The sequence below is a fragment of the Coregonus lavaretus genome (genome assembly GCF_964263955.1).
Source record: "Coregonus lavaretus genome assembly, chromosome: 15".
Classification (NCBI taxonomy): Eukaryota; Metazoa; Chordata; class Actinopteri; order Salmoniformes; family Salmonidae; genus Coregonus; species Coregonus lavaretus.
In genome coordinates this window covers 47,476,229-47,548,317 of record NC_140002.1, presented here as the reverse complement: position 1 = coordinate 47,548,317, position 72,089 = coordinate 47,476,229, and the positions used below count along the sequence as shown (strand labels likewise).

The 72,089-nt window shown below is 41.8% G+C and overlaps 2 protein-coding genes across 2 annotated transcripts; one reads left to right on the top strand and one right to left on the bottom strand.

Annotated features, from left to right (window-relative positions):
* Positions 1-18,174: 18,174 nt before the first annotated feature.
* On the bottom strand, positions 18,175-41,284 carry adamts8a (ADAM metallopeptidase with thrombospondin type 1 motif, 8a; the record flags this gene model as incomplete). Its single annotated transcript, XM_084178953.1, has 9 exons — positions 18,175-18,907; positions 19,127-19,302; positions 19,490-19,662; positions 20,161-20,347; positions 21,614-21,930; positions 23,824-23,991; positions 24,314-24,446; positions 25,535-25,774; positions 40,550-41,284. The coding sequence occupies 9 exons, from the start codon at positions 41,282-41,284 to the stop codon at positions 18,175-18,177; spliced, it is 2,862 nt and encodes a 953-aa protein (XP_084035079.1).
* A 2,899-nt stretch (positions 41,285-44,183) lies between these two features.
* adamts15a (ADAM metallopeptidase with thrombospondin type 1 motif, 15a) lies at positions 44,184-71,695 on the top strand. Its single transcript, XM_084177740.1, has 8 exons — positions 44,184-45,350; positions 54,641-54,773; positions 55,217-55,384; positions 64,857-65,143; positions 65,521-65,698; positions 66,006-66,181; positions 68,162-68,337; positions 68,556-71,695. The coding sequence occupies exons 1-8, from the start codon at positions 44,403-44,405 to the stop codon at positions 69,355-69,357; spliced, it is 2,868 nt and encodes a 955-aa protein (XP_084033866.1). The 5' UTR covers positions 44,184-44,402; the 3' UTR covers positions 69,358-71,695.
* Positions 71,696-72,089: the final 394 nt, after the last annotated feature.

Genomic DNA, 72,089 nt, shown 5'->3' with positions numbered 1-72,089 from the left:
TCTCACCACAAACCCTAGATGTTTCTAAAATCCCCAATAGTCACATTACCATGCAAAACTTCTCTCCTTACTAAATGAAACCTCAAAAGTTACATTATATTTCTCATTACTAACCTTATGTTCCTGCTTACCCCAAAGTCATCATATAATCATCACCATCTGATATTCCCCTAAACATCCTCTTTCCATCATATGTTTTATTAGAACAAAAACAGCTTTTAGCATTCACTGGTTTCACCTCCAATGCTTCATGAAGCGCTGTTAACTGATTTTCCTTCCCATCTAACAAATTCACATAGGTTAATTCACTTAACCAATAACACTTAAACCTAGGCCTAAACAAATCTTTCCACAACAACATTATTTTCTCTTAATGATTGTTGCTAATACAACATCCCTTATAAAACATAAGATTTACACATACTTGATAGAGGTTTAGCTGCCTTCTAAGATTCAACCCCATGTTCCTAGTGCTGAAATTCTCAACAGACATTTACCCTCAAGATTCCTCACTTATCTTACAGAATGAGGTAACTCCTTGAACTAAAGATTCCTACCTGCCCATCCATCTTTAATTTTCAAACAGAAGAATCAAATCCATATGCCTTCCATTTAGTTTCTCTCTTCCCTAACTAGCAGTATTGATCAGATATACAGTCATGGCCAAAATTGTTGGCACCCCTGAAATTTTTCCAGAAAATGAAGTATTTCTCACAGAAAAGTATTGAAATTACACATGTTTTGCTATGCACATGTTTATTTCCTTTGTGTGTATTGGAATAACACAAAAAAAAACAGGAAAAAAGCAAATTTGACATAATTTCACACAAAACTAAAAAAATGGGCCGGACAAAGTTATTGGCACCCTTTCAAAATTGTGGATAAATAAGTTTGTTCCAAGCATGTGATGCTCCTTTAAACTCACCTGGGGCAAGTAACAGGTGTGGGCAATCTAAAAATCACACCTGAAAGCAGATAAAAAGGAGAGAAGTTGACTCAGTCTTTGCATTGTGTTTCTGTGTGTGCCACACTAAGCATGGAGAACAGAAAGAGGAAAAGAGAACTGTCTGAGGACTTGAGAACCAAAATTGTGGAAAAATATCAACAATCTCAAGGTTACAAGTCCATCTCCAGAGATCTAGATGTTCCTTTGTCCACAGTGCGCAACATGATCAAGAAGTTTGCAACCCATGGCACTGTAGCTAATCTCCCTGGACGTGGACGGAAGAGAAAAATTGATGAAAGGTTGCAACGCAGGATAGTCCGGATGGTGGATAAGCAGCCCCAAACAAGTTCCAAAGAAATTCAAGCTGTCCTGCAGGCTCAGGGTGCATCAGTGTCAGCGCGAACTATACGTCGAAATTTGAATGAAATGAAACGCTATGGCAGGAGACCCAGGAGGACCCCACTGCTGACACAGAGACATAAAAAAGCAAGACTACAGTTTGCCAAAATGTACATGAGTAAGCCAAATTCCTTCTGGGAGAACGTCTTATGGACAGATGAGACCAAGATAGAGCTTTTTGGTAAAGCACATCGTTCTACTGTTTACCGAAAATGTAATGAAGCCTTCAAAGAAAAGAACACAGTACCTACAGTCAAATATGGTGGAGGTTCAAAGATGTTTTGGGGTTGTTTTGCTGCCTCTGGCACTGGGTGCCTTGACTGTGTGCAAGGCATCATGAAATCTGAGGATTACCAAAGGATTTTGGGTCGCAATGTAGGGCCCAGTGTCAGAAAGCTGGGTTTGCGTCCGAGATCATGGGTCTTCCAGCAGGACAATGACCCCAAACATACTTCAAAAAGCACCCAGAAATGGATGGCAACAAAGCGCTGGAGAGTTCTGAAGTGGCCAGCAATGAGTCCAGATCTTAATCCCATTGAACACCTGTGGAGAGATCTTAAAATTGCTGTTGGGAAAAGGCACCCATCCAATATGAGAGACCTGGAGCAGTTTGCAAAAGAAGAGTGGTCCAAAATTCCGGGTGAGAGGTGTAAGAAGCTTATTGATGGTTATAGGAAGCGACTGATTTCAGTTATTTTTTCCAAAGGGTGTGCAACTAAATATTAAGTTAAGGGTGCCAATCATTTTGTCCGGCCCATTTTTTGAGTTTTGTGTGAAATTATGTCAAATTTGCTTTTTTCCTGTTTTTTTTGTGTTATTCCAATACACACAAAGGAAATAAACATGTGCATAGCAAAACATGTGTAATTTCAATACTTTTCTGTGAGAAATACTTCATTTTCTGGAAAAATTTCAGGGGTGCCAACAATTTTGGCCATGACTGTATCTTCTTGTCTTCCATTAAAATCAAACAACTCATCCTGTACCTCCATGATAGTATTATCCCTCTAACATTACTCAAAATAAGTTAGCAATCACTCATAACCCTCTTCCACTTCATATCATTCTAAAAAATATACTTCCTTTCACTAGGTGAAACAGCTTCTACTTCTTATCCTCATAACAAAACTACTTCTCCATAATTATCTCTCCATGTGGGAGGAATCTCACCTCTACACATTCCTTCTCTCACATCTACAAGGAAGATGAGCTGTACCACCCATCCTAACCCTAATGACAGTCTTTTCCTCTAAAATTGGTGCTGGAGCGATTGGCTCCCTTGTAATCAAATGTGATATATTTATAGCTTTAATAACTGTCAATGTTGAAAGAGTTGAATTGCTTCTCACTGTTGTTATAATATGCTGAAGTGTTGATGTCATTGTTGTTGATTCATCCATTCTCCCTAAAGCTTTGAACTCTTTACTTGTATTTCCATCTATCACCACTAGTGTCACTACATTAACTCTCAGTCCCAACTCTAATCCCTCACTTTCAAACTGTTGATTATAAAAAATACATTCATAATCACCTTGATCCCCCTGCTGGGAATTGTACACATAGATACTACAATCACCCTCAATCTTCTCTTATCATTCAGCAACGCATACTTTCTCAATGCATCTGCTCCTAACAGATCTAAACTCCTACCATATCTATCTTCCCACTGAACTCTAAATTTCCCTTCACCACTGTTCTCTCTCTCTTCCTACTAACTAACATTGAAGCTTAGCTGACTGTCCTAGAGTTCCTTCAACCCTTGTTTTCTTAACTTTTTTAGTCTGACTTTTTCCCTAATTTTTCCCAAACCCATTTCACTGATTTATCCACAAATTCCTTTCCCTCTATTTTTTTCAAAAACCATTTCACTGATTTATCCACAAAATCCTTTCCCACTAATTTTAGGATATGTGATCGGAAGTCCCCACCTGCTTATGACTTCTTTACACACAGACTTGGCAAACGATTGAGCATCTTTTAGCCTAGTTTGAAATCTCTTGGTGTAGGAATGTAACCAAGAATAACAGTCACCCCCTGTAAACATAATTTTTCAGTCAGATTGTCCTCCTTCCTATGATATAGTCAATAATTTCAAGCTCCTTTATGATCTGTCTCCTAATCTCCCCCCTTGCAACCTTAGCTAATCCCTAGCTTCCTAAATCATCAGACCTAATAGGTCCAGAGGCGCTACTCAACCCCTCATGGTTTCTCCCCAAATAACAATTGATTCCTACTCTAACAATTTTTTCTTTTGTCTTCAAAACACCTGCTTTTGAAAGTCCTTCAATTTCTGGTTCAATCCCTTGAATTGCTTCATCTTTCAATGGATACTGATTCTTCCAAGGAGGTCTGCCTCCTCAAAATCTTCACTCCTCCAAATCCCTATCCTAATTAGTTGATTTTACATAGTGAGATGTGTAACCTCTTCAGGCTGAACACAGATAAAAGCAGTTCCGCTATCCATCATCACTTCCCATAGTCCATTGTTTTCACCTCAATTGTTGGATCTTTTTCCCTAACTGGTGCTACCAGCTGACACCCCCCTTTCAGATCTTCTAGGCACCCCTAGAATCCTTGCTCCTTGCCCCTATAAGGGTTCACCTGTCCTCCAGATGATCTTCACTTGCTCCTGTATCTTCCTCTGAAATTCCCTCTTGTGTTTCCTTCTGGCCCATTACACTCACAGCAAAGTCACCAACCTGTCCACAATCATAACACCCTTCTTAAGATTGCTGAAAGTATGGCTTAAATCTTCCTCCTCTTCCTCTTTCTAAGTCTTCTCGTCCTCTTCCTCTCCAATTCTTTCAGTCCAGAAACGATCTATGGATATGAAACAGCTTGTACCACTAGTTGTGGCTGGTACAATTGCAGTTGACCTTGTTCAGTTGAAGCTGTGGCAGTGATTGTTGATTTGGTGCACACTGATTCTTCATAACCAAAGCTTTTCTTCTCCTCCAGTTGTATTTCATCAAGTTTTCTGAGAGTTTCTTGGTCCTGTTCGTTCTAGTTGTTGACATATCGGTATTCTTCAAAGGCTTATATTCTAAGTTCTGTCCTCGGAATATCATCTTCTTACTGGTGCCCTCTTTCCTTTCCTCAATGTATTATTCTTCTCCAATTCTTGGGATCCTTTTCTCAGCAGTTTTTTCTTCTCTTCTGTATCTTCAGCTTCTTGAGTTGTTCTTCCAGTTCTTTTTGTCTCTTCTAAATTATTCCCCTTATCCAGGCCTAATACACATCAGTCTATATCTCTTTCTATTTCTTCTTTGCTAGTCATTGTAGGATAAAATCCTCTTGAATATGAAGCACCTTTAATCTCCAAATCTTCATCGCTGTCTCCATCTTCACTTTCCTCAGAACTAGAATATCTTGTATTCTTCTTCTTCAAACATCCATCACCCCTTCTTTCCTCTCTTGCCAACTTCCTTCTGATCACAGAGTCATATCCACCCATGATCTCTTCTCAATCACTCTGATCATCATCATCTTCTTCATCTTCTTCTTCATCTTCAAGTTCCATCTTCCTTAACCTCACTCCACTCTTAGTTTCCAGACATCTAATTTTCTTCCTACTTTTGGAGTTTTGGATTCATCTTTATGGTCATTTCTGCTTCTCCTCTCTCTATTATTCAATCACATTCATCATGTTGATGACGTCAGGGTGAAAAATCCCTTCCACTAGCTATGGTTGTTCAATGTCAGGCCAACTTTTATTCCCTTTTCCAGATAACCTTGCAATACCATTAACTAAAGGATTACTATTTTCTACTACATCAACAGGCAATCACTTTCATAGTTTTTATGTCCTTTTCCCCCCTTGTAACAACTCTTTTATATTCCTTTATTGTAAATTATTTCATTATTTTAGACTATGTAGCTTATTGTTCCCTCTTTTTTCTTCTTCCCCAAATTAATTAATTAATCAATTAATTAATTAATCAATTTACTTATTTATTTATTCATTTTATTTTATTTTATTTTATTTTACCAAATTATTGATTAGTGGCAATCCTACCACATCCAATCAGGAAAGTAAATGAAAGTAATCAACTTCAGAGCAACCCAAAAATAAAGACCTCTAATCCTGCAACACTATAGCACTCACAACCCCTTGCTTAATAAGCACCCAATTACCTTAATTTTACAGAATAATGTCAGTACTCGATTTCCCCTCAACTCTAATCAAACCCACTCATGCACAAAAACTCCAAAATGCAATTCTTATTTTCATCAATTGATCAGTCTGTTGCCAAGTCCTTGTCAAATTGTCATAACATCAAATATGCTATGCACACAAAATATCCTCTATGGGAAGGTACGTTTTGTAAATAGAACAGTACTAGCCTTAATTTGACTTGATCCGTTGCAGCAGACTCTGTCGCGTGATGTACACGTCAGCACTTCCGCTCTCTCTCTCTCTCTCCTCCTTCTTGTCTCTCATATGACAGAATAACAAAGGACAGACAAGAATTTAGTATTTTATGCACACACTGAGTTATTTCAACCATTCAATACTCCTCCGTTCACATTCTCTCTAAGAAATAAGCAAACAACTTAACTCAAGAATAGTATAAATAGCTCAATAACATTTTATTTTATTTATTTTTAATCCGTCAACATATCTCTAGTTTATCAATTCGATAGGTCTCAAGAAAACAGTTTAATCTTCAAACAACAGCCGATTTAACAACCAGAATACACTATTAGTGTCTAAATCTTCTCTCTCTTTGTCTGCGTCTCCCAGCAGCTCAGTGCAGGCAGAGGAGTGGCACATTTCCCCTACATAACTCTAGAGTCATAAAATCACACGCATGCGTAGTTCATACACCAATACGATTTCAGAGTGGATGGAGCTCTCTCCCAGCTCTCTCCAAGCTAGACAACAGAAAGTAGACAGTCCCGCTGTACTTCCTCTCTTTTACCCCCCATAGACAAACAATAACACTTAACAGAGCTCACAAACCATAGAACACAAATCCTACTCTATTCTACACACACATACATACATACAGTTTAAGAGGCTTATTTCCATTCCTATGGACCTCTAAGGCAGTATGCTACCTCCATTGCGCCGTATAATTCCTTTGTCTCTAAATTTTTGCTACCACGAGTTCCGCGGACATCCGATGAGCGGTCACATCAATCATATAATTTGTCAACCACATGCAACCGAATATATATACCACAGCCTCAAGCCCCCTGGACTTACCTAAATACACCTAACGTGCTTTTAGGATTTTCGGCCCATCCTAATGATCGCCTCCTGAGAGGGCTTCCATAGATTCGCAATGGCCTAATCTGTATACATTTACCTTGGCCTTATTCCTTTCAATCTATTCTTCTTGAATTTTATTCAAGCAAAATATCCCTATAGACACTCCCCCCTTTTTGCGTTGTTTACCAGCGCAAACAAATTTAGAACGGACTCCTATCCCACAGCAAATAACAGCAAAGCACACACGCAAGTTCTTAACGGTGCATTCATTCAACGCACAGACACACAGACACATGAACTAACCAGTGCCCAAAGTAGTGAGAAAACTCACCCTTATCTGCCGGACTCCGGAGCTAGAGTCAGCTCGGTGCCCATGAATGGAACGCTGAGAAAAAACGTAATTCGACCAATTCCTCGTCGCCATTTTGTTGTGTCGAGAAAACGTTGCTAATTATGCTGTGAGACCAAGGAAATCCGCTGACGCTGTACTTTGATCATAAAAGTTTATTTATATCAAAGGGTTACAGCTTCAATTTACAGATATCTACCGATATCTGGAGAATAATCGCCCCATCTCAAATATGATTATTCTGTCCTCCTTTGTTCAAAACATGGTATTTATATCCTATGCCCTATGTAACATAATATGGGTGGTTTTTCCTACCGACCAATCCCAGGAGGCCACCTAACAGACTTCCTCGGCTTTAGGGTGCCCCTATAGAACTACTCCCCAGATGCTCCCTTTAAGCTTAGTCAACATTCTCTAAAACCATTTGAAACCATTAGCAAAGTCATAAATTCCTCAGATACCACACTATCCAAACCGGCTGGTCGTTTGTTCTATCGGTTCAGTTGCTAGAGACTCGACCCAGTCATTCAGTCTTTTTGTTCTGTATCTATGGACCCAGTCGTTCGTTCTAAATGTTCCATTGCCATACTGGCTGGCAATGTTCTCATCCCTTGCTAGCTAGCCAAATACGGCTAACTTACATTCACGTCAAAATGTGCAGCTAGAAAAACAGCAAAGTAACCACATTTGCATTTGTTTAAGCTGTTTTCTAATGACATTTATTTGGATACATCCATAACAATGAGCTAATGAGGCACGATTTTTTGCCTGGCATAGAAAATGTGCTCACTCAACAGGACACTGTTGTTCAAAGGAGCTAGCCAACAACAACATATAGACATTATTTGTGTATATCCATAAAAGTGATGCCAGCTGATTCATGATTTCGACTGGCTGAGAAATGCTGCCTGCCTGTCTGTCTCGTCCTTACTCCCGATACGTTCATTACTATGGGACAGCTGGAGATCGACTTTGAATATTGAAACAATGTTGCAAATGTCGGAGAGACAGACAGCAAGGTTTATACAAATCTCTGCTGTTGAAAGCTAAATGTTAGTCTAAAAGAAATGTGAGATAATCTCTAGATGCTTTTTATAGTGGAGATCAAGTTTATAAAGTGCCTGGCTGGGCTGATGAGACAGTGGATTGCACAGTCAGATGTAAATAGACATTTTAACGTAATAGCCGGTGGTAACTTGTGGAATAGACACCGGCTGGAATGCTATTTTAATCAATCAGCATTCAAGATTAGACCGATCCGTTGTATAATATAAAGTAGATTAATAGAATGAAGTTAGATGGGTGAACTCCTATTTTGAAGGGACAGGAAGTGTTGGCTGTGCATTTGGCCAATAACAGGCATTCCACGTTTAATCCCCCCACATGTGAAAATCAAAATATCAAGCTGTTTTTTGGTTCATATGCAAAAACGAGATTACAAAAAAACAAGCCATTTTCTGTTTTTCCATAAAAATCAAATGAAAATCCGAAATAATGAATCGTGATCACATTGCCGATTGCTCCGTTTTAACACAGAAAATGAATTGACCACACATACACGGACCTCATATATTTGTTATATTTGGGCTTAGAACACGTCAAATAACAATACTATATGCTTTTAAACGATTTATTTCTGAAATGTATTTCAAAATACATGTACTGACATCATTTGATTGATTTTTCACATTTTCTCAGAATTTCTCCAACTTTGATTGACACTGGAAGTATGATAGATAATGACAATCTTAAAATGTCAATGTTGCCTGTCTAGACCCTTGTACTAACTGTGTTAACATTTCATGCATTTACACCAAACAGAATTTGTTCTGTGGCACATTTTGATATATACTAAATATTGTACAACCAAATCTAAAACGAGGCCAAAATAAGGAAGTGCAGTCGCCCTTTATTAATCAGTTTCTCATTGAAAGATGGGAATCTGTAGGATTACCCCTTGAGCACAAATTCTGACCACATTTCCACTATCTTTCATAAACTATCAGTATTTATTTATTCTATATAGCTGAGCATCTCTCCATTGTCTTCTTGAAATGCACTTTGAAGTAAATCTCAGCCCTGAAGTAAATCTCAACTATTTTATTGACCACCAATTAGACCACTATACAAAAACCCCTAAATTGCTGAAAGAAGTAAGTAAAGTATATGAGAGAATAGTAAGATTAACTGATAACTGATACAGACATGGTGGCGTAGCAGGAAGATCGGAACGCCGTGAATCAAGCGTTTGTTAGTTCAAATCCCAGGTGAGGACATGCTGAATAATAAATACTGTATAAATGAACATGCACAATGTTATCATGTACACTGAGTATACCAAACATTAGGAACACCTTCCTAATATTGAGTTGCACTCCCCTCCCTTTTGCCCTCAGAACAGCCTCAATTCTTCGGGGCATGGACTCTATAAGGTGTCAAAAGCATACCACAGGGATGCTGGCCCATGTTGACTCCAATGCTTCCAACAGTTGGGTCAAGTTGGCTGGATGTCCTTCGGGTGGTGGACCATTCTTGATACACAGGAGAAACTGTTGAGTGTGAAAACCCAGCAGCATTGCAGTTCTTTGGACCATCAGCTGACATCCTGACAACCGATACACAAAAATGTTCCTGCAAAGTTCCCATGAAACGTGTCTAGAACATTAATATCTTATATTCGGAGAACATGGCAACCATGTTCTGTATATGTTTTGTGGGACGTTAATGGAATATTTTCCTAACCCTCAGAAAACTGGACATAGGAATGTTCTTGCAACATTCCAATGAAACATGTCTAGAATATTAATATTGGATATTCTGAGAACATGGCAACCATGTTCTGGGTAAGTTCTGTTTGACATTTAGAGAATGTTCTCCTAACTCTAATCCCAAAACATGCTAAATTGGTTCTCAGGAGGTTTTTGATAACATACATGTTCCCCTAACTAATGGAAAACTGGACACTCAAACATCTGGGGAACATTATGGGCAACGTTACATAAACGTTCTTTCACCATTGAATTGTTAGCTGGGATGGCTGGAATGTTTCGTGCCAGACGTCCTTGTGGTTGGTGGAACAGCGGGGGTTGGACACAGGTTCTGTTATATTGCCATGCTGGCATTCTCTCTTTTTACGTCCTGGATTAGTGAACTGTCACTCAGAGTTGGAGATTTGTGATTTTTGTATAGCGATTTATTTGGCATAGGCTACGGCAGGGATCATCAACTAGATTCAGCCGCGGTCCAAATTTGTTCATCAGCGGATGGTCGGGGTGCCGCAACATAATTACTAATAATTAGTAGACTGCAAACCTTGCTTACATTTGTATACGATCAGGTGTCTCTATTACGTGTGGAAATACTTGGGAACAGATTTCTTAAATTAAAATCACTTGGAGCTGATTTCCTGAAAATGCTTTATGGTAGTCCAAGAGTGAAGGAGGAGGAGGAACTGTTAGCTCATTAACGGGAGTGGTCGGTTGAAGATAAGGCACTTCAGCTAGCTGTGTGCCTCACCGACGATGCTCTGTCCTGTTTGATATTGATTAGCCCGGAGGACAGTCGTGATTATGGGGCTTTAGTTGGAGCACTCCGAACTGAGTAATAGACGCATGCAGCCAGGGGAGCCACTACGGGTGGTAGCTAAAGACATTGAGAGCCTCACTTGGCGGGCATACGCTCACATGCCCCCCTCCGCGCAGAGTGTGCTGGCACGCGACCAGTTCATACAGGCGCTCTCTCCTACGGTGCTTCGCACACAGACCCAGCTGGCTCATCCCATTACAGAATGCCTTGAAGATGGCTTTGGAGAGGGAGACTGTGTGGGCTGGGGCTTCAGCTGAGGCTTCAGTGGGGGTGTGTGGAGATACACCCTTCTTTGCGGGCTGTGGTGCAGAGCAGCCCAGAGCCGGAAAAACCTGCATGGGTGGCTGAAATAACTTAACTCATTCGTGCTGTAGCACTACAGATGGCATGCAACACACAGACAGCCCAATAACACACGCTCTGGCCCCATGGTCTGCTGGCATTGTGGAAAAGCCAGGAGGAGCCCAATGGCACAGACAGGGGAGCGAGGACCCACTTCCCCCAGAAGTGGGCCGGACCTGTGTTGGGGACTTTTCACATGTCCCTGCCACTGTGGAGGGAGTTCCCTGCTCTGCCCTGGTGGACACTGGGTCCACAGTCACCCTGGTGAGGCTGGACATTGTACCAGGTTGGACACAGTTCGAGCCCACAACTGTGGGCAGGGCTGTGTGTCATCCTGTTTGGGTAGCGGCTGTACAGGACCCCTGTATCCTGGGGTTGGACTTTCTTAGGAGCACAGGCTTCCAGCTAGACCTAGACAGGAGCACACTGAGCTTCCAGGGAGGGCCTGCAGTCTCCAACGCCGACGCCATGTCCTGTCGGCCCTGTACTGCAGACGGGTGCCGCCACTGTGAGTGGAGAGAGGGCCGTGAGAGAGAGCTGTGTGAAGAGGAGGGGGTCTGTGCCACAGTATGCCAGGTGAGCGTGCCTGTCTGCTGTGAACTGCAGGCTGTCGACGTGGCTGAATGGAAGCAGGAGCAGGACACAGGCCTACAGCCAGTGCTACAGTGGGAGGAGGCGCAGCAGAGGCCACCATTGTCACGAAAACACTCCACCGCCTCCAAAAATGGACCTCGGAGATGGCGTTCGAGTGGCCCTCTGATTGCCCTGTAGTTCCCCCAGGCCAGAGGACGCCAGGAGACACCAGGACCATTTGGAGAAGAAAGGTGGCACTGCACCGGGACAGGTTAGCCCATACAGAGGGTCCGCTTCTCCTCCACAAACCCCAGGGACCCCCACAACCCCTCCCTCTGGTAATGGCATTCCCCACACACCCACACCCAGGCCCCACAGACAGGTTTCCAGACGGCCCACTCACCAAGTCTCCACTGTGCCACTGCATGGTTCCCCAGAGCCACGGACTGTATCCTCTGTTCCGACTGTAACCCCTGTTCCCTTCTCCTTTTCCCCTATGTCCCTGCCTCCACCCCCTGTGCCCCAGAGGGACAATCCCCTACATTCTGTTGTTGTGTGGTTATCAGGGCACGTTTACAAGTTACTCAAGGTTTCGCAGGGTCCAGCAGCCCAGACCCCTGCTGTCTGCCAATCAAAGGAATGCCTGGAATGTTTTGTGCCAGGCGTCCTTGTGGTTGGTGCAACAGTGGGGGCTGGACAGGGGGCATTGTTCTCTCTCTTTCTGTCCTGGATCATCGAGATGGCTCTCAGAGTTTGTGATTTGTGTATAATGATTTATTATAGCCTGTTCGAGTTGCATAATAAACCGTTTGATTCGAGAATGCGATCCACTGTTCTGGACATTATTTTATTCATGATCTATCAAGGTCATTACAGTATGTAATCATTTAAGCTAGCTATTCTGCCTGTTTATGCTCTGGTCTGAATCGTTGCTTACCCAGCTAACAATTCTAGGGAGAGAGAAAATGTTTTATGTTACCCGTAATGTTCCCCTAATGTTTGAGTGTCCAGTTTTCCGTTAGTTAGGGAAACATTATATCTATGTTAGAAAAACCTTCTGAGAACCTTTTTAGCATGTTTTGGTGTTAAAGTTAGGAGAACATTCTCTTAATTAAAGGAAAACTCCACCGAAAAACTATATTTTGGTATTTGTTTCATTAGTCCATGGTTGATATAGTCCCAAAATGTGTTGCATGTCAGCAATCACGTTTTCAAGATATATAACTTTCAAAGTACAGAAATACAACTGGAATGATGGATCTTGCATTATATGATGCTGTGCATTTGATCAGAAATGTGTATATTTACAATAGCATGTCTGTACTTACATTTGCCATTTAAGCAATGATGATGCCAGTTATACCAAAACAATACACAACACAGTGTTCCATCTCCTGCATTCTGCAGCGATACCTGTCCTGTTGAAAAACAAATGATAGTCCCACTAAGATAAAACCAGAAGGGATGGCATATCGCTGCAGAATGCTGTGGTAGCCATGCTGATTAACTGTGAATTCTAAATAAATCACAGACAGGGTCACCAGCAAAGCACCCCCACACCATAACACCTCCTCTTCCATGCTTTACGGTGGGAAATACACATGCGGAGGTCATCCGTTCACCCACACCACATCTTACAAAGACACGGCGTCTCATGCCGGTTGGAACCAAAAATCTCAAATTTGGACTCCAGACCAAAGGACACATTTCCACGTTCTAATGTCCATTGCTCAAGTTTCTTGGCCCAAGCAAGTCTCTTCTTCTTATTGGTGTCCTTTAGTAGTGGTTCCTTTGCAGCAATTCGACCATGAAGGCCTGATTCACACAGTCTCCTCTGAACAGTTGATGTTGAGATATGTCCGTTACTTGAACTCTGTGAAGCATTTATTTGGGCTGCAATTTCTGAGGCTGGTAACTCTAATGAACTTATCCTCTGCAGCAGAGGTAACTCTGGGTCTTCCATTCCTGTGGCGGTCCTCATGAGAGCCAGTTTCATCATAGTGCTTGATGGTTTTTGCGACTGCACTTGAAGAAACGTTCAAAGTTCTTGAAATGTTTCGTATTGACTGACCTTCATGTCTTAAAGTAATGATGGACTGTCATTTCTCTTTGCTTATTTGAGCTGTTCTTGCCATAATATGGACTTGGTCTTTTACCAAATAGGCTTATCTTCTGTATACCCCCCCCCCCCCCCCCCCCCCCCTACCTTGTCACAACACAACTGATTGGCTCAAACGCATTAAGAAGGAAATAAATTCCACAAATTAACTTTTAAGAAGTCACACCTGTTAATTGAAATGCATTCCAGGTTACTACCTCATGAAGCTGGTTGAGAGAATGCCAAGAGTTTGCAAAGCTGTCTTCAAAGAAAAGGGTGGCCACTTTGAAGAATCAAAATATAAAATATATTTGTATTTGTTTAACACTTTTTTGGTTACTACATGATTCCATATGTGTTATTTCATAGTTTTCATAGTTACAATGTAGACAATAGTAAAAATAAAGAAAAACCCTTGAATGAGTAGGTGTTCTACAACTTTTGACCGGTGGTGTATATAGATTATCATTTTTTTAGGCCTCAAAATGTTGACAATGAGGCTTGCAAGACAAGAGAATCCACTTGATTTGTTTTGTTTTGGTTGAACAAGAAAGACCCAACAAAAGTGTTTCAGTCAAGAGACATCTTTATTGTTAAATTATGAATCATTCTAATTTCTTACAATTCAGGAAGACAGACAGCAGCAACATGAAGATGAAACTGTAATAATTAGTCTGAAAGTATTAAAAAATAAATAGCTTTGGAGGGAAGCTATAACAATAGCATTGTAAAGACCTTCATTGAAGGGATAGAATGCTTTGAAATCAGATCTACATATTTTCTCCTTTAAATACATCCAGGAATGCTATATTATTACATACCTAGTGAGAGGAAATCTGAAAACAAAGCTGTTTTCAACTAACAACATATAAGGGGTGGCGTGATAGCTAACTCCCCCTTTTACTCTGTCACCAACAGCATCTTCAATTAAATGAAGCAATAACGTTTTAACACTCAGGGATTTAAAATTCAAAAGGCACTCGCACATCTGAGCTATATTTGTTGCAGGTGCATAGTAACAGTTGAATAAGATGAGAAAAAAGAAGAACCCGCACACTGCTCTTGCTAGTATCACTGCTCTTTATTAAGCTTTACGTATCGGCCTCAAGGCCTTCGTCAGAGCTTTTGAGGCTGATATGTAAAGCTTAATAAAGAGCAGTGATACTAGCAAGAGCAGTGTGCAGGTTTCTTCTTTTTTCTCAACACTCAGGGATTTACCTGGCAGAAATATTTAGGCAATTAATCGTTTTAATATAGCTATTAACTAAAATGACCGCTAAACAGTTTCAGTTGTTCCTGCGTCTTATAAACTCCTGTTCTCATTCCACCCAGAGAGTGGAAATGATTCAGCTCAAATTTACAATATATTGCATTTCTACTTAACAGAGGACATGGAGACCATTACCTCTTTCTCTGTTACTCTGAGTTGTACAGTCTTAGAAAAAAAGGTTTTAATTCCAGGTAGAACCCTTTTGGTTTCCTCTACATGGAACCCAAAAGGGTTCTGGGTTCCTCTACATGGGAACCAAAAGGGTTCTATCTGGAACCAAAAAGAGTTATCCTATGGGGACAGCAGAAGAACCCTTTTGGAACCCTTTTTTCTAAGAGTGTATGGATTAGACTTCTAACCACATTAGGAGTGTATCTACTATCTACAGTTGAAGTCGGAAGTTTACATACACTTTGGTTGGAGTCATTAAAACTTGTTTTTCAACCACTCCACAAATTTCTTGTTAACAAACTATAGTTTTGGCAGGTCGGTTAGGACATATACTTTGGGCATGACACAAGTCATTTTTCCAACAATTGTTTACGGACAGATTATTTCACTTATCACAATTCCAGTGGGTCAGAAGTTTACATAAACTAAGTTCACTGTGCCTTTAAACAGCTTGGAAAATTCCAGAAAATGATGTCATGGCTTTAGAAGCTTCTGATAGGCTAATTGACATAATTTGAGTCAATTGGAGGTGTACCTGTGGATGTATTTCAAGGCCTACCTTCAAACTCAGTGCCTCTTTGCTTGACATTATGGGAAAATCAAAATAAATCAGCCAAGACCTCAGAAAAAACAACTCTGGTTCATCCATGGGAGCAATTTCCAAACGCCTGAAGGTACCACGTTCATCTGTACAAACAATAGTACGCAAGTATAAACACCATGGGACCACGCAGCCATCATACCGCTCAGGAAGGAGACGCGTTCTGTCTCCTAGAGATGAACGTACTTTGGTGCGAAAAGTGCAAATCAATACCAGAACAACAGCAAAGGACCTTGTGAAGATGCTGGAGGAAACAGGTACAAAAGTATCTATATCCACAGTAAAACAAGTCCTATATCGACAGAACCTAAAAGGCCGCTCAGCAAGGAAGAAGCCACTGCTCCAAAACCGCCATTAAAAAGCCAGACTACGGTTTGCAACTGCACATGGGGACAAAGATCGTACTTTTTGGAGAAATGTCCTCTGGTCTGATGAAACAAAAATAGAACTGTTTGGCCATAATGACCATCGTTATGTTTGAAGGAAAAAGGGGGATGCTTGCAAGCCAAAGAACACCATCCCAACCGTGAAGCACGGGGTGGCAGCATCATGCTGTGGGGGTGCTCTTCTGCAGGAGGGACTGGTGCACTTCACAAAATAGATGGCATCATGAGGAAGGAAAATTATGTGTATATATTGAAGCAACATCTCAAGACATCAGTCAGGAAGTTAAAGCTTGGTCGCAAATGGGTCTTCCAAATTGACAATGACCCCAAGCATACTTCCAAAGTTGTGGCAAAATGGCTTAAGGACAACAAAGTAAAGGTATTGGAGTGGCCATCACAAAGCCCTGACATCAATCCTATAGAAAATTTGTGGGCAAAACTGAAAAAGCGTGTGCGAGCAAGGAGGCCTACAAACCTGACTCAGTTACATCAGCTCTGTCAGGACGAATGGGCCAAAATTCACCCAACTTATTGTGGGAAGCTTGTGGAAGGCTACCCAAAACGTTTGACCCAAGTTAAACAATTTAAAAGCAATGCTACCAAAAACTACTTGAGTGTATGTAAACTTCTGACCCACTGGGAATGTGATGAAAGAAATAAAAGCTGAAATAAATCATTCTCTCTACTATTATTCTGACATTTCACATTCTTAAAATAAAGTGGTGATCCTAACTGACCTTTTACTAGGATTAAATGTCAGGAATTGTGAAAAACTGAGTTTAAATGTATTTGGCTAAGGTGTATGTAAACTTCCGACTTCAACTGTACGTAAATTACTTCTCATTTCTTATTTCATTTCTAAAAGAAGCTGTGATTCTACATGCTATTTAACACAAATTAATGAATGGCATCTAGGTTGTGGCATCATAAAGTACATTTACACCATTTTAATAGCTGCTATGCTCGTTTCAGTTGAGCTCAAAAGTATTATTCTTCAGCTAAGTTTTCATAATGCCATATTTTCTGGGACAGCACATTTCAAATGAAGCATCATATACATGTTTTACATTAGATACAGATACTCCATTGTTTTCCTTGTCATTAGTTGATGAAAAAACATAACTCATAAAATGTTTATCTACAGCATTCCCAAAAATAATAACGAAAACAAATTAAAACAAAGTTAAGAAAAATAAATAAAATCTAATTGTTATCTCCTTGTTATTAACATTACAGACATTTGTTTTAAAAGAATGCCACAAAAACATTCCAACTAGCTGTGGATAAAACATTTCTGAAGCACTAGTACTTCTATCATGAATATGCATATTTCAATATACATTTGTTTAACCTAAACTCAAATTCCCTATTACAGTTGATGTAGCTACAGACAGTCAAGCAAATTGAAAAGGTTATGTGGGTTTGTTTCAAACTTCCCTACTTAATTAAATAGCTCTGATTTATGTGAGAAATGTGATAGTGTGAGTTTATCTTTGTGGCCAGAGAGTTGACATCCAAAACATGCTCCAGTGTTCCAGAAATACAGACAGAATGGAACGGGGTTTCAGATGTTCAGATAAGACTTTCAAATGAAAAAGGTTTTACTTTACTCCCTAAAATATTGAATGTCACTTGATTTGATTAGGTAGTACACTTTGAATTGATTTGAGGGCCTTCAAAAGGGGGACATGCGGCCCTTGGGCCACCAGTTGCCCATCCCTGAGCGAACTAATCTGGGATGTGATTATGTATTTTGACAAAAATGAATGATAGCGGTATTAAACCACTCCAGCGGAATATCAGCAGCATTTGTGCAAAGGTTAGATGTGCCTTTCATAATGTGTTAAGCTAGATGCAAACAGAAACTTCAGGTTAAGAAGTGATAGTTGATTATTACATCCTTTGAGGTAGATCTCTGTTGGATAACAAACCGTCAATAGTAGTTTTGAAGCTATGACATCATCAAGGAAATAAACATAGAAAGAATTAAGTGAATCTATCAAATTAGACATTTTTCTACAACCAAGCCACAGTTTTGGTTCTGGTCGATATAGTGAACCATCTACTCTTGATTATTCTAGCTTCACTGCTTGTCTCTGAAGCATGGTCGTGGTGGTTGGGAAAGGGTTGTGTATTGGTTAGTTGACTAACTAACTAGCTTCCTACACTACTTCCCTCAGCCTTGGATCCCACCACTGCCACCAACTGCTCTTTCCCTTCCTGCTTTATCAGCACAGACTCAGCAGTCCTGGTAGCTGCACTCTGAAGAAACCACCTCTGGCCTCTTGGCGGGGTTACATTTCCCTAGCTCCGCCATCTTCCCGGTGTAGTCAATACACAGCACGCTTCGATGGCGCACCCCCACACCACATGTCCTCGAGCATGCCGACCAGGGACCCATCTGCCAGACAGGGCAGGGCAGGTCCCCACATGGCCGGATGTCTACCGGCCGCAGGTCCTCATCACAGGAGAAGGACAAGGTGGCCCCCCCGTCCCGGCACTCCACGTTCCTTCTCGACCAACCTGAGCCGCAGCTCTTGGAGCACTCGGACCACTCCCCCAGAGCCCACTCTGCGCCCCCTAGTGGCAGAATCGCATGTAGCGAAGCTTTACCCTCAGCTCCAGGCTTGGTGAAGGGGACATCCCTGGGGAGGAAAAAGGTGTACTTGACCCTAGGGGGAGAGGCGTCTCCGGCTGTGGACAGGAGTTGGACAGTGACTGCCTGCCGGAGCTTCTGGTAACTCAGGACCCTCTCCAGGGTGGTGGAGGAACCACTGTACCGGAGTACGGCACCCAGGACTGGGATGTCCTGCTCTGCTGTGGACACAGAGAAATTCCCGTTCAGGATGTAGGAACCTTCTGTCTTCAAGGCCAGGTAGTTGCCGTCGTGTTTGATCCCGCGGTGGCTCTTTTGCTTGATGTCAATGTTGGTGGCCCCGGCCGGAATGGTCACAATGTTGTTGTAGCCAAATCTGTGTTGAATTAAATTAAGACAGAGGAAAGTGTCAGTTGAAAGCTTATACTTATCTACAGGATGTATGCTAATGTCTTTCCATGAACAGCATTTTAATGCTGTCTATGACATCAGAATCATCTTGAAAAAAAGTGAATCAGTCAACCATTTTTACGATTTTAGAGAGACAACTCTGCTCTCAAAGGACTTTCATCCTGAATATATTTGTTTTACTCACATGGCTTTATTCATCGATCCAGTGATCTTCCTGCAGGTTGTTCCATCACCCCCACACACGCCACATTTGTCCAGCTTCACACTGGAGCCGATCACCTGGTCGCAGCCAGCTTTGACGCACTGTCCCTGGACACAGATGGAGGTGGTGTCTGGGCCACAGGTGGTGCCATCAACAACCTGAAACAACATAGAGAAATATGCAAAGTATTAGCCTAAACTCCTAGAGAATTGTAAATCAAGAGTGTTGATGAGTTGGAAATTAATCAACCCAGTGATCAAAACTAGGCAAAACTGGATTCTGGTTATAATGATGTAATTTCAACAAGCTGGGTACTATTTCAAATTTGAGTAGAGTTATAGCTACCTTGGCCTCGAAGACTTTGAATTCATTGCTGTCTCTTGCTCTGCAGAACAGTTTGCACCTGTCCCTTGGTGAGACACCGTTGTACTTGGGGATCCACTGCTTGATGTTCCCATGGATGTCCAGGTATCGGTCGCTGTTGTACTTCTCACACTGCTCATCTCTGAAGCTCTTACCTGGGAGAAAGAACATGGCATATCATTATCAATCCTATCTCTACTGATGACATCTGAGCATGTCAAGGAAACTCTTATGCTACTAATTAAACTAGTATCTATACTGTATGTGATAATGCCAACTGTACAAATGTGAAATTCTATCATTGCCATGCACCATATGGAAGATGTATTTGTATTTATTAAGGATCCCCATTAGCTATACTCTTCCTGGGGTCCAGCAACATTAAGACAGTTATATTCAATTACAAATATTACATGACATTACATTTCATAACCCTTTTCACAACACATTAAGTGTGTGCCCTCAGGCCACTACTCTACTACCACATATCTACAATACAAAATCCATGTGTACGTGTGTGTAGAGTGCGTGTGTTAGCATGTGTATGTGTATGCGTGTGTCTGTGCTTGGGTGCCCACCCAATGTGATTATTGAAGTGTGGATGTATTAATCAGTTATTGATTTGGATATAGTGATTGTTGGTGTTAATTTACCATGCTCATCTTGGCAGGCCTGTATGTGACAGGACTGGTACTTGGCTCTCTGTCCCACACAGTATGCTCCTCCATTCTGTGGCTTGGGATCAGTGCATTCTCTCTGGGAAAACTCCACCCCTCCGCCACATGACCTGGAGCACAACCCCCAGGGGCCCCACACACTCCAGCCTCCGTCCACAGGCTCCTACAAGATACAACCAGACAGATCAATCAGTCAATCAATCAATGAAATTGTGTTTAGAACCCTTCAACAGTTGTCACAAAGTTTATAGGCCTTGAGTGGACATTTACATTTTAGTCATTTAGCAGACGCTCTTATCCAGAGCGAATTACAGTTAGTTAGTGCATACATTTTCATACTGGCCCCCCGTGGGAAACGAACCCACAACCCTGGCGTAGCAAGCACCATGCTCTACCAACTGAGCTACAGGGGACATGTGAAATTAAATGATTCACACTACAAAAATGGAATCTCTATGCTCAGTAATGATATTCCCTTGGCTTGTCATTTGAAAACAATTACTACATGACAGTCTTGATAAGAGTTTTTCTTTGCTTGGTTAGGGTTTTTAGTTTGGCATCTCCTGTGGCATGTTGTGGCCTGGCCTGCAGTCTGCCACGCGTGTAACTGCCTCCTGTGCGTACTCACAGCTCCTGGCATGTGCTACTAAGACACAGCATTTCATTTCTCTGGGTTTTTATGAGTTGGCTGCAACAACTCCTCTAACAGCCAGAGTGTCTGGGATCACGAGCTAGTTCCTTGGAATAGGCCTGGCTGTTTTTAAATAAACTCACTTTTTAAAGGCCTGCCCCAAATATACTCTCTCACTGTTTTAAAGGCCTGCCCCAAATATACTCTCTCACTGTTTTAAAGGCCTGCACCAAATATACTCGGCCGGGCCCTCAGACTGACATTTGAGGGCCTGAATAAGAGAGGGATTTATTATTTTCAGCTGCCACGCGACAGGGCTGGTGCTGGGGCCGGGGCCGGGGCCGGATGGGGGCACATGACGAAATGAGACTACATTCTATTTCTGAAGAACAAGTATTGAAACACAGACGGCAGCCAGAAACGATCTTTCACCAAAGCAGTGAAAATAAAAAAAACACCTGTCATGGTCAAGTGTAGACGGTGAGCGAAACAGAGCGCAAGAGAGAGAAAGTAAGAAGTGAAAGAAAGCAAGAGAGAAATCATGCAGGCTATGACATAAACACTGCATACAAAAAGCAGAGGTAGGTAGTAAATCGTTGAGGTAGCCTATTTAAACATGTTTTTTTCAGGCAGGTAAGAGCATTCATAAATCACACAATCAGACTGGAGGAGTTAGTGCCTCAGACAGAATCATCCGATCCCTATGCAGAAGGATGGAGGCTTTAGCTAGTCACTCAGACAGACAGACAGATAGACAGACAAAGACAGAATCAGAATGGTTCAGAAAACATACAGTACCTTTATTTTCTGCTGATCAGTCACTGCAGCACAGACACCTCCCTGACAGGTGGTGTTGGCCCCAGCACCAGCCCCAGCCCCAACCCAGCAGAGTGTGCCATCAGCCCAGGGCAGGCTGCCGTTCCGGGTGGTGCAGTGTGGCTGGCCCTCCTCCCGGCACCACAGCTGGCTGCAAGTCTGGTCCTCTGGGGTGTCCGGGCACAGGGTGAACTCCTCCCCGAAGGCCTGCTGGCACTGACGGTCCAGGTTGTAGGAGACACCGGGGGGATCAACAGGGAGAGGGAGAGTCTGCTCTGGAGGATCCAACAGACAGTCACCTGGGAGAGAGGAACATAAACAGGCACAGATAAGTCAATCAAATTGATTTATAAAGGCCTTTTTAGATCAGTTGAGAATCCATTATTATTTACAACAATGGTCTAGCTACATAAACAAACAGACACAGACACATCGACAGTCGTAAAAATTCCAGTGAACTCAGGGGGTGACAAAATGTCAATAAGATCTGGAGGACGTGTTAGTCATTGACTGACATTTGGGAGAGCTGTACATACAGTACTCTATTATACTGAAGGTGTTAGGAAGCCCTAGGGGGGCTAAAGCTCTGATAAAGGTGGGAACACACGTTCCTCTTCTATCAATCACCAGGAAACGACAACTGCAACTGGGTGCCAGTCTGCCTGAAGCACGTGAAATTTGACTGTTAAGTTTTAAAAAAACAAAACAAAAAAACAGGTGTACAACCATTTTAGCTTGAGGGGGCTATTTTCATAGCAGAATGGAATGGCCAAATACATTTCACTGAAAGATGTGTTTAGGGGAAGATACATTATTTGCCGCTAAAGATTTTGTTGCCAGAAGGTAACATCCTATCCAGAGGCTGAATCGGTGATAGAAATGGTTGTAGATCATTGCCAAACTTTACATTTAACTTTCGACTTTTGAAGCAGCTTTTCTTCATAAACTCTATGCACAACAATATACTTTAACTCCTGGCATGTCGGACAGAAGAGTTACTGCCTCTCTGCCCTGGTACAGTATGTTGCTTAATCCTATTTTGTTAGATCTTTTTAGTGGTATGGCCCCTTTAACAGAGGATAATTCTGCAACATCAGTTCACTATATATCTGTGGCAAGGCCAGTAAAGACAATGTGCTTGGCTACACTCGCTTTCTCTTCTCTGTGAGGGAAAACAGTTGTTAAAGCTGGAATGTGTGACTCACCAGCAGATGAGTCAGAGAAACAGAGAGAGAGAGAGAGAGAGAGAGATAGAGAGAGAGAGAGAGATATTATTTTATTACAATGTATATTGTGTACATTGTTGCTTTGGCAATATTGACGCAATGTTTTTCAAGCCAATAAAGCAGCTTGAATTTGAATTTGAATTTGATAGAGAAATTGAAGCGGAGACTGAAATATCGATGGGGGATAAATCATTGACTGAGAAAAATGTATGCTATTTCGCAACACAAATATCTGCTTTGCCTTAGATTTGCTATCTTCCATTCTAGGAGCAGGAACATCAATCTCGAGATGCCTTCTCCCAGCAATCTCAGGCATGTCTGCTGTGTGTGTGTGTCATCTGAATTATTACAGTGCTGTCTGTGTCTCTGCCCTGCCATGAGCAGACAGAAGTGAAGAGAAGAGGCTCTTACTGCAGAGAGGAGCTTACTCTCCAAGGACTGTTCGTTTGGACACTCTCAGCAAAATTACAAAGTGTGGTTTTCAGAGACCATCATTTGTGGTTGATGGAGCGAGTTTAGGCAGAGTGGGCTTTGTAAAAAGAGAGAGAAAGAAAATAAACTTGTGAAATGTTAGGGGTTCATATTATAGAGGGATTTCTCACCACTCTCTGAGTCCTAAATTACATAGCACACTCTCTGTGGCAGGTGTCTATTAACTGCATAATAACAGCCTATGGCCCTTTAAGACCAATGTCTCAAAACTGTTATTCAAATTTAATGAAACTGCAAACTGTTTTTACTCGGGTTCGGTTTGTCTGGAATGCTACCTCATGACCAAAACCAAATGAAAGCTGGGAACCACATGTGAACCAATAAGAACTAACTGTCAATACAAGATGTTTGTGTGTAGTAAGTAGTGCATCGGGGAATCATACATCTACACTTGATACAGTGGTTAGAGAGAATAAAATAGAAAAAAGAGAAGGAAGCACTGGGATAAAGGTTTGAAAGGGTATGTTATCCTACCATATCCATTGTCGAAGAACTCTGTGACATAACGGGCGCTACATGGCGACCATGGCAAGGTCCTGTTGAGGCTAAAGAACACAGACGCCATCATGTGGGGCCCGTCCAGGTGTCCGAACCATCTGATACAGTTATTAGAGTCGTCATGAGGCATGCTGAGTACATGGCCTGAGGAGAGAAAGGAGAAGATGCTGCTGAGAGTTGACGTATGGTTTACAACATCCACTTTTCTAACTTTATTCTCATTCAAGCTAGTTGGATGATTTCGTGGTTTACAAGGAACCTAATTATGATATTAGCTGAATGCAAACAAGAGGCAAAGCAGGACAGCCATGACGGGTTACTCAGGTGGAGTAATGGACATCCATACACATTGGCCCTTACTAAAGTATCATACCTTGTGAGATAGGAAACACACAAGTATGCAGTTTGTTCGATAGTGTGTTACTGTAACATACCGAGCTCATATTTCCATAGCGTATTAACATACCTAGCTCGTGTGTCACGGTGTAGGCCGCCTGCAGACCGTTATCCTCTATTACAGAGCAGCTTCTCTTGGGGTCACACATGGTGCCCACGTCAGCCATGCCCAGGGTGTCACAACTCCTCTGACCACAGATGTCCTACATAGGGGGTACAGGGAGAGAGGGCATGAGGACTTTATCACACCGGGAAAGAGGACAAGATGAGAGAAAAAGGGCTAGAGGAGTAGGGATGTCACAACTCGTCTGCCCATAGATATCCTACATGGGGTAGAGGGAGAGGAGAGGAGAGGAGAGGAGAGGAGAGGAGAGGAGAGGAGAGGAGAGGAGAGGAGAGGAGAGGAGAGGAGAGGAGAGGAGAGGAGAGGAGAGGAGAGGAGAGGAGAGGAAAAGGGCTAGGGGAGTCGGGAGAGTAGGAAGAGGAGGGACACATTTCAGACACTGATATCCAGACATTGCTACGTTTGTTCCAGACAGAGGGGGTTTTCCCCCTAAAAGTGAAGCTCTTGCCAGCAAAACATATTTGTCAGTGTTTCCATCGTAAAATGAAGCAAATACATGGCAGCCAGCAGATTTGGGGAGAAAGGAAATTTAACTGTGTGGTATCCAAAGCACACAGTGAAGGAGGATTCAGTATTAACAAGGCCATTGAAGCTCTAGTATCAGTCACCCTTACAGACAGGGAAATTATACCACAATCCAGAAGGGTACTTTGGAGACTGGAAGGGCAAAGGGGCATGTGCTCTGCACAACACAGGAGGTTGGTGGCACCTTAATTGGGGAGAACGGACTCGTGGGAATGGCTAGAGCGGAATCGGTGGAATGGTATCAAATACGTCAAACATATGGTTTCCATGTGTTTGATGCCATTCTATTTGCGCCGTTCCGGCCATTATTATGAGCTGTTCTCCCCTCAGCAGCCTCCTGTGCTACACAGGTGGAGCCCTATCTGTGCACGTGCCACCCTATCTGTGCACGTGCCTGCTTTTCACACTAAACAGAGCCAAACCAAGCTGTACTGAGCACGGCCTGGTTATACATCCACCATAGTTGCTGGAACCATGCTGAAAAGGACAATGTTAAAATAAAATATTTGAGCTAGTACAGTTTGGTCGGCACAAGAGTGTAAAAGGGTAATAGGGTTCTTCTCACCTGTCTGGTGAATTGGATAGCTGTGTCGTAATGTGCTGGGTGAATGAGATGGAATGTCTAGTGTTCTAAGTTCTCACCTGTCTGGTGAATAAGATGGCTGTATCGTAGTGTTCAAGGTGCCTCTGGCTGGAGGGGTTGAAGAGCTGCTGCCAGTTACAGAAGTTCCTGAGGGTCATTCCTCCGTTGCTGGACACCTGGGGCCCTACGTCTTCGTCCTCCACCACCAGCATCTTCACAACCACCAGGCTCACTGAGTTCTTCAGACTGGGGTGGCGGTAGACCCGCGCCGCCACTGCCATGAGAGTCAGCAGGTAATGCTGGAGAGGGAAGAGAGAGATATGCCTTTAGTAGAACTGTCAGCATTGACAGTGACACATATATTACGGAAATGTGGCTCATGCGGGAATCGAACCCTTGTGTTGCCAGCACCATGTTTTAACCAAATGAGTGATTGGAAGGACATGTGGAAGCATGGTCAACAATGACCTGACCAATGATCTGTAACATTCAACAGTTCACTAACAGTTCACTTTTAGCTAAAGGCAAAACGTTTTCTGCAATGACTTGGTGAGCAAGGCAACATGAACTCATCAACTCAATACATCTACTGAATATTATGGACATACAGTACAAACCCAGCAAACCAAAAGTGGTTCTGTGAAGGTTCCCAGGACATTCGTTAGGTCGCGGCAAATGTTCTCATAACACAAAAACTGTCCAGTCATGGTGATGATTATACCATACCATTCACCTGATGTTGCAAGAACATTCCTAGAACACATTTCATCTGTTCTTTAAAGGTTCCCATAATGTTTCATTAGGTTGTGGGAAGAGTATGGTGAGAACAATGTGGTGACATCACAAAATATATTTTCACAAAACACAAAAACTGTCCAGTTGTGCGGATGATTCTATAATGTTTATTTTAAGGTGTAGAAAACACTCACCTGATGTTACAAGAACGTTCTCAGAACACATTTATCTGGTTCTTTAAAGGTTCCAAGAATGTTTCATTAGGTTGTGGGAACATTGTGTGGACATGACAAGAGATATATTCCCAAAACACAAAAACTGTCCATTTGTGCTGATTATTACAATGTTTCTATTAGGTTGCAAAACACATTTGCCTGGTATTGCAAGAACATTCCCAGAACACATTTGTATGTTCTTTAAAAGTTCCTAAAATATGTATTTAGGATGTGGGAACATTGTGGGGATATGACAAGAGATACAGTAGTTTCCCAAAACACTAAAACTGTCCAGTTGTGCTGACATTCAGATAATGTTTGTATCAGGGTGCACAAAACATTCCTTTGATGTTGGAAGAAAGTTGACAGAACAGACTTTTTGAGTTCTTTAAAGGTTCCCAGAACATTGTGTGGGTACATTACAAGAGATAAGTTCTCAAAACAGAAAATATGCTCAGTTGTGATGACATTCATACCATTTTTAAGTTATGTTGCACAGGACATTCCCTTATTGTTGTAAGAATGAAATACAGTGAGGGAAAAAATTATTTGATCCCCTGCTGATTTTGTACGTTTGCCCACTGACAAAGAAATGATCAGTCTATAATTTTAATGGTAGGTTTATTTGAACATTGAGAGACAGAATAACAACAACAAAATGCAAATCAATTTATAACATTTTTGACATGCGTTTTTCTGGATTTTTTTGTTGTTATTCTGTCTCTCACTGTTCAAATAAACCTACTATTAAAATGATAGACTGATCATGTCTTTGTCAGTGGGCAAACATACAAAATCAGCAGGGGATCAAATACTTTTTTCCCTCACTGTAAGTCCATTTTTATGACTTTCATAGCATATTTGTTTTAGGTTTAATATAATATTCCATTGATGTTCACATAACAGAGGAAGGCCCTAAAAATGTTCAAAGACTCAAGCCACCCTAGTCATAGACTGTTCTCTCTGCTACCGCACGGCAAGCATCCAAGAGGCTTCTAAACAGCTTCTATCCCCCAAGCCATAAGACTCCTGAACATCTAATCAAATGGCTACCCAGACTATCTCCATCCCCTCCCCCCTATTACGCTGCTGCTACTCTCTGTTTATTATCTATGCATAGTCACTTTAATAACTCTACCTACATATTACCTAAATTACCTCGACTAACCGGTGCCCCCGCACATTGACTCGGTACCGGTACCCCCTGTACATAGCCTCGCTATTGTTATTTTTACTGCTGCTCTTTAATTATTTGTTACTTTTATATCGTATTATTTTATATTGTTTTTTTTGTGATTTGTTTTGGAATTCTTTCTTAAAACTGCATTGTTGGTTAAGGGCTTGTAAGTAAGCATTTCACTGTAAGGTCTACACCTGTTGTATTCGGTGCATGTGACAAATACAATTTTATTTTATTTGATCATATACATTGTACCTTGTCTTTGAGGTCCTCAGAACATTTCAAGAACATTTAGAAAAAGTTATATTTAAGTTTTACCTAACATTAATAAAACATTCTCAGCATGCAAATTTGTAGCTCCTTAAAGCATATTGGAAAACATTCCCATTAGGTTTCTCTCCAGATGTAATGGCAAATCACATTTGAGCACTAGGTGATATAGAAACACATGGAATTTTAATTTACAGGACATTTGAACAGCGTTTAATCGTACAAACACAACTATATTTATTACTCTTCATATGTTGACAATCTGCACATGTGGGGTTTGAACCTTCAATGTTTGGTTTCCTAGCCAGATAATTAACCCTCTGCGCCACCAGGGGATAGTTGTACCCCTGTGGCTTTTTTCAGTCGAATATGGTCAATCAGGACACAGAACACGTTCAAATGTTCCCATCCTCTTCATATGCGGTGTCCTTGTAACACTGTATTTAATGATTTGCTTTCTACATCACGTGTTGAAAGTCTTATGAAATGTGATTTTGAAATTAAGAAAGGTAACAAAAAATCTCATTTCATTTGAATGTTCTGAGTCCGCATTTAAGAAGCATATGAATACACAAGAATACAAGTTATTTAAAGGAAGCTCTATCCAACTAAAATCACAGCATATGAAGAGGATGGGAACATTTGAATATCTTAAGAAATTGTGTTTTGTGTCCTGATTTACCATATTTGATTATTTTTTTAAACACACAAGGCCACAGCTATCCCCTGATGGCGCAGGTTATTTATCTGGCTGAAGATTGCTGATTCAATCCCACATATTCGGTAACCATGTATCTTTTTTTAAAGAAAGTTACATTGAGGCTCAGAGGATGTCTTTATTTCATCCAGATTTCTGAATTTAGACTAACTGTAAAAAATAAAACATTGTGCAAAAATTGACTGTTCAACGCACCCAATATAATTCCTACTTTGAGATGCTTGATATGGTCCCCCCCGGCTTATTTTTCATAATCTGAAAAGCAAAAGTGATTCTAGATCAGCACTCATAGTCTTGGATACCGTGTAAATACTGTATGGGCCCAGAAGTACGCAGCATATAAAGAGGATGGGTGAAGTGATGGTGAATAACACAGTTATCAGTATTTCCCTGGGTTAGTTATGTCCAAGAAGGCTAAAAAGGATTCATGGAATTCGTGATTACGGGATACATGGATACTGCCATGGCTATATACTGAAAAAATACAATACAAGGGCGCTTCAGTGGTAGTGCAGAGGATAAAAGGCCGGTCTTGGGAACCAGACCTAGCAGGTTCAGACCTCACATGTGCAGATTGGCAAAATACTGTACCGTGCCTTCAGAGAGTATTCAAACCCATTGACTTGATCCAAATTTTGTTGAGTTAAAGCCTGAATTTAAAATGGATTACATTGAGATTTTTTTGTCACTGGCCTACACACAATACCCTGTAATGTCAAAATGAGATTATGTTTTTGGACATATTTACAAATTTATAAAAAATGAAAAGCTGAAATGTATTGAGTCAATAAATATTCAAACTCTTTGTTATGGCAAGCCTAAATAAGTTAGGGAGTAAAAATGTGCTTAACAAGTCACATAAGTTGCCCGGACTCACTCTGTGTGCAATAATAGTGGTTAACATGATTTTTGAATGACTGCCTCATCTCTGTACCCCCACACATACAATTATCTGTAAGGTCCTTCAGTAAAGCAGTGAATTTCAAACACAGATTCTACCACAAAGACCAAAGAGGGTATCGTGTGGAGATGGGTGAGAAAATAATATAATCAATTTTTAATTCAGGCTGTTACACAACAAATGTTGAAAAGGTCAAGGGGTATGAATACATAATAATGTAGTTTCTGAAGGCAATGTATGAAGTGTTGTATGAAAAGGCACTGAATGAAAAAAATTGTAATTTTTTTTATGAATAAATGCTTTTCAAATCTCCTATGAATGAAATAAAACTGTCCTGTGTCTCTACAACGCATTAGGAAAGTATTCAGACTCCTTGACTTTTTCCACATTTTGTTACGTTACAGACTTATTCTAAAATTGATTAAATTGTCCCCCCCCCCTCATCAATCTACATCCAATACCCCATAATGACGAAGCAAAAACAGGTTTGTAGACATTTTTGTACATTTATTAAAAATAAAAACGGAAATATTACATTTACATAAGTATTCAGACCCTTTACTCAGTACTTTGTCGAAGCACCTTTTTGCAGCTATTACAGCCTCAAGTCTTCTTTGGTATGACGCTACAAGCTTGGCACACCTATATTTGGGGAGTTTCTCCCATTCTTCTCTGCTGATCCTCTCAAGCTCTATCAGGTTGGATGGGGAGCGTCGTTGCACAGCTATTTTCAGGTCTCTCCAGAGATGTTTGATCGGGTTCAAGTCCGGGCTCTGGCTAGGCCACTCAAGGACATTCAGAGACTTGCGTTGTCTTGGCTGTGTGCTCAGGGTCATTGTCCTGTTGGAAGGTGAACTTTCACCTCAGTCTGAGGTCCTGAGCGCTCTGGAGCAGGTTTTCATCAAGGATGTCTCTGTACTTTGCTCCGTTCATCTTTCCCTCAATCCTGACTAGTCTCCCAGTCCCTGCCGCTGAAAAACATAACCACAGCATGATGCTGCCAGCACCATGCTTCACCGTAGGGATGGTGCCAGGTTTCCTCCAGATGTGACGCTTGGCATTCAGGCCAAAGAGTTCAACCTTGGTTTCATCAGACCAGAGGATCTTGTTTCTCATGGTCTGCGAGTCTATAGGTACCTTTTTGCAAACTCCAAGTGGGCTGTCATGTGCATTTTACTGAGGAGTGGCTTCCGTCTGGCTACTCTACCATAAAGGCTTGATTGGTGGAGTGCTGCAAAGATGGTTGTCCTTCTGGAAGGTTCTCCCATCTCCACAGAGGAACTCTGGAGCTCTGTCAGAGTGCCCAACTGGTTCTTGGTCACCTCCCTGACCAAGGCACTTCTCCTCCGATTGCTCAGTTTGGCCGGGCGGCCAGCTCTAGGAAGAATCTTGGTGGTTCTAATCTTCTTCCATTTGAGAATGATGGAGGCCACTGTGTTCTTGGGGACCTTCAATGCGGCACACATTTTTTGGTACCCTTCTCTGTGCCTCTACACAATCCTCAATCGGAGCTCTACGGAAAATTCCTTCATCCTCATGGCTTGGTTTTTCCTCTGACATGCACTGTCAACTGTGGGACCTTATATAGACAGATGTGTGCCTTTCCAAATCATGTCCAATCAATTGAATGTAACACAGTTAGACTCCAATCAAGTTTTAGAAACATCTCAAGGATGATCAATGGAAACAGGATGCAGCTGAGCTCAATTTCGAGTGTCATAGCAAAGGTTCTCAATACTTATGTAAATAAGCTATTTCTGCTTTTTATTTTTTATACATTTGATAAAATTTCTATAAACCTGTTTTCACTTTGTCATTATGGGGTATTGTGTGTATATTGATGAAGAAAAACGTAACGTAACAAAATGTGGAAAAGGTCAAGCGGTCTGAATACTTTCCGAATGCACTTACAATACAGTCCTCAAATGTGAATTGCCATTAAATCTGGAGAGAAACATAATGTGGATGCATTCCAATCTGCTTTCTTATGCTTTCATTTGCATGCTAAGAATGTTGTGGTAATATTAGGTCAAACTTAAATACACCATTTTCTAAATGCTCTTGAATGTTCTGAAGACCTGCAAGATGAGGTAAAATGTATATTGTGTGAACATCAATAGAATATTATGTTAAACCTAAAACAAATATGCTATGAACTTCATAAAAACTGACATTTCATTCTTACAACATTAAGGGAATGTCCTGTGCAACCTAACTTAAACATTGTTTGAATGTCATCACAACTGAGCATATTTTGTGTTTTGTAATGTACCCACAACCTAATGACATTTGTGGGAATCATTAAAGAACAGATGGAATGTGTTGTGGGAACGTTCTTGTAACATCAGGTGAATGTTTTTTGCACCCAAAAACATTGTAGAATCATCTGCACAGTTTTGGGAACTTATCTTTTGTTCCAAACAATGTTCCCACAAGCTAATGAAACATTACATTTTAGTCATTTAGCAGACGCTCTTATCCAGAGTGACTTACAGTTAGTGAGTGCATACATTTTTCATACTGGCCCCCCGTGGGAATTGAACCCACAACCCTGGCGTTGTTGTCGCCATGCTCTAACAACTGAGCTACAGGAGGCCTAAAGAATTCTGGGAACCTTTAAAGAACAGATAAAATGTGTTATAGGAACATTGTTGCAACATCAGGCCAATGTTTTATACAAACATACAAACGTTTGGGGAATGTTCTGTGGTGGTTGTTACAGATGTTGTGCACAACATTTTAGTGAACGCTAGAACATTCCAAGGATATTTCATCTAAAACATTTATGATAAATACATACATTTTATCAAAACAATTCTCTGAATGTTTTTGGTATGTTATATTCTTAGTGTAAGATAAAACCCTAACTAGAACTTAACTTGTGAATCTAGGTTAATGTTATGGAAATGTTCCCGGTTTGCTGGGAAGGCACTATCAATTGTACACTACCTAGATGTTGTCAATAATACTTTAATCCTGGATTAATTTCACTGCTTAATTAATTGCAAAGAGATCTGACAACAAGCACTTTGCAGGCAGTCAGAGAAGGGACCCAAATCCATAAGCCAATTGGAATCAAATGTTTAAACATTTGTGTTTTTATTTCCATCAATAAAATGGGAGGAAGGGCCACAAAAACAAACCTCTTGGCTTGCTCTCATTCCCAGATGGTTTATACTCAAACACAAGACCCTGTGCCAACATTTTTATTTAACGTTTCATATAGACACAAACTTAGTCAGATTGTATAACATCACACGATATATTAAGACCAGAATGTCTCCATCTTTTCTGAGGTTAGTAGGTATTGACAGAGATATAAAATTAGCTCCAAGAGTATTGGGACAGTGACAATTTTTGTTGTTGTTTTGGCTCTGTACTCCAGCACTTTGGATTTGAAATTATAAAATGACTATGAGTACAGACTGTCAGCTTTAATTGGAGGATATTTTCATCCATATCGGGTGAACCTTTAGAAATTACAACACTTTTTGTACATACAGTGGCTTGTGAAAGTATTCACCCTCCTTGGCATTTTTCCTATTTTGTTGCCTTACAACCTGGAATTAAAATTGTTTTTTGGGGGGTTTGTATCATTTGATTTACAAAACATGCCTACCACTTTGAAGATGCAAAATATGTTTTCTTGTGAAACAAACAAGAAATAAGACAAAAAAAACGGAAAACTTGAGCGTGCATAACTATTCACCCCCCCAAAGTCAATACTTTGTAGAGCCACCTTTTGCAGCAATTACAGCTGCAAGTCTCTTGGGGTATGTCTCGATAAGTTTGGCACATCTAGCCACTGGGATTTTTGCCCATTCTTCAAGGCAAAGCTGCTCCAGCTCCTTCAAGTTGGATGAGTTCCGCTGGTAAACAGCAATCTTTAAGTCATACCACAGATTCTCAATTGGATTGAGGTATGGGCTTTGACTAGGCCATTCCAAGACATTTAAATGTTTCCCCTTAAACCACTCAAGTGTTGCTTTAGCAGTATGCTTAGGGTCATTGTCCTGCTGGAAGGTGAACCTCCGTCCCAGTCTCAAATCTCTGGAAGACTGAAACAGGTTTCCCTCAAGAATTTCCCTGTATTTAGCGCCATCCATCATTCCTTCAATTCTGACCAGTTTCCCAGTCCCTGCCGATGAAAAACATCCCGACAGCATGATGCTGCCACCACCATGCTTCACTGTGGGGATGGTGTTCTCGGGGTGATGAGAGGTGTTGGGTTTGCGCCAGACATAGCGTTTTCCTTTATGGCCAAAAAGCTCCATTTAGTCTCATCTGACCCTGAGTACCTTCTTCCATATGTTTGGGGAGTCTCCCACATGCCTTTTGGCGAACACCAAACGTGTTTGCTTATTTTTTTCTTTAAGCAATGGCTTTTTTCTGGCCACTCTTCCGTAAAGCCCAGCTCTGTGGAGTGTACGACTTAAAGTGGTCCCCAGGGTTATCTTTGGTCTCTTTGTTGCCTCTCTGATTAATGCCCGCCTTGCTTGGTCCGTGAGTTTTGGTGGGCGGCCCTCTCTTGGCAGGTTTGTTGTGGTGCCATATTCTTTCTATTTTTAAATAATGGATTTAATGGTGCTCCGTGGGTGTTCAAAGTTTCAGATATGTTTTTTATAACCCAACCCTGATCTGTACTTCTCCACAACTTTGTCCCTGACCTGTTTGGAGAGCTCCTTGGTCTTCATGGTGCCGCTTGCTTGGTGGTGCCCCTTGCTTACTGGTGTTGCAGACTCTGGGGCCTTTCAGAACAGGTGTGTATATACTGAGATCATGTGACAGATCATGTGACACTTAGATTGCACACAGGTGGACTTTATTTAACTAATTATGTGACTTCTGAAGGTAATTGGTTGCACCATATCTTATTTAGGGGCTTCATAGCAAAGGGGGTGAATACATATGCACGCACCACTTTTCCGTTATTTATTTTTTAGAATTTTTTTTAACAAGTTATTTTTTAAATTTCACTTCACCAATTTGGACTATTTTGTGTATGTCCATTACATGAAATCCAAATAAAAATCAATTTAAATTACAGGTTGTAATGCAACAAAATAGGAAAAACGCCAAAGGGGATGAATACTTTTGCAAGGCACTGTAGTCCCCCCATTTTAGGGGACCAAAAGTATTGGGCCAAATTCACTTATATTTGTATTAAAGTAGTAAAAACGTAAGTATTTGATCCCATATTCATAGCACGCAATGACTACATCAAGCTTGTGACTCTACACATTTGTTGGATGCATTTGCTGTTGGTTTCAGATTACTTTGTGCCCAATAGAAATTATTGGTAAATAATGTATTGGGTCATTGTGGAGTCGCTTGTATTTTAAATAAGAATAGAATATGTTTCTAAACACTTCTACATTAAATGTGGATGCTACCATGATTACGGATAATCCTCAATGAAAGTGTGAATAATGATGAGTGAGAAAGTTACAGACGCACAAATATCATACCCCCAAGACATGCTAACCTCTCACCATTACAATAACAAGGGAGGTTAGCACTGCTGCTACTCTGTTAAGTATTTATGCATAGTCACTTTAACTCTACCCACATGTACATATTACCTCAACTAGCCGGTGCCCCCGCACATTGACTATGCAACGGTACCCCCCTGTATATATAGCCTCCCTACTGTCACTTTATTCTATTGTATATATAGCCTCCCTACTGTCACTTTATTTTTTACTTCTGCTCTTTTTTTTTCTCAACACTTTTTTGTTGTTGTTTTATTCTTACTTTTTTGTTTAAAATAAATGCACTGTTGGTTAAGGGCTGTAAGTAAGCATTTCACTGTAATGTCTGCACCTGTTGTATTCGGCGCATGTGACCAATAAAATTTGATTTGATTTGATTTGATTTGATTTGCTTGTGGGGTATGATATGTGTGCGTCTGTAACTTTCTCACTCATTATTATTCACGATTCTTTCAGGATTATCTGTAATCAGAGTAGCATCCACATTTATGTAGAAGTGTTTGGAAGCATATTCTATTCTTATTAACAACGATGTCAGATATTTGGTTTAGTTGTCACTCAAATGTCTATCACTGCGCTTTCAACCATTTAAAAGCACAGTAAAGTTCACATTTTAATACGTCAGATATTTTGGTTATTTATACAACAGATTAATGTGTTATCACTTTGCTTAATCTAATAACAGAACCAAATGACCTGGATTGCAGTTGAGATTACATTAAAAGTACATGGTGCAAGTGATCAATGCCGTTCGAGATTCTGCGCAGATTATTACAGCAATTGTGAAGATCTCCACAGATCTGCGATGACCTATGCATGCTCTCTTGAACATGCACGCTTTATATTATTACATAATAAGAAATGTATAATAACAGTAACCTCAAAATGTGGCCATGGATGTGTTACTCATTTTAAGGTTGAATGTTACATCAGTTTGTAAGATAGCCTATTTACTGTAGCCTATTTACTGTATTACAAAACGTTGTTGTCTGATGAAAACCTTTAAACAAACTTCTTGCTAATAGTATTTTCTTTTTTTAAATTGAAAGCAGTAACTTCCCTCAATGTACTCTGAACATTTCATGGCTCTAGGACCAAGAAAATATATTCAAAATAGCTTCTGAAGTTTCATAACTGTATGTTCGTTAATGGGAAAATGTGGTAATTTTTTTCAATTTCCTGAAAAGTTTCTGTTTAGGAGATAAGAGGTTTTCATCGGACAGCGACGAAAAGTAATATTTATATTTTTTTTACATTTCTTTTATTTTTTATTTTTCACCTTTATTTAAACAGGTAAGCCAGTTGAGAACAAGTTCTCATTTACAACTACGACCTGGCAAAGATAAAGCAAAGCAGTGCGATAAAAACAACAACACAGAGTTACATATGGGGTAAAACAAAACATAAAGTCAAAAATACAACAGAAAATATATATACAGTGTGTGCAAATGTAGCAAGTTATGGAGGTAAGGCAATAAATAGGCTATAGTGCAAAATAATTACAATTAATATTAACACTGGAATGATAGATGTGCAAGAGATGATGTGCAAATAGAGATACTGTGGTGCAAATGAGCAAAATAAATAACAATATAGGGATGAGGTAGTTGGGTGGGCTAATTTCAGATGGGCTGTGTACAGGTGCAGTGATCGGTAAGGTGCTCTGACAACTGAGTGAGGGAGATAAGTGTCTCCAGCTTCAGAGATTTTTGCTATTTGTTCCAGTCATTGGCAGCAGAGAACTGGAAGGAATGGCGGCCAAAGGAGGTGTTGGCTTTGGGGATGACCAGTGAGATATACCTGCTGGAGCACATACTACGGGTGGGTGTTGATATACTGTATTTATTTATATAATATTTTATTTTTGGTTGAGTTGGAGACGTGAATCTAATATATAGTTTGTTAACATGGCGACAAGTTGATTGGCTATTTATTGTGTTTCAAAAGTTATATGGAATTGTGTTTGGTTGTCAACGCAACCAAATATCAACATTTGAAAGAGATTTATCTTCTGTTTGGATAGTTCCATCTGTGCCACTGACTTAGTCTGGGTTTAATTCCAGTTTGTCTACAAATTATTAATTGATATGTTGGATTCACATCTCCATCTCAACCGAAAATCTAAGTTAAAGAATAGGACTAAATAAAATCACATTTGAAATGGACATTCAATAAAGTTTTATTTGATTTAGTCCTATTTTTTTTTACTTAGATTGTGCGTTGAGATGCAGACATGAATCCAACATATCAATTATTAATTTGTAGACTTACTGGAATTAACTATCCAAGCAGAAGATGCATCTCCTTCAAATGTTGATCTTTGGTTGCGTTGACAACCAAACACAATTCAATATCACTAAATATAATTACATTTCAAATCGATCAGAGCTTGATACCCTAGGCCTATACTCCGAGTCGGTATTCATGTCATAAGCAGGATTTCCCCTTGACCACGCCCATAAATTGGGGAAAAACAAACATTTGTTCCCATTGACCCCATTGTAAAAGAGCCAACTTCGTCGTTGATTTTTTGTGATACAGAAATAACAAAACATGCAGAAAAGCTGCTGTTGTTCAGTGTATGTGTAACTAGGTAAAAAAAATCCCGACCTACGGTTTGCAATGCTCCCACGTAGGGAAATATAGCCTTCGTTAAGAGCCCTGTGGTTTCAGGCTATTCGGCGTGGGAGAGTGGGAAATGTGGGGACCCGGTGTCCAAGTAGGCTACACGTAGCTATGTGTGTGGGAAACATTTAATCACAGGTAAGACATTTAACTCATTTAGTATAGTCTGTTTGTAAGTCCACTCACTACTTGTAGCTTTATAGTCAGTTTGTTTGTGTTGTTGGTCTTGGCTAGCTTAATGTTCTGGTAGCTAGTTAGCACTCACTCGTCATGAAAAGGGGCATGAGGGAAGCCCTACAATATTACGTTTTTCTAAGTAGTGAGAATGCTCAGGAGCAGGCAATGTTGAAAAGTAATCTTTAGACATGTTGTACTTTTCTTAAATGTAATTTTGTAATTGACTAAAACAAGCAGACAAGAACATTTCATTTAAAAAAGGTCTAGTTTTTGATGTGAGCCAATGGGATAACCAGGGGTTGTTTTCCCCACAGGCGGGTGGGGCCACAACGTTCTATTTAATACCAACTGGGACTATTAAGTCTATTTTTATTTGAATTCTGGGTTGAATTGACACAGTATTTTATTTGAACCTTTATTTAACTAGGCAAGTCAGTTAAGAAAACATTTCTTATTTACAATGACAGCCTACCCCGACCAAACCCTCCCCTAACCCGGATGACGCTGGGCCAATTGTGCGCCACCCTATGGGACTCCTGATCACGGCCGGTTGTGATACAGCCCGGGACCAAACCTAGGTCTGTAGTGATGCCTCTAGCACTGCGATGCAGTGCCTTAGACCACTGTGCCACTTGGTAGCTGTTTATGACTTTGCAAATGCTATTTAGGCCTAAATAGCATAATTGATAATATATGAGTGATAAAGTATGGTCACATTTAATTGCTATGTTAAACCTATACCCTCTGGAATTATTTTGATAGCAATAGTGAATCTATTTAGTTTTTAAGTGGAGATCACTCAACAAGCATTCTTACGATAGCATACTGGTAATAGTCAGTGACAAATATAACAGCTAAGCAGGGCTTGGTTCAATCCCTGGATGGTAGACCAAAGGGTAGCTTTAGATATATCAACTCTCCAGTAGGAGGTGCTGCACTTTTTTTTCCTTTTGATAGTGGATATAAGTTGAAGATCTGACATTGTTTTAAAGGTAAGAATGCAACATATTTTATACAAGGTTTGTCTATGTTGAAATTTGGTTACCATGATGACATAATCCTGTGGTTGAAATGTCACCCTCATAACAACAGTTGATGACTTTTTTCAAATCAAATGTGTTTTCTACATAGATTCCACATAATAATATGCCATTTAGCAGACGCTTTTATCCAAAGCAACTTACAGTCATGCGTGCATACATTTTTACGTATGGGTGGTCCCGGGGATCGAACCCACTACCCTGGCGTTACAAGCGCCATGCTCTACCAATTGAGCTACAAAGGACCACCCACATCACAATACATTGGCAAATTACGTTGAAAGAACATTGATTCAACCAGTTTGTGCCCAGTGGGGAACTTGACCCAAGCCAAAATACCAATTAAAATGCCTAACATTTTGAAACAATGCTCTTTCAATTATTGACAGAGGGGATGCTTTTGGGGACTTGCAGACTAATTAGGCCTATTGTAGACCTACTAGAAAGTAAAAGCACATTTGTTCCCCGGCTTGGCATGATAATGAATAACTCATTTTGATCATTGCATTTGCGGGAATCATTTTTCTTACTTTCAATATAGCCACATGGCCATTGGGGAGTTTTTCAAGAGAATTGGCATTTCCGACAAGCACTGCCTGTCATGGTTGTGAGAATGTGGGATGATATTGGAATTGCACAGTCATACACACTCCTCTCATGAGTCATTACATTTACATTTACATTTTAGTCATTTAGCAGACGCTCTTATCCAGAGCGACTTACAGTTAGTGAGTGCATTCATTTTTTTTTTTTATTATTATTTTTTTATTAATTTTTATTTTATTTTTTATTTCATACTGGCCCCCGTGGGAATCGAACCCGCTGCCCAACCTGGTCTTAGAGCATTTCGTTTTATTCTGTACGTAATTCCACGATGTGCAAGTACCACAATGTGCAATTTAGTATGATATGTTACATTTTGTATGGTATTAACTTGTGATTACAATTGATATATTATGATATATTATGAATTGCAATTCATACAATATGTTACGAATTACAATTCGTAACATGTGCAATTCATAAAATATGTTATGAATTTGCAAAATGTACAATATGTTATGAATTTGCAAAATGTATGATATGTTACGAATTCCGTTTAGTTGTTGCTAACGTTAGCTAGGTGGCTAATGCTAATGTTAGCCAGCTGGCTAATGTTAGCTAGGCAAGGGGATAGGGTTAAGGTTAGGGTTAGAAGTTAGGTTAAATGATTAAGGTTAGGGTTAGAATTAGCTAAAAGGGTTAAGGTTAGTCGTTGCAAAGTACCTAAAAAGTACCAAATAGTTGCAAAGTTGCTAATTAGCTAAAATGCTGAAGTTGTCCATGATGAGATTGGAACAAAGGTTGCTAGACATTTGCGTTATATGTCCATCCACCCTTCTTTTGTTTTTGCCTTAAGTAACCTTCTATCTTATGTAACCATACCAAGTAACATATACTAATTTAGATTTCACTGATTTACGTTTACTATGTTTACGCCTTGTCTATGAGACCAGGCTGGGCTGCCCTGACAGTTCCATAAATGACTTTCAGGGCTTATTTCTGTCTGGAAAATTAAACTGCTTTGGAAACCCTTCGTGTGTAATGACGCGTTTGGACATGTGCCCATCACATTGCAGCCAATGCCAAAAAATATATATATATTAGTGTATTGGTTTATAATTTTAGTTAATTATATATGCAATTTGTGGTTATCAATTTGTGTCAGTTCATGCCCTCACCTTTATTTCGTCTCCATAGAAATGTGTCATTGAAGCGTCTGCTACGACCAGCGTCTCGATATATCTTGGAGAGGAGACAAACCGTCGCTTCCGTCCCGTCGCTCTCTCAGCATCATCAACAGGAGATGAAGTGCCGTCATCTGTGGCCAGACGGCTCTTATCCTTCACCTGATCAAAAGCTTGGAAAGTCTTGGAAGTCTTTTGTGCGTCGGTCAAAACTCTCCTTTTTATAACGTGCACCTGCAAGAGTGATCTCTCTGTTTTACCTTGGCCAAGAACTTTGGGTTTAATTAGATACTCATACCCGTGCGCTATGAAGGACCCTTGCATCCCGTGGCACAGGCTCACCACGACAACAGATTCCTGGTCGGTGTCCACATTCCCTGAGTAGAAGCAGCCGGTAAGGTCGTCCCTATTCCCTTCTGTCTTGGTGATACCACCGGTAAAATGTCCTGATCTGGTGCCGTTGAAAAGCGCAGCCAGATGTTTCGATTGTATGTGCTGAATGGTTAACGTTGGAGCAACAAACGAGTCATCCGGAGTCAAATTCAGTGTGAAGTCCTGGCCGAAAGCTGTCAATCTGAAGCTCTGTTCCTCCTCGCTCCTTTTCCATAGCCGACCGATGGTCTTCACACTGTTTCTGACGGGTATGGTCTCCTCCGAGTGAAACAATTCCGACAGCACAACGTTGGTTAAGGACAGGGTTAAAAAAGTGATATGCAAAGTTGAACCCATTTTATTACTACCACAAGCACCGTTTCTATCAAAGAAACGATGTAAATGTGTGTTAAGATTTTTTTTCTTCTTAATATAGAAATTGCAATGAATAAAGAAGAGCGCGTATGACAGGTACCATACAGTCTTGGGTGCTCAACGTAAAATTGCGCTATAAATCTTATTCGTAAAAATTAAACAACCACCAACACATCTATAACAGATGCAAAACAGTAGATTATACTAAAAATAAATAATTCGTTTTATAGTTAGTTGAAGTCAGGGCTCGAGACCTGTAGCAGACTGAATAAGCGGCGACTGCTCGTGACTGTGGTATTTATACAGCCTCGCTCTTCTAAAACATAGGCCTATGTGGTTTATTTTTTTTATATCATTTGCTGCTGCTCTCCCCACCCCCTCGTGCTTACAGAAAAAAAACATCAACTAAAATCAAATTGATCCAATGGGACCACACTGGCACGCCCACTCTTCAATAGCTCCAACAGATATTCTGGACGGGAAAGCATAATCGGGATCCTTGGGACGTTCCTGGACCGCGTCAGGTCGAAGTAATACCAGTAAACCGTTGGCTCAACTCACTCCATAGCTCTCTATTTCAGCGGCAAACTGCAGCCTACGTCTGAAAATATAATAACATCTCTTCCAGAACTGCATGCGCACTCTTAAGGCTCGAGTCTCATCTTCACGTTCAATCTGACCAGACTGGACCAAAGACAGTACAATATTTAGAACCTCTGTGACTGGACTGTTTACCACCAAATATTTTATTCGAGCTCATAGGAAGCACTTACATAGATTACATAATAAAGCCGGAAATGTTACAGAGAGGAAAGACTTGAGCACATTTTTCTTTCTCTGGAGTTATGTTGTAGGCTGTGCTTGTGCTGCTTATTCATTCTCAGTGACTGACTGAGCTCGACACGTGCACATTATTTAGGATCAGTAGGCAGTTTATGGCTATAAATAAATAGACAGTTATTCATAATTAATCATTCATAGCCTGGTAGTAAAAATGTTAAAATGGTATATGCCTATTCGTTAAACAACAATAATAGTGTAATAATGGTGTTTTCGTTAGACACATTCAATTAAGTTAAAACACCCCTACATCTAACACACTTTGGTTGAAATGTGGAGTTAAATAAAAATGCCACAATTACAATGAAAAAAATGCAATCGCATCACATTGACTTTGGGCCATTTAATATGCTTCGATGTCTATTACATATTTCTCTGTTCCCACTTTGGCCAATTTACAATAGGCTACTTTATCTCGAAGTCTCTATGAAGGCGCCAGCTAAATTATCATAATGACCAATGATAAAACAAAAGTATTATTAAATTATACGTCTTTTAACCACGATGTGGCAGTGTTGTTTCACAATTCAAATGTAGGCAATTCTAGTGATGGAGCTGAAGCCCATGCATGTTACAAAAAAAAACATTTAAATGGAAAGAAATCAAACAAATGATGCACACAATTAAAACGTAATAGTTAATGGATAATAGCAGCTAATTGTATTCAATTGATTCGATTAGTCTTGTATTGTTAGACCATACCTATTTCAAATAGGGGACACATAGACATGCAGTCTTGTATTGTTAGACCATACCTATTTCAAATAGGGGACACATAGACATGCAGTATGGAAGTTGTGTACATGATTCTGCCTATTAGCCACAAGATGTCGCACGTGTATCAGCCTCCAGAATATTGTATCTAAAACGAGGACTGGCTGGACACCGTCAGGCATCAATCTCAATTAAATTGAATGAGTTTTGCACAATCTTGATAGAGCACAAACGTTAAGTGAAAGTACCCACCACATCACATTGTTTCACTTTGTTAAGGTTATGTTGTATTATTATTTTCACTGTTCCATGGTAACAGTAGGCTATGGTGTTACATTGTAGGCTATAAACTCGTGTTGAACTTGAATGGACTTTTCCCCACTGATCTGATGATGATGAGTATGATGATTGTGATAGCATGATTACTTTATAATCAGATATAGCACCTACACACTGTCTCACAGCCTCAGTTATACTACAGTGCATAGGCATGCAGCCCACTAGTTTCAGTTAATTATAAACCCTAAGAAGAATGTGTCAATTAAGCACAAGATTACAATTACGCACACCATCCACGGACACTGATGTTTGTCTCTGAGCTCGTCTGCCGATAAGATGATCATATTTGTATTATCAGTGGGTGTTGGAGCATAGCCTAGATAGATCTTACTAATTCACGAAGCCATGTTATAAAATTACATGTTGTAGAATATAGGCACTGGGCAGTAAACATATCCAAAATATATCACTCATTTGGTGCTGCGCTACTTTGCTTTGGATGTTGCGTTGGATACAGATGTGCTGTGGAGGCAGGCTGCTTGCCATGCGCTGCATAGCACAGCACAGCACAGCCCCAGCTCGAGGGGAAAGTGGGTGGAAACCCGGTTTTTCTTGTGCGGCGCCGAATTGGTGATGGTAATACAGTACAGAGTTTCAAGTGGTCGCAGAGTAAACCTTGAACTGAGACGCATAACCAATGAGCTTTCCCGAGCGCCTCCCCCAAAACTCTGTTGTCACTAGTTACCACAGCCACAAAGTCAAAATTGGCTATATTGTAAAAATTAATTAAAATACAAATTAGCTTTATGGTCTTAATTTAAGGTTATGCTTAGGCATGAGGTTAGCAGTGTGGTTAAGGTTAGGGCTAAGTTTAGGGTTAGGTTTAAAATCAGATTTTAAGATAAATGTAGAGATAGGCGGGGTTAAACCATAATTATGACTTTGTGGCTGTGGTAACTAGTTACGACCCAAAAACGGATTGCAATTTCTCAATGTTTAGGCTACACATGACGCAAAAGCATAAAGTCCACAGAAGGCAGCAATCGGCTCAGCAGACAGGTAGAAGATGGGAACGGGTCAGATATTGAAGGATTTTGCACTGAGCGGACTTGTAGCGGCAATGTTTTAGAATAACCTTCCATGCGCGCCTTGGATTATTCTCTGTTGTATCGATCACTGATTACCACTGCGTACGGCTCGTGCAGGCTACTTCAGTTGTTAATTTCAATTCCTGATCATTGCATTAGGTTAGTCAATAAAATCAATCATGGTCATGTTCATAAGGACAATATTGCTCTATTGTTTTGTGATTCTACACTCCAGATCCGTTAATTGCATGGAGAGTGAACGTGAACTTTGCTACCCTATTAGACTTGATGACCAACAATATGAGAAGAATGTTTTTGACAACGGCAAGGATATTCTTACGAGGAGAATTGTTCTTAAAATAAGCGCCTTCCAGCAGGAGCTAGTGCTTGATTTACATCCAGATTCTAATTTCCTTGCCCCCACCATCTCTGCCTCCAGTCCAGCTGCAAGCGGGGACCTGAGCAGGTGTTTTTACTCTGGTTATGTCAACTCAGACCGGCTTTCATACGCAGCGCTGAGTCTGTGCAAGGGCTTGCAAGGCGCATTCGGTTTCAGAGGCTGGGAATATTTCATCAACCCTGTCCACAATGACACCACTTCAGGAAATACCAGGAGCGCCGAGAGCGTCCATGTTATCCGGCGCCGTAGCAACGATAACCTCAATGGTAACTCGACCTCCAGGTGCGCGGTGGACACGGGTCTGAGTCCCGAGGTCGCCGCGTCTTTGGAGAAATACAAGCACTTATACAAAGGGCACAATGTGACTGAAACAATGTTGAAAGGTATCAAAGGTAGATCCAAGAGATTCGCCTCCATCCCCAGATACGTGGAGACGCTGGTCGTTGCCGATGAGTCCATGGCTAGTTTCCATGGAGATGACCTTAAACATTACCTCTTGACCCTCATGTCTGTGGCAGCTAGGCTCTACAAACACCCCAGTATTCTCAACTCCATCAACATTGTAGTTGTGAAGTTCATTGTGCTAACTGATGACGACAAAGGACCCAAGGTCTCCGGCAATGCAGCAATGACGCTGCGTAACTTCTGCACTTGGCAAAAAAAGATGAATAAGAATAACGACAAGCATCCAGAGTATTGGGATACAGCCATCCTGTTCACCAAGCAGGTAAAGTTTAGCTTTATTTATTCCGTCAACATGGGGGTGCTCTCTCTCTGACACCTTGCGATTAGCATGGGATGGAAGTTAGCTTATTGCAAAGGTATTGGGGCAGTAACCGAAAAGTTGCTAGTTTGAATCCCCAATCCTCTTAACCTTAATTGCTCCAGGGTTTCCGTCAATAATGGTTGATTCCTGCCCATGACCCCACCTCACACTTGTACAGGTTACCCACTCGTACATGCAGTGAAACAGGATACATTTAAGCACCCCCTATTTGACCTTTAATGGTTTGCAAATATGCATGCATCTGTGCAATTAGAATGACTGTGTAATTTGCATGCAGAATGAGGATTATTTTGATGCATTGAACCATTGCAATAGTTTGAAAATGGGAATAGAATTGAATGCACCACATAAGCAGTCTAATCCAGTCTATAATGCTGAACAGCATCTTCAATTAGTCATCAGTGAGCTATAGGCAATTTGTTTGTCTATGGTGGCATAGGTGCCATATAATAAAATGTGTATCACAAGGAGGTATGGGAGCCTTGGCATAGATTAATGTAAACCCAGTGGCACACAAGACATAGCCGTAGACGTAAGCATAGCTAAGCCAACCCAACCCCAGGTTTCATAAAGTAGACACTGACTTGCTTTATGCTTGTTCACAAATCACAATGCTTATTTATAAAAGGATGGGTTCAGTGTGTTGTCCCTGCCCTTAAACGTTAATTGATTTGCACTCAAACACACTTTCACCTCTGGTGAACTCTGAGACAATCCTCAGCTGTTGGGAGGGAGAAGTTGACAGAGAGGAAGAGGGAGAGAGGGGGAGAGGGAGAGAGAGGGGGAGAGCGAGAGAGAGAGAGAGAGAGAGGGAGAAGGAGTGGGAGATGGAGATTAAGAGGGAGAGAGAGGGAGGGAGAGAGAGAGGGAGATGGAGGGCCGCGCCCACAGCACAGTGTGGACAGACCAGACCACCCATTACTCACACAGCCAAACAACAAGACTCTACATGCCACGTGGCCAACCGGCTGGCCAGCCCTAACACTGAAGTAAGGACAGGGATGGACATGGTCCAAGTTTACCATTGCAACCAAAAATAATAACTCAGTCAGAGCAGAGTGGCAGTTATTTGAAATGGAAGTAAGTAATATTTTTGTTTCTGTTTTTCTGACATATTTTCTTTTTGATTTATTTCTACATTTCAGGCAAGGTCAGAGTTGAAGTCCCTCCTTACATTCCAACCATTATTAGAGAAGGTGTAGCTCTTTGACCCAAGAAGAGACATGTGAACACTCACTTCTCAGCCAAGTTTCAGACAGCCATGATATGACAGACAGGCAGGCAGACAGACAGACACTGAGACTTTATACAGTCCTTTGTTTTCCTTAGTAAAGCAGGTTGTCCATGGTTCACTGTCTTGAAGGCAGGCATGCATTTAGTGGGGAGAGAGATTCAGACACCTCCAATAGTAGCAGGGAATACAGTTACCATACAGTTACCTGCTGTAGTCTCAGAGCTTTCATGTAATAAATAGAATGGCAAAGCCAAACCTAATGTCAGTGCAGTGCTGTACTCAACCACCCTTACTTGGCAGATGTCATTTAAATAATGTCATATTCCGGATCATGTCATATAGCACATTATGTCATGGCCAATTTCTTCAAGACCAAGTCACTGTACTTTCTAGCGAACATACTGAACATAATAATCCAATAGGAAATTGACCAACAAACTAATTCAACTAGCTTAGTTATTTTACCTGTGCTCTGTGACAAGGGAGTGCCAGTCAGTCTATCAGTACCCCGAGGGATGCAACAATCGGAAGTGTCTTGTTTTATGTGGACCTTCCCCACCCTGCCTTGTCTCCAGCTGTAAATGCTCCGACCTGTCTCTCCCCACCTCCCCCATTCCCCTCTGAGGATGCCTGATCTGCTCCCCATTAAATATGCCCCTGGGGAAGAACACCATGAACATGTCAGAAATTCCCCTATCCTTCTCTCCCTCCCTCCAAGTCTCTGGGCTTGGCCGACTTGCTTGCCCCCGGTCTGAAACCACAGCAGCACTAAAGGAGGGAGAGCCTCGCAGCTGCAGCCAACCGCAAGGGACAGGAGTCAGCACACCTCTCCTCTGCCTAGTGCACATTTCTCATCTGGGTTGTTGGCTCAGTTTTAGCTTTTTGATTTAGATCTGTTTGTGTGTATTTCAATTCATTCCTGCGTTTCTACCATGTGACCTCTACAGCAATTACTTTTTGACCTATTAACCTGTCACTCGTCAGTGTTGTTCACCTACACATATTGTGAAAATCATTATGAAAGTTGATTGAGAATTGATTGTCGGCTATTCAAAATACACTGGAGATTTAATACAATTACACAATAACTACACAATTACACATCTTGTTTCTTTTTAATTTACCATAGTGGTTTCCAGTTGGCTAAACCTTACCTTTAATATAGCCCAACTTTATCGAGTCCCTCAGATTTACACCTAATAAAAGAGGCTTAGTAGCACTGTCAGTGTGGAGTGGCACAGTTGGCCATCATAAGTCACACACTTCCCTCTCAAAACCCCAAAAGTGACAAAGAAGCCTTGTAAGTCATTTTAAGTGGCACCATATGAGCCTGTCATCCTAAAACCACTAAATATAAACAGTCTCACGTCAGGCTATAACCAAGTAATTACACATTAATAACATAACAGAGACTGACTGTTGTGTGTGTCAGCACGTTGGCTGTGGTAAAGAGTGGCAAAGAATGGCAATTTGGATCAGCATCACTATTAGAAAATGGAATGTGTCAGAATCATATCTCCAGGCGACGCTTTGGTTGGCTTAGTTGGCAGCTGTATAGGCTGAATGTAGGCTAGAAAAGTAATGTCAATCACAATAGGCCTATTAGAAGTGGAGTAGATTGATCAAACTTAATTCAACAAGTTGGATGAATATGTTATCTCTAGAATTACACGCTGCAGTCATTGCCTTCACAGTAATGTTGGTAACCATACCGACCATTGGCAAAAGGATTTGTTATGACCAGTGAGAAACTATTCAGTTCTGTGAGGTAAAACCTTCCAAAGCATGGGCTTGGGCTCATAATTTAAAAAGATACTGTCATGGGAAGTGGGAGAAAGAAAGACTTGAAACAATCCGTTTCAGTTTAAATGTAGCTCCCTCAGGCATTCAGATTATTCCTCATGACAAATGAGTCTTAATGTTCCTGAACATTGGAGGGGACGTGAAAGACTAACAGATCTCACCTTCAGCTGTGAAGCTGTCATTATGAGACCCAATACTCCCAATGGGCCCCTTACAACTACCACACAGCAGACCCTTGTGTGAATTTCTTGACTTTCTTTTATTGGCAGTAATCTTAACTTCCTCCTCTCCTCTCACCCCACTCCCACTCTCTCCAGCTCTCCTTTCCATTTCCACTCATGTCTGTCTATAATAACAACACGTCTGATTCAACATGTTAAAGCTGAGTTGTGGTGGACACTGGTATGTAGTCTGTGACTCAGAGAGAGAGCGAGTGAGAGAGAGAGAGAGAAAGAGAGAGTGAGGGGATAGTGAGAGAGGGGATAGAGAGAGAGGGAGAGAGAGGAGGGGGGAGAGAAGGGGGAGAGTGGGAGAACTAGAGAGAAAGAGAGAGTGGGAGAAGGTAGAGTGAAAGAGAGAGTGGGAGAAGGTAGACAAATTGAGAGGGAGTTGGAGAGATAGAGAGAGGAAGAGAGAGAAATGGAAAGAGAAGGAGGGGTAATGCACACATGGAACAGTTTGGACGTTATAAAAGCTTAATGAAAGTCTGCTGTTTGTACCACCGGGTGCCAATTGGGTCAGTGTTGCTTGAGGAGAGGAGCCGTCTTTGGCACAGTGACGATGAATAGGTTTTGCCAGACCTGGGGTGGTGGTGATGCTGATGATGCAGTCAGCCGACCTTGGTCCATAGCAGGAGACAGTCATAGGACACTTTCCATGCTTGTGGCATAGGCATTTTCATTCTAAATACCCAGCGGGCATGACATCACAATGACGTAATTTAAATCAGTTTCTAACGCCATTTCAACCATTTTCCCCCTGCTGAGTAGGCACATTAGATATAGATGCCTGTGAAAGGGTCTTGAAATGGTTTGCAATCAACAGCACAATGGCTCGAGGAAGGCACAGATTGCGCCTGATGTGATGTTTACTTATGCTGAGTTTAATGTACTATACTTATGCGTATTATATAGGCCACTCAGCTCTCACAGGGAGCCTCAGTTCTCCCCATGGCTCCTTCCTTACTGCTCTGCAGCTTGCAGAGATCGCACAGTAACGTCCACAGAATGTGCAGTGTATGTGAAAACCCCTTTTCCAAAAGATTAGTAATGGATTCTGACCATAAACCTGCCAGATTCATATTTCCCCAGAGAGGGCTGGAGGGGAGAGTAACTCTACACTAAGTTTGCTATTAACTTCCATGATAGACAGATACACACCAGGGTAACAAGGGGGAAGGACACACCTAGCTAAGTATTTCCAGATCTTATAAAACCCTGCCCGGTGATACTGGTGGATGAGACCAAGGTTTCCAGTTGTCGGTGCAAGCTGCTGCAGTTGTTGTTGTGTAACTTGTTTAGTGCCTAATTCTTTCTCGCTGTTGCTCTTTTAACATTGTGCAACAACATGTTGCTTTTGAATATGCCTCCAGGCCCCTACTAATCAGCCACCGGCTGATTGATTGAATCACTGCAACTTTGATTGGTTCCCAGCCCTACTCTGTTCTGTTGCAATGCTGTGCAACAACATGTTGCTTTTGAATGTCCCCCCAGGCCTTACTGAGCCGTCACTAGCAACATGACATGTTATGAAGGGGAGGGTATCCTACTCTGTTCTATGCCTGGTTCTGTGAAAAGAGGAAGTAACATGCAGAAACAAGGTCACCAAAAAGCTGTGGGTCTTTTAATTATGATTAGTCAGGATTGGAACAATATTATTGGTCATTGTCATTAAAGAGCTGGGTGAGTGAGTCCACACCGTGGAAAGATGGAGAGGATGGAGAGTCAGGATTGGCGGTTGTGTGTGTGTGTGTGTGTGTGTGTATGTGTGTGTGTGTGTGTGTGTGTGTGTGTGTGTGTGTGTGTGTGTGTGTGTGTGTGTGTGTGTGTGTGTGTGTGTGTGTGTGTGTGTGTGTGTGTGCGTGCGTGCGTGTCTGTGTTAAACAGCTGGGTGAGTGAGTCCACACCATGGAAAGATATGGCGGATGTGAAAAGTAGGTCATTGGCAGATGAAAACACAGCAGCTCATTGCAGTTTAATATATTTTCTCATAGGCCCAGTGCAATCAAAAACGTGATTGTCCTGTGTTGCAATCACTAGCACATTAGAGGCTGCTGCCAGTAGACATAGACTAGAAATCACTGGCCACTTTAAGAAATGGAACACTAGCCACTTTAATAATGTTTACATATCTTGCATTACTCATCTCATATGTATATACTGTATTCTATACTATTCTACTGTATCTTAGTCCATGCCGCTCTGTCATTGCTCGTCCATATACACGACCAGTCAAAAGTTTTAGAAAACCTACTCATTCAAGGGTTTTTCTTTATTTTTGATATTTTATATATTGTAGAATAATAGTGAAGACATCAAAACTATGAAATAACACATATATAATCATGCAGTAACCAAAAAGTGTTAAACAAATCAAAATATATTTTATATTTGAGATTCTTCAAATAGCCACCCTTTGCCTTGATGACAGCTTTGCACACTCTTGGCATTCTCTCAACCAGCTTCACCTGGAATGCTTTTCCAACAGTCTTGAAGGAGTTCCCACATATGCTGAGCACTTGTTGGCTGCTTTTCCTTCACTCTGCGGTCCGACTCATCCCAAACCATCTCAATTTGGTTGAGGACGGGGGATTGTGGAGGACAGGTCATCTGATGCAGTACTCCATCACTCTCCTTCTTGGTAAAATAGCCCTTACACAGCCTGGAGGTGTGTTGGGTCATTGTCCTGTTGAAAAACAAATGATAGTCCCACTAAGCCTAAACCAGATGGGATGGCGTATCGCTGCAGAATGCTGTGGTAGCCATGCTGGTTAAGTGTGCCTTGAATTCTAAATAAATCACAGACAGTGTCACCAGCAATGCACCCCCACACCATAACACCTCCTCCTCCATGCTTTATGGTGGGAAATACACATGTGGAGATCATCCGTTCACCCACACCGCGTCTCACGGCGGTTGGAACCAAAAATCTTCAATTTGGATTCCAGACCAAAGGACACGTTTCCACCGGACTAATGTCCATTGCTCGTGTTTCTTGGCCCAAGCATGTCTCTTCTTCTTATTGGTGTCCTTTAGTAGTTGTTTCTTTGCAGCAATTCGACCATGAAGGCCTGATTGACAAGTCCCCTATGAACAGTTGTTGTTGAGATGTGTCTGTGACTTGAGCTCTGTGAAGCATTTATTTGGGCTGCAATTTCTGAGGCTGGTAACTCTAATTAACTTATCCTCTGCAGCAGAGCTAACTCTGGGTCTTCCATTCCTGTGGCGGTCCTCATGAGAGCCAGTTTCATCGTAGCGCTTGATGGTTTTTACGACTGCATTTGAAGAAACGTTCAAAGTTCTTGAAATGTTCCGTATTGACTGACCTTCATGTCTTAAAGTAATGATGGACTGTCGTTTCTCTTTGCTTGTTTGAGCTGTTCTTGCCATAATATGGACTTGGTCTTTTACTAAATAGGGCTATCTTCTGTATACACCCCCTACCTTGTCACAACACAACTGATTGTCTCAAACGCATTAAGAAGGAAAGAAATTCCACAAAATAACTTTTAAGAGGGCACACCTGTTAATTTAAATGCATCACCTCATGAAGCTGGTTGAGAGAATGCCAAGAGTGTCTAAAGCTGTCATCAAGGCAAAGGGTGGCTGTAGGAAGAATCTAAAATATAAAATATTTTTTGATTTGTTTAATACTTTTTTGGTTACTACATGATTCCATATATGTTATTTCATAGTTTTGATGTCTTCACTATTATTCTACAATGTAGAAAATAGTAAAAATAAAGAAAAACACCTGAATGAGTAGGTGTTCTAAAACATTTGACCGGTAGTGTATGTATATATTCTTAATTCCATTCCTTGCTTAGATTTGTGTGTATTGGGTATATGTTGTGAAATTCTTAGATATTACTTGTTAGATATTACTGCACTGTTGTAGCTAGAAGCACAAGCATTTCGCTACACCCACAATAACATCTGCTAAACACGTGTATGTGACAAATACAATTTGATTTGATTTTATATATATTTCCACACAATGAGGTTGAAATAATACTATGAAATTGTGTATGATGATAATGCCCTTTTAGTGTAAGAGCTGTTTGAAAAGATGCCTGAAATTTCTGCCTGTATTGGTGGGATGGAGTTTTGGCCTGCCTGATGATATCACCAGGTGGTAAATTAGTTAATAGACCAATAAGAAAGAGAGTTCTAAACCTCTCTGCCAATAACAGCTAGTTTTCAGTGTTCCCCTCCCCACTCAGACCACTCCCAGACAGTCGTAGAAAAATTATTGCTTGAAAAATTGCTCTTTGCTAAGAAGCTATTTTTGTTTCTTTTTGACTATTTTAATTGAAAAAAATCACAGGTACTTGTTAACCAGAAATTATTTGATATTGAGATAAAAACACACATGCGCACGCACACACAACACACACACACACACACACACACACACACACACACACACATGCACAAACACACAAAGGCAAGCACACACACAGGCGAGCACAGCATGCATACACACATCTGGATTAGACAGTCATCTTCTAACAATTGTGGTGTATACTGGAAATAATTTGTCACAGTACTTTAAGTCTTCAGTTTGGATATACTTGTAAATACCAGATCAAAGCTGAGAGGAGCTTTGGGATCGAGGGTTTTTACTGTGTGTTTGTGGAAGATTCTACTCTAGTGTGCACAGCCTCGCATCAGAGCAATACAAAACATTCTTAATGTATTTCTGAGCACCTCCAACATGTATGATACCTACTAATGGTCTAGTTACTTTAGACAGAAACTAAAGTAGGGTGATTGGTTGGGCGTAATCTGCGACCATCTAGCAATCTAAAGGTTGTGTGTTCGAGTCACGTCGGGAACAACTGTATGATTTTAACTAACCCTTCCCCTAACCTTTATTCTAAACTTAACCCAATTCACCTAACCTACTACGTAAATTCACCTAACCTTTGTTGTTTTAGTTCCCCTAACCTTTCACGTAATTTATCCTAACCTTTGTTGTTAGTCCCCCTAACCGCCAGCGTAAATTCTCCCCGTAAATCTACTTTGTTGTTACACACAACAAGCAACCTGGTCTCAGAGAAAGACGTATAATACTACATGTCCTCCAAGATGTTTGATAACTTCCGTCATCCAATTCGTATTCTATTTTACGACCAGGTAAGATGTATGATACTATACGTCCTCTAATTTCTATGATATTGTACGACCGCTATTCCATTCATAATGTAACCTGACGTCACGTAACATACTGTATCATACTAAATTGAGTGTCACAGATTGACTTAAAGAATAATACAAATTGCCCTGAGACCATGTTGGTGTGCATGGATATTCTCAATAGTAATGATGGGTGTATGTATAAGGCGTTAGCTCAGCTCTAATGGTTGACCATGGCATTGCTGTTTGTAAGTACTGCTGGAAAGTCAATTTTAAGACCAATTTGGGCAGAAGGGCATTGCTCCATGGGTTTTTTGGGTACTGCCTGGTTGTCAGTGAGGCCTGTGATAATGAGCTCCAAATTGGTCCTCACTCACTAGCATCCATTGTGTTTAAAACAGTGTGGTGCAGAAATATAGGTCAATTGGAAACTTGCTACTTGGCAGAACAATTGGAGGCATTTACATAAACTCAAGTACAGGTAGATTGAATGTGTTGCGGGGGTTTCCAGAAAGCAATGCCTATTGGGAGAACGTGACACCTCATGGCAAGCCAAAGCAGATGTGTTAGAATGATTTGTCACAGCATAATGACACCCAATACAATCACTATATATAGTACATACTACTGTGTTGTCCTCATCTTTCAAGTTCTTAAAAGCACGACAAGTAAGAGGGTCAAATTTTCTCGACAGCAAGGGAATATCCTAATAAAATCTCAGAACAGCAATAGAAATGTAATTTCCATGTGTAATGGGAGAGATGAGTGAGATGAGTTTGTAAGAGAGCTGAGTGTGTTTGTCTGACCAGTGTGTGTGTGTGTTATCTCCTATCCAGGACCTGTGTGGAGCCTCCACCTGTGACACCCTGGGCATGGCTGACGTGGGCACCATGTGTGACCCCAAAAGAAGCTGCTCTGTGATAGAAGACGACGGCCTGCCCTCCGCCTTCACCACTGCTCATGAGCTTGGTGAGTGCTCTGTCACATCCCCTCAGTCCATCCTCCAGGGCTGGAATTGGATGTTCAGTTTACTTCATGAATTGACTGAATTGACCCAATGGGGTGAACCCATTCACCCAAACCTGCTGTCCTCTCCAAACCCCACTCTCATGGTCATTGAGAACCCAAAGCTGCTGTTTTGTCAGTGTGCCAAGAATAGTTACTCAAAAGTGACCCAGATTTCCTCTTTATAGTTTGAACAGTATCAGCGCTGATATAATATTACACCTCCTTTCAGAATACCTGAGCAACTTAAAATAATTTTGTAAATGTCTAGTGTTTATTGACTGACAAAAACAACAAGCCATATGACTTATGCCGCCCAAGTAAATCTAGTAAGTAATATATTGACTAACAAAGATGAATGAGACAGTTGACGGTAATGTCTCCCTTCCTTCCTCTTCCTGCTATAGGCCACGTGTTCAACATGCCGCATGACAATGTGAAGGCGTGTGAGGAGACGTTTGGGAAGCTGAAGGACAACCACATGATGTCCCCTACCCTGATCCAGATCAACAGGACCAGCCCTTGGTCCCCCTGCAGCGCAGCCATCATCACTGACTTCCTGGACAGTGGACATGGTGAGTCAGCACAACCTCTGACCTCTAACCCCTGACACTCACACATAGGCATGTACGCACAGCACATACCTGACCCCTGACTAAAGTGTGGTAGTGGTAAAGAGATATGTGGGTAACCCTTGAGTGCTGCTGGTAAATAAGTGGGCAAACCCTTATGCAAAACCCATTTATCTTGCGTAATAGGTGGGAAAACCCTACAAGGTTGGTAAACTGCCTGGACAGTGGACATGGTGAGTCATCCTGACTCTTACCCTCTGACCCCTAACCCCTGACCCTTGTTGTGTAGAACATGAGGAAGGAATGTAGGGAGAGTGTTTGATAAAGAGGTGTGAGTGAGTCTCAGCTGAACTCAGTCTCACTGTGGTGCTTCAGGCCCCCCCTTATAACACACTCACTGGTTGACAACATACAGTACAAACATCTTGTGTTGTGTTGGCAACAGGACTGCTGATGGCTGATCACATTGAGAGAGCACATGCCCATCCTAACGTGCTGCTGGACACATAATCACAGAGCCTGTTCTGTTCCTGTTCCTGTTGTGTCCCTGTCACAAACAGAGTCACACAGTCTAGCCTGTTATCTGTTGCCACTTGGTCAGTAACCAGGGGGCTATGAAGCCTGGGGTTGTTAAGGAGCAGGCTGACTTACTTCGCAATGCAGACATTTGTCTCTTGATTTTTCTCAATTCAGCTTGATAAGATCAAATAGATAAGATGGAAGTTATTGTCCCTGAAAGGGAAATGTGTTTTGAACATTTAAATTGCTTAACATTATGATTATGAGTCTTCAAATAGTCCAAGAATGTAATAACCTCTTAGCCATGAATATAACCTGATGGGGTAACAGCAGCTATAATATAGTTGTCCCTGTCGTAAAGACAAATCATGAATCAGATAACTCTAAACGGGACATGTGCACAGACCAGACAGGCTACCCTCATTGTAACATTGCATGCACTCACAAAACGTTACAATACAGACAGAGAGAGAGAACTCTCTCTACAGACATCCTACTCTCTTGAATATGGAACGTGTGCCAAGCAGGGCAAACCATAAGGTCTGGACCCAGATCAGTGACAAACTGTTATTTCAAGGCCTACTATCCTGAACATATGTCCCAAATTAGAGGGGCTGTCGTACCAAGAACCACCGCAGTGGTTTGGGCAGCTAGGTGTAGTCCCCAATGCTTCCCACGCAGGTTCAAATAGAATAGAAGAAAAACGCTCTGTTCGTTCCATTCTATTTTTATGCCCTTTTCAGGACATTTTCCCTCAGGACAGAGAAGAGTAGACAACGACAATGGCTGGTTCACAGTAGCACAAGCACGCACGCATGCACACAAGTTAGGAGTGCCTTGAGACGTTAGGAGTGTGTCTCTTTGTTAACAACAGCTGGTGCACGGTCTCTAATGTTAAGGAAGTTATGGCACTCAACAACCTGTATAGGTCCATATGCAAACAAGAAAATGTACACCCAGAGGCGGCGCTTCTCGTGGCCGGTGATTTTAATGCAAGGAAAGTGAAATCCATTTTACCTCATTTTATAGGTCCATATAGCATGTCACCTGTGCAACTAAAGGCCACAAAATTCTAGATCACCTTTACTCCACGCACAGAAACGTATACAACGCTCTCCGTCGCCCTACCTGATTCCTGCTTACAAGCAAAAAACTCAAACAGGAAGTACCAATGACGCGCTCAATACGGAAGTGGTCCGATGAAGCACTACGGGACTGTTTCGCTAGCACAGACTGGAATATATTCCAGTATTCATCCGATAACATTGAGGAGTTTACCACATTTAACAATTTTTTTTAAATTTTTTGTCATTTAGCAGACGCTCTTATCCAGAGCGACTTACAGTAGCAATTAGGGTTAAGTGCCTTGCTCAAGGGCACATCGACAGATTTTTCACCTAGTCGGCTCAGGGATTAGAACCAACAACCTTTCGGTTACTGGCACTACGCTCTTAACCACTAAGCTACCTGCCGCCCCACATCAGTCACCGGCTTCATTAATAAATGCATCAACTACGTCTTCCCCACCGTACGTACATATCCCAACCAGAAGCCATGGATTACAGGCATGCCATGGATTTGTGTGTGAACGCACTGAGCTAAAGGCTAGAGTTGCCGCTTTCAAGGAGTGGGACATTATCCGGACACTTATAAGAAATCCCGCTAAGACCTTCGTCGAGCCATCAAACAGGCAAAGCGTCAATACAGGACTAAGATCAAATCCTACTACGCCGGCTCTGATGCTCATCGGATTTGGCAGGGCATGCAAATTATCATGGATTACAAAGGGAAACCCAGCCGTGAACTGCCCTGTGACACGAGCCTACCAGACGAGCTAAATGCCTTCTATGCTCGCTTCAAGGCAAGCAACACTGAACCATGCATGAGAGCACCAGCTGTTCCGGACGACTGTGTGATCTCGCTCTCTGTAGCCAATTTGAGTAAGACCTTTAAACAGGTTAACATTCACAAGGCCGCGTGGCCAGACAGATTACCAGGACACGTACAAGGAGCATGGGCTGACTAGCTGGCAAGTGTCTTCACTGACATTTTCAACCTCTCCCTGACCCAGTCTGTAATACCTACATGTTTCAAGCAGACCACCATTGTCCCTGTGCCCAAGAACGCCAAGGTAACCTGTCTAAATGACTATCATCCCGTAGCACTCACATCTGTAGCCGTGAAATGCATGGCTCACATCAACACGATCATCCGAGACACCCTGGACTCACTTCAATTTGCAAACCGCCCCAACAGATTCACAGATGATGCAATCTCTATTGCACTCCACGCTGCCTTCTCCCACCTGGACAAGATGAACACCTATGTGCGAATGCTATTCATCGACTACAGCTCAGCGTTCAACACCATAGTGCCCTCCAAGCTCATCACTAAGCTCAGGACCCTGGTACTGAACACTTCCCTCTGCAACTTGAACCTGGACTTCCTGGCGGGCCTCCCGCAGGTGATGAGGGTAGGCAACAACACATCCGTCACTCTGATCCTCAACACGTGGGCCTCTCAGGGGTGCATGCTTAGTCCCCTCCTGTACTCCCTGTTCACCAATGACTGCGTGGCCAAGCACGACTTCAACACCATCATTACGTTTGCTGTTGATGATGACACAACGGTGGTAGCCCTGATCACCGAAGATGATGAGACAGCCTATAGGGAGGACGTCAGTGACCTGGCAGTGTGGTGTCAGGAGAACCTCTTCTCAACGTCAGCGAGACAATGGAGCTGATTGTGGACTACAGGAAATGGAAGGCCAAGCATGCCCCCATCCACATCGACGGGGCTGTAGTGGAGCGGATCGGGAGCTTCAAGTTCCTCGGTGTCCACATCACTAAGGAATTAACATGGTCCACACACACCAACACAGTCGTGAAGAAGGCAACACAACTCCTCTTCCCCCTCAGAAGGATGAAGATATTTGCCATGGGCCCTCAGATCCTCAAAATGTTCTACAGCTGCACCATTGAGAGCATCTTGACTGGCTGTATCACCACTTGGTATGGCAACTGCTTGGCATCCGACCCTTTTTTCTTCTCCCGGACAATTAGCCAGTGCTCATTTTATCGCCTTTTCTAAATAAAAAAAATCGCCCAAAAGCTGGCTTTTACCGGCTAACAGAAATCCTGCACTGGACGAGTGACCAGGAAGATTTTCATTTATCGGACATTTGAGAAATGTACTGGTCATCGAACCCATTAGGGCGTCCACCCATGCAGCTATCGGCATCAATAACTGAGGGCTATTGGCCAAATTATTTACATGTCATTACAAAAGCACTCTTCCTTGTGTTTCGATTTTCGATGTGTTGCATATGCAAAATTTTAAAGCATATGGTTTTATTGGTTTTTACTTTCCTAAAACAATAATTGTCAACCTCACGGTTCAGCTGTTGTAGATTTGAGCACTAAATGCATCAGGGAATTGCATGCAAATAGGCCTATAGGCTTAGGCATCCACTATATGATATTAATATTTAAAAATAAAATATAAAGGAATAGAAGCTTAGGCCTAGCCCCAGAGAGAGAGAGAGAGATACATATACAGTGAGGGAAATAAGTATTTGATCCCCTGCTGATTTTGTACGTTTGCCCACTGACAAAGACATGATCATTCTATAATTTTAGTGGTATGTTTATTTGAACAGTGAGAGACAGAATAACAACAAAAAAATCCAGAAAAACGCATGTCAAAAATGTTATAAATTGATTTGCATTTGAATGAGGGAAATATTTGACCCCTCTGCAAAACATGACTTAGTACTTGGTGGCAAAACCCTTGTTGGTAATCACAGAGGTCAGACGTTTCTTGTAGTTGGCCACCAGGTTTGCACACATCTCAGGAGGGATTTTGTCCCACTCCTCTTTGCAGATCTTCTCCAAGTCATTAAGGTTTTGAGGCTGACGTTTGGCAACTCGAACCTTCAGCTCCCTCCACAGATTTTCTATGGGATTAAGGTCTGGAGACTGGCTAGGCCACTCCAGGACCTTAATGTGCTTCTTCTTGAGCCACTCCTTTGTTGCCTTGGCCATGTGTTTTGGGTCATTGTCATGATGGAATACCCATCCACGACCCATTTTCAATGCCCTGGCTGAGGGAAGGAGGTTCTCACCCAAGATTTGACGGTACATGGCCCGGTCCATCGTCCCTTTGATGCGGTGAAGTTGTCCTGTCCCCTTAGCAGAAACCACCCCCCCCCAAAAGCATAATGTTTCCACCTCCATGTTTGACGGTGGGGATGGTGTTCTTGCAGTCATAGGCAGCATTCCTCCTCCTCCAAACACGGCGAGTTGAGTTGATGCCAAAGAGCTCCATTTTGGTCTCATCTGACCACAGCACTTTCACCCAATTCTCCTCTGAATCATTCAGATGTTCATTGGCAAACTTCAGACGGGCCTGTATATGTGCTTTCTTGAGCAGCGGGACCTTGCGGGCGCTGCAGGATTTCAGTCCTTCACTGCGTAGTGTGTTACCAATAGTTTTCTTGGTGACTATGGTCCCAGCTGCCTTGAGATCATTGACAAGATCCTCCCTTGTAGTTCTGGGCTGATTCCGCACCGTTCTCATGATCATTGCAACTCCACGAGGTGAGATCTTGCATGGAGCCCCAGGCCGAGGGAGATTGACAGTTCTTTTGTGTTTCTTCCATTTGCGAATAATCGCACCAACTGTTGTCACCTTCTCACCAAGTTGCTTGGCGATGGTCTTGTAGCCCATTCCAGCCTTGTGTAGGTCTACAATCTTGTCTCTGACATCCTTGGAGAGCTCTTTGGTCTTGGCCATGGTGGAGAGTTTGGAATCTGATTGATTGATTGCTTCTGTGGACAGGTGTCTTTTATACCGGTAACAAGCTGAGATTAGGAGCACTCCCTTTAAGAGTGTATAAATACCTGTATAAAAGACACCTGGGAGGCAGAAATCTTTCTGATTGAGAGGGGGTCAAATACTTATTTCCCTAATTAAAATGCAAATCAATTTATAACATTTTTGACATGCGTTTTTCTGGATTGTTTTGTTGTTATTCTGTCTCTCACTGTTCAAATAAACCTACCATTAAAATTATAGACTGATCATTTTTTTGTCAGTGGGCATACGTACAAAATCAGCAAGGGATCAAATACTTTTTTCCCTCACTGTATGCCAGTGGTATGCTACGACACCTACACTACCAGTCAAAAGTTTGGACACATCTACTCATTCAAGGGTTTTTCTTTATTTTTACATTTTTTTTTACATTGTAGAATAATAGTGAAGACATCAAAACTATGAAATAACACATATGGAATCATGTAGTAACCAAAGAAGTGTTAAACAAATCAAAATATATTTTATATTTGAGATTCTTCAAAATAGCCACCCTTTACTTTGAGGACAGCTTTGCACACTCTTGGCAGTCTCTCAACCAGCTTCATGAGGTAGTCACCTGGAATGCATTTCAATTAATAGGTGTGCCTTCTTAAAAGTTAATTTGTGGAATTTCTTTCCTTCTTAATGCGTTTGAGCCAATCAGTTGTGTTTTGACAAGGTGACAGAAGATAGCCCTATTTGGTAAAAGACCAAGTGCAAGAACAGCTCAAATAAGCAAAGAGAAACAACAGTCCATCATTACTTTAAGACATGAAGGTCAGTCAATACGGAACATTTCAAGAACTTTGTTTCTTCAAATGCAGTCGTAAAAACCATCAAGCGCTACGATGAAACTGGCTCTCATGAGGACCGCCACAGGAATGGAAAACCCAGAGTTACCTCTGCTGCAGAGGATAAGTTAATTAGAGTTACCAGCCTCAGAAATTGCAGCCCAAATAAATGCTTCACAGAGCTCAAGTCATAGACACATCTCAACAACAATTGTTTATAGGGGACTTGTCAATCAGGCCTTCATGTTCGAATTGCTGCAAAGAAACCACTACTAAAGGACACCAATAAGAAGAACAGACCTGCTTGGGCCAAGAAACACGAGCAATGGACATTAGACCAGTGGAAATGTGTCCTTTGGTCTGGAGTCCAAATTGGAGATTGTTGGTTCCAACCGCCTTGTCTTTGTGAGACGCGGTGTGGGTGAACGGATGATCTCCGCATGTGTAATTCCCACAGTAAAGCATGGAGGAGGAGGTGTTATGGTGTGTAAGGGCTTTTTTACCAAGAAGGAGAGTGATGGAATGCTGCATCAGATGACCTGGCCTCCACAATCCCCCGACCTCAACCCAATTGAGATGGTCTGGGATGAGTCGGACGGCAGAGTGAATGAAAAGCAGCCAACGAGTGCTCAGCATATGTGGGAACTCCTTCAAGACTGTTGGAAAAGTATTCCAGGTGAAGCTGGTTGAGAGAATGCCAAGAATGTGCAAAGCTGACGTAAAGTCAAAAGGTGACTATTAGAAGAATCTCATATCTCGAAATATATTTTGATTTGTTTAACACTACATGATTCCATATGTGTTATTTCATAGTTTTGATGTCTTCACTATTATTCTACAGTGTAGAAAATAGTAAAAATAAAGAAAAACCCTTGAATGAGTTGGTGTGTCCAAACCTTTGACTGGTACTGTACATGAATTTATTTATCCTTGTCAGATAGGCTACTGCGTCTGCTATATAGATATACATACAGAAGGAGGCTAATTCGTTAATATTTTATCAAAATATTATTTTTTATAAAGATAAGCATTATATTGTTAGATTATAGGAGAATATTTGGTACGTCCAAATCTTTCTTCCTCACTTCAAGTTCTACTGTCATAGTCAGTTGGAGTGCCAGTGCACACTGCCTTCATATCATAGGCCTGCAGTAGCATTTAATAGGCTAATAGCCACACCACACCAAACCTTCACCAAAGTTTCTAAACTTAAGGTAAGGTAATATCATAAGTAAGTCAAGTTATTGCTAAAGGGAAAATACAAGCAGGATATTATATCAGAGCAAACACAACATTACAGTTGGAACTTCATTTGGCCAAAGAAAATGGCTCAACAGAATGAAACAAAACACTTGCGAACTGGTTTAAACCTTCACAAAAGTTTTGAACAGGCTATATTGCAGGAATTATCAAGAAAGTCTAGGTCCTACCGTACCCAACAAGTGACAGCAATGGGCTAATTATATTTATTTTACAACAGGCTTACTTTATAACCTATCTTTAAACTAAATGCACACAATTTAAAAGATAGATCGAACTTCATTTAGCCAACGACAATCTCTCAACAGAATGAAACAAAACACATTTTACATAGGCTATTTAAAGAACTGGTTTAGACTAATAAATAGGCCTACAATAATGATGATAAAACTAATTATTATAAATACATTTGTTTTAATAAATTAAGTTCCAAAAATGCATCCTATCTAAATAGCGAGTTGCACAGTAGCCTGCACATGGCCATTTGTGTGGTATTAAAAAAGAGTCTGCTAATGTCTTCTATCATGCAAATGACGTAGAATGCATGAAATGCATTTATAAAAGGCAATAAGAAATCTAGACCCTGCAGTAAAATAAATCCCCATGTGTGGAAATCATAAAAATGCATCTGCTCAACTGTATGCTACGCAAATGTGATTATAGATGCATGCAAGGTGCTACAATTATTATTATTTTTAAATACACACACACAATTTAATTCCACTAAATTATGCGAATTAACCTATAAGCTGATAAGCATGACTGGTCAAATGTATTTACATCGACTGGCATTTCCCTCCATGAATAGGTTAAAAAGCATAATTTTGCAATGGGATTTTTTCTTCTCCCGGCCAAGGTGCCAATTTATTTATCTGCTTTTCAGATTTTTTTAGGCCAAAAGCGGGCTATTACCCGCTAAAGTAAACCCTGTTACATATCTACCTCAATTACCTCATTCCCCTGCACATCGACTCGGTACTGGTACCCCATGTATATAGCCAAGTTATTGATACTCATTATGTATTTATTCCTCGAGTTATATATATATATATATATATATATATTTACTCTCTGCATTGTTGGGAAGGTCCTGTAAGTAAGCATTTCACTGTTAGTATACCCCTTTTGTTTACGAAGCATGTGACAAATAAAATGAGATTTTAGTGTATTGAGAAGTTAGGAGTGTCTCGCTGAGTGCTAAATCACAGACGTTCCGACTCTTCCAATTCAGTAATTTTGTGACAGCAGCCTCAGTCTGGCCTTTTGATGTTGTGTAACACAGGCCTGTCAAACCCCAACTATTATTAGACTTTTCCTGGAAACAGCTAGGTCCTCTGCTCTGTGCTTCTTCTTATCGTAACTCCACTCTGCAGGGCTTTCGACACTCAGCTGTGCTGTCTTAGGTCAGTTAATTTGCATGTACCTGTTTGTGTGTGTGTGTGTGTGTCTGTGTGCATGTGTGTGCGTGCACGTGTGTGTGTGTGTGTGCATATCTGTGTGCTTGTGTGTGTGTATGATCGTTACTCCACTCAGCAGGGCAGAGGCAGACACATATGGAACAGCACACTGAGGGGTTAAACTAGACTTGGCCGAGTCAAGTGATTGTGTGTGTATGTTTTAGGAGGCAGACGTACCCCCTCCTGTGTGTGTGTGTGTACGTGCGTGCGTGTGTTTGGTTGGGGTTGGTCTTTAACAGCTCAGTGTAATGAACCATCAGCAGTTTCTGAAGGGCCGTCTTCAAAGGGGTCGACGTCACAGGGTCACAACTGGGTGGCTGGCTGAGAGGCTGTGCACTTGTTTAATCTGCACACACATGCACGCACACAGAGATACACACACACTCACGCCAACATTTTCAAATCCTCACGTGCAAAGGGTTTCAGAAAAAGAAAAAAAGAGAAAGGATGCTAAAAGACAGAGCAGTTAAACACTTGAATTCCAGGCACTTGAATACAGTAAACTCAACCTTACTGAGAGTTGGAGTGAAAAACCTCTGTTGGTGTAGCTGTGTAACTCATGGCCTGTATCTGTCTCTCTCTGTTCACTAGGTGAGTGTCTGCTGGATCAGCCCCTGAAGCCTCTGGCCCTGCCTGAAGTCCTCCCTGGATCATCCTACAGCCTGGACCGGCAGTGCGAGCTGGCCTTTGGAGATGGCTCCAAGCCTTGTCCCTTCATGCAGCCGCCCTGTGGTCGGCTCTGGTGTACAGGGAAGTCCCGGGGCCAGCTAGTGTGTCAGACACGTCACTTCCCCTGGGCTGATGGCACCGCCTGTGGGGATGGAAAGTTGTGTATGAGGGGCGTCTGCATGGATAAGATGGATATACACAAGACTAAGGTAAGGCTCTGAGATATGCACATGCACGCTCATGCAGTTGGCAGGCAGGCACACACACACACAAACACACACACACACACACACTCGTCAAACACTTGTGAAACACTCATCAACACACTTCATACACTTAAAGCTTTCAAGCAATTCTCACACCAGTGTGCGATATGTCATGTCAGTAGAGACGTGAATCCACTACCACTGTGGTGTGAATGACGCAAGCCACATGTTGTCAAACATACTTATTTAGGCCTTTTAGTCATGCTGGAGCAAAGGCCACTGACATAGACCATTTTGTCATATCTCTTATAAGAACCATGTAATAACACTTTAATAACACTGTTATAGCCGTATAATAACCTGTTATAACCTCACCTCAGGTGGACGGGCGGTGGGGGAGGTGGGGTTCGTTTGGCTCCTGCTCCCGTACGTGTGGCGGGGGTGTCCAACTGGCCAAGAGGGAGTGTAACAACCCAGTGCCCTCCAACGGGGGCAAATACTGCCAAGGGGTCCGGGTCAAGTACCGCTCCTGTAGCCTGAACCCCTGCCCTGACGCAGGTAAGAGTCGGCCCAATTCCTATATTTAATTACCTAATCCTCTCCATTCCCTTTGGGACATATTGTAAGCTCAATGAGCTCACTCCACTTCTTCCGGAGCGTGGCAACATGTTGTACCTTGCTCCAAGAGAGGTTGATCCCTGCCTGGTCATCCCTCAAAACCTACAACTACTTTACTCAATTACTTTTACTTTATTACATTTAGTTTTACAGGGACGGTGCACATTAATCAACATTACTGTAAATGTGCTAACCTGTATGGTTGGTCCTCACCTCTAACATCTTGACCTCTCTCTCCCTGTCTTAGGTAAAAGCTACCGCGAGGAGCAGTGTGAGGCTTTTAACGGGTTCAGCCTCAACACCAACCGTCTTACCCCCTCTGTGGTCTGGGTCCCCAAGTACTCCGGGGTCTCCCCCAAGGACAAGTGCAAGCTCATTTGCAGGGCCAACGGCACCGGATACTTCTACGTCCTTGCACCCAAGGTTAGTTAGCAGCCACTGTCCTATTCTATTTTGTTTTATTCTGTTCTATGTCCTCAAACCTAAGGTTAGCAGCAGGCACATTTGAAATCATGAAGACGTGGTACATGTGAGCTAGACGCAGCAGTGTTAACCACTACACATTAGAGGTCTTCTCGGATCCCGAAATTGAGATCCGAATGGAATTGGCCTGTGTGCAAATGTAGGCAATAGTTCCTCACTGTGTTTGAAAAATCTTTCCAACACTCTCCTTCTTGAGATGTGTAAGTAACCACTGCGCCCCCCCCCCCCCCCCCCCCCCCCCCCCCCCCCCCCAAAACACACACACAGACACACACAGACACACACAGACACACACACACACACACACACACACACATACATGCAGATGAACTGACCTAAGATAGCAGCGTCTTAAAAGAAAGGAGGAGGAGATGGAGACAAGGCTTATCTTGTTCAGACAGAGTGGTGTGGAGTGAGACAGAGCAGGAGCCCCAGTCACGGCATGGAGTTGCGGGTTCCACAGTCCACAAACCTCCACTTCACGCTGCCGTCACACTAGCAGGCTGTCAGAGCAGGGGCAGATATGCAGAGAGACATGATAAGAGCTCTTACTGGTCAACACTGGAACAGAGTTTCTGAGAACAAGTATGTTTATTTTTAAAATTGGGACTTCAATTGGCTCCCAGTTTTGACCGGGTCATGGGAAAAAAGGCAGTTGAGTTCAGTTGAGGCGGTACTCACAGACACCGTGTTGAGTTATCAGCTACATATTTCACCATGGCCCCGACCCTGCCAACACAGACTGTTGAGCGTACTGACCTGGTCGACTGCTTCCACTCTAGACAGGCTGATCATGCGTTAGTAGGGTCATGTTCAGGGTGAGAGAACCAACTATAAGGCTGTATGTAAACTCTATATTTTGCTCAGTCTAAGCGCATCACAGCAGGTCAGAACAGAGGGGTATCCTACGACGCAAGCTATATCTACTCAGGGTTTTCTAAAGCTAACCAGCCTCAGTTAGCTTCACATTCCAGCTCAGGCTTCATCCGTACTACGACAGTGGATATTGCTCGTCCGCCTGTTGCTAACTCTAGCAGGCTTTTAACTGCACTTGCATGTCGCGCTTGGCTAGTCGAACAACGAACTCTTCATTGAGACAATGCTGAAACATCAATCCATGGGCGAGTCAGTGCCAAATATTCATTTGTGCCGAAATCAAAATGAAAAAAAAGTTTTCTTGCAAATTCAGCAGCCTATGGTGTGAAATAGGCTTTTTTATTTTATGACTTATCTTTATTTTATTACTTATCGTTAATGCCGTCTTTGGTGTGCTTTGGTGTGCTTATCAATGCACAAGCATATTTTTTCCCCACTCCTATCGATATTTTTTATTTCTTTATTAAGTCATACAAAAGTGTTACATTGCGTGAAGTTTTACATTTATTTTGTCATTACTAAATGTGTAATGTGATATTTTAACATTACTGTTTTTTAACACACAAAAAAACATTTGAATAATAAAATATTTAATCAGTCGTCTTTGCAAGAGGGACGGAATCTGATTTCATTGGTCCTCAACTTGCGGCTCAGTCATTTCACTCAGGGTAAGTGGAGTTAGCCAAGAGTTAGCCTGCCCGGAGCAGGTTAGTTCTGAAGAATTCGTTGCCATAGAAATGTACCTGGCTAAAAGGTGAGCCACTTTCGTATGACCGGTTATCCCGAGTAGACCAAAGTTACCTCGCTAACTCCTCAAACCTGCTTCGTAGGATACCCCTCAAACCTGCTTCGTAGGATACCCCTCAGGTGTGATATTTTACATGTACAGTTTGTGTATGTCATGTACACTAATCTCAGAACCCAGAACTGAATTGGCTATTGATGTTGCATAACATCTGTCCCTTGAGATTAGTGATGTACGTTTATTCACAGATAATGTAACAATTTGTTGAGTAATAAAATATATACATCTCTGTATCCCAGGTGGTGGATGGGACCCCGTGTTCTCCAGACTCCTCAGCAGTGTGTGTCCAGGGGAAGTGTATCAAGGCTGGTTGTGACGGCAAGCTGGGCTCCAACAAGAAGTTTGACAAGTGTGGCATCTGTGGAGGTGACAACAAGAGCTGCAAGAAGGTGTCAGGACTCTTCACCAAACCCATGTGAGTTCTAGGACCATTTATGCGATTTCTCGTAGGTGTTTGGAGAACCATCTTGTAATGCATAGAAGTCGTCATTGTTTACAAATGACACAAATTCCTATAACAGGAATGGATTGGATGAATTCCATGTAAAAGGAATGGTTTTGTAAACATTGCTATAACTGTTTAATAACAGTGATTTTACTGATTTATGAAAGTATTCTATTTCCCCCTCCCAGACACGGTTACAACTTTGTGGTCATGCTGCCGGTGGGGGCATCCAACATTGACGTCCGGCAGCGTGGCTACAAGGGCCTGGTGAGTGATGACAACTACCTGGCGGTGAAGAACAGCCAGGGCCAGTACCTTCTTAACGGGAACTACGTGGTGTCTGCCGTGGAGAGAGACATCATCGTGAAGGGTAGCCTGCTGAGGTACAGCGGTACGGCCGGCCTGGCAGAGACCTTGCTGGCTGTGAAGCCGATCCGCGAGGCCCTCACCGTGGAGGTCCTGTCTGTCGGTCAAATGACCCCTCCCCGCATCCGCTACTCCTTCTACCTGGCCCGCGAGAGCAAGGACAAGAAGAAGGAGGACCGGGCGAGGTCACATAATAGTGTTCTAGCGGAGGAGGTGGGCGGGGGGCAGAAGGGAGGAGAAGGAGGGGACCTCCTGAAGAAGTCCTCATACAGTATCGAGGGGCCCATTCCGGGGAAGTGGTCCGCGGCCATGTGGGACGAGTGTTCGGTGACGTGTGGGAGCGGGGTGCAGGGGAGGCTGGTGCAGTGCCTGGGGCAGGACGGAGAGCCAGGGCTGGACTGTGACTCGACGATGAGGCCCTCGGCCACCAGGGTGTGTGGGGACCCCTGTCCGGTGTGGGAGATCGGGGTGTGGTCGCCCTGCTCCAGGAGCTGCGGGAAAGGCTTCAAGAGGCGGCCGCTGCGCTGTACCACCCAGACGGGGCTGCAGCTGCCCCGGGACCACTGCAGCGCGGGGAAACGCAAGCCACAGGAGCTGGACTTCTGTCACCTAAAGCCCTGTTAACACACCATGAACCCTCCTATTGTTCCCTCCTAGTCTACAGTACTATTCCTCCTCAATGGAATGGTGTGTTTTTCAAAAATGCATTCGACAAAGAAAAGACAAAACCAATAAGAAGAAACAATCCCATAATGATCCAGAACTTTGTTTGTGGTGTATCTGGCATCTGCCTGCAACATGGGACAAATGTGAAGAACATGAAGGACACAATGTTGTTGGAAACACAGAGAGACTGAGAGGGAGATGTGCTGTAGTCTTTAGGTCATTGGTTAGTTACAGCAACATACCGGTAACACTTTTGAAGAGCCAATATTACAGAAAGAGTTGTTGTTGTTTGTATTTTTTGTTACAATCCCAATGTATTCTAGATTGTATACTAGAATGTTCATATGCCAGCAATCCATCCAGTTGACCTGAGGTATCTGGAACCAATGCACCATCTTGTCCCTCTCTGGTGTTGTAAAGTTCAGGTTCTGTGGGACATAGCAGAACTCTAAGTCGCTGGCGAGCCAACTGTCCACACAGCTTTCTCACCTGCTTATCCTGGAGCCAGACTTTTTGGGAAAACATAAAGAAAACAGACAGTATGGAAAGATCATAATGCCCTTGTACTGCATGAGAATACTTTATACTGCAAAAATACTTATTGTATCCCCTTTACGTCCAGAGGTAGAATAACAATCAGGGAAAATGGTTGTACTATACAGATTATTGTACAGAGTATTATTGCACCGAATATTACCAGTAGATACAGTAGCATGGTAATCATTCCACACCTGGTTCTAGAATTAACATGTTCTTATTACGAATTCATTTGGTAAGCATAGAATGTGTTGATGCGATATCTGTTCCGTGATCCATGAAAATAATTGTTTTCCTATTGTGTTCTGCTCCTCCACGACATGAAATATGCCTACACATTTTTTTAGCAATGACAAAAAGGGGTAGTGCAATGGGATATTATATCTGTTTCCCCTGTGCTCCTCTTGCAAACAATACAGAAGAGCAGAAATAAACCTGTACTTGGATGCAGCATAAGACATTAACTTTCTACAGACTTCAGACAGACAGCAGAACTTCAGTAGCGGAAACTGTTACAGAAATAGACGCTAAAATCGTCCTATTGGCTGCTTTAGAAAAAGCCCCATACGGTAGTGTAGTCAGTCCCTAGAAGCGTACTGGGACAGGAAAAAGGAAAATCGCTACCCACGCCTCTGTAGTCGTCTGCACTCTGTCACCACCACACCACTATGTTAGCGAGAGAGAGCTCTCAGCGATGTCATCATCCTCTAAGTTAGGCTGCGCCCAGCCCCACACTAAGTTAGGCTGCGCCCCAGCCTCTGACTTCACCGGCCGTTACCACGTTGTTCAGCTCAGCTCAGCTCAGCAGAGAACGATGTTGACTCAGCCTGTTGCCTGATTGATTCCCCCTCCCTCTACACGGATTGAAGTGGATTTAACAAGTGACATCAATCATAGCTTTCACCTAGATTCACCTGGCCAGTCTTTGTCATGAAAAGAGCAGGTGTTCATAATGTTTTGTACACTCAGTGTACACCGTCCAACAAAATGCTAACTCCCTTTCATTCTCCCTTTCCCCACCGTCCCCTCCACACATGCACATGGACAGACAGTGTGTTCCAATATCTGCAGGAGCAGACCACTTACAATGAATTAAGCAGTGGGTGTCAGGCATGCATTCTTCTAAGTAGTGTGCTAATATAGATGCAGTATTTGGACTAGTACTAGGACATAGCAAGTGTGTTAGCATCTTTATCATTGGGTTTGATTGTGTGTTCGTCGTTGCCACTATCATTCCAGTTGTTGAGCCAGTGGTGCAGCTGCTGAATTCCTGTCAACGTGTTTGGCACAGTTGCCATAGCCGAGTTATTCTCATTGAAATGAAATGATCTAAGTGGCTCCTGATCTTTCTGAGACTGTTACAGAATGTGTGTTCTGTTGGAGCTCTCTGTTCCATCCTGTCCACAGCCAGAGCCCTGAGGCAAGAGGCAAGCTGTTCTTTGTACACAGTTAATGAAACCCTCTTTTAATCCATTATATGCTTCTTGTTTTGGTTCTTTAGAGGGACCACATTGTCCATCTAAAAGATGGTTCCTGTATTACTTGGAATATTTTATTTGTCATTTATCATTTGCACTTTGTACAGCAAAAGAGTGCAATGTCATGCCCTTGCATGGGCTGTCTTGTATACTATGTATACATCCATTCGGCTGTGCGCAAAATAAGTATTGTAAATACTTTGTCATGTTTTTTTGTTTTTTGTCTACGCTGGCATTTTTTAATTGTCTTTGACGTCAAGATATTTATTCCAAATAAAAACATTTACAAACAAATCTCATTGATACATCTGTTCACTCCCCCTCTTCCCCTCTTCAAAACCTCTTTGGTTCTGAAAGTCATCCTCAGGCTTGTGCCAATGATAAATGAAAAAGCATCCCACTGGGCACAAACTGGTTGAATCAATGTAATTTGTCAACGTTTTGTGACATGGAATCTATGTGAAAAAGTCATCAACGATTACAGCCAGACTAACTGTTGTTTTGGGTGTAAAATTTCAACTACAGGATTATGTCATCATGGTAACCAAATTTCAACATACACAAATCCATCTCAACCAAAAAGCTAAGTTAAAGAATGGGACTAAATCAAATCAAACTTTATTTAAAGTGCATTTAAAGTTTGATTTGAGTTAGTCATATTCTTTAACTTTTTGG

What these genes read in the sequence shown, in the direction of transcription:
- adamts15a (XM_084177740.1), top strand. Translation starts at nt 44,403, where the DNA reads ATGGTCATGTTCATAAGGACAATATTGCTCTATTGTTTTGTGATTCTA. An exon ending in TGGATATACACAAGACTAAG is followed by an intron (nt 65,144 to 65,520) that starts GTAAGGCTCTGA and finishes ACCTCACCTCAG; the next exon opens with GTGGACGGGCGGTGGGGGAG. An exon ending in GAACCCCTGCCCTGACGCAG is followed by an intron (nt 65,699 to 66,005) that starts GTAAGAGTCGGC and finishes TCCCTGTCTTAG; the next exon opens with GTAAAAGCTACCGCGAGGAG.